Source organism: Rhinolophus sinicus, chromosome 8 (genome assembly GCF_057876585.1).
Source record: "Rhinolophus sinicus isolate RSI-liver-muscle chromosome 8, RSI-T2T, whole genome shotgun sequence".
Lineage (NCBI taxonomy): Eukaryota > Metazoa > Chordata > Mammalia > Chiroptera > Rhinolophidae > Rhinolophus > Rhinolophus sinicus.
The window spans coordinates 51,822,265-51,890,790 of NC_142508.1; the positions used below are offsets into that span (position 1 = coordinate 51,822,265).

At 48.0% G+C, this 68,526-nt stretch overlaps 2 protein-coding genes and 1 pseudogene across 2 annotated transcripts; 2 read left to right on the top strand and 1 right to left on the bottom strand.

Annotated features, from left to right (window-relative positions):
* Positions 1–19,128: 19,128 nt before the first annotated feature.
* COX4I1 (cytochrome c oxidase subunit 4I1) lies at positions 19,129–27,428 on the bottom strand. The gene is made up of 5 exons (XM_019747116.3): positions 27,289–27,428; positions 26,042–26,115; positions 21,091–21,258; positions 20,294–20,425; positions 19,129–19,384 (listed from the first exon to the last, which is right to left on the bottom strand). Exons 2-5 carry the CDS (start codon positions 26,112–26,114, stop codon positions 19,248–19,250), a joined length of 510 nt encoding a protein of 169 aa, XP_019602675.1. The 5' UTR covers position 26,115; positions 27,289–27,428; the 3' UTR covers positions 19,129–19,247.
* A 64-nt stretch (positions 27,429–27,492) lies between these two features.
* Positions 27,493–44,282, top strand: EMC8 (ER membrane protein complex subunit 8). Its single transcript, XM_019747115.3, has 5 exons — positions 27,493–27,977; positions 35,467–35,543; positions 41,615–41,684; positions 42,363–42,457; positions 42,954–44,282. Exons 1-5 carry the CDS (start codon positions 27,747–27,749, stop codon positions 43,111–43,113), a joined length of 633 nt encoding a protein of 210 aa, XP_019602674.1. The 5' UTR covers positions 27,493–27,746; the 3' UTR covers positions 43,114–44,282.
* Positions 44,283–45,174: 892 nt separating this feature from the next.
* LOC141567475 (large ribosomal subunit protein eL15 pseudogene) lies at positions 45,175–46,041 on the top strand (annotated as a pseudogene).
* Positions 46,042–68,526: the final 22,485 nt, after the last annotated feature.

A 68,526-nucleotide genomic window follows, 5' to 3' on the forward strand; every position in this document is an offset into this window, starting at 1 on the left:
CTAGAGGACGGCCTAGGATCACGGCCTTTCTGCCGGCCTCTCTGGCACTTGCTCCAGTGGACTGAGCATAGAGTGACTCCCTCACTCACCAACTCACACTCACTAACTCACTGTGGAGGAGCAGCGAGGGGGCTGGGGTGGAGGGATTAGCCTGCCATGCATACAGAGCTGTGTGCATCCATGATTTAAAGAGAGCAAGTGGTTGGGGGGAGGGACTGGAGAGAGGAAAAATGAGCTGAGATCCCTTGTCTAGAACCCCTGATTAGCCAGCCATTACCCCCAATTCCATCTCGGATCTTGGAAAATTCACTAAAACTCTGTGCCAGAATCTTCCATCTGCTCCCCTCCCCTCCACATCCACTTTCTATTCCTCTTCTTCCCACCCCGGGAGGCTGACCTGTGTGGCCCATCAGCAGGGCTCCCCTGGCTCACAGGTTTAGCCAATGGGGAGACCCCTGAGAGACTGGAGGGAGGGAGGCGAGGGCTTTGGGGCATCTATCCCCTGGCCCCTCCCTGTCTGTGACTGGCTGTGTCCTTTCATGGAAGATCATTGCTCCCCTTAGAGCAACCTGCTCTAATCAGTCTCTCCTTCCAGTTCCAGAAATGTCTTCCTTCCCTCACCCCTTCCGGCCTGGGGTTGGGACAGCTCCTCTGATATCATTCGAGGGTCGTGAACTCTTCCCTTTAAGTTCTGCTCACCCACCACATCCTTTGAAACGGTCTCTTCAAAGGACCCTTGAACTGTCCTAATTGGAGACTGCCATCGTTGCATGGGGGCCTACGGGGTAACCTCACAGAATTCAGTGTAAATATGGATGGTCATGCCTATTTCCAGGGTTGTGGTGAGAATTAAGTTGATGATGGATATGAAAAAGCTTCAACTGTTACATAGACTGCAGGCATAGATTTACCAAAGCAGGTGGGAGAAAAGACATTTTGCTGACTGTAAATTCAGCTGGGCCGGGATGCAGCTAGCAGTATCTGGCAGTAGGATCTGGGGTCCCGAAGAAGGGAGAGAGGCCTGTGTTCACTTCAGGCATCGCACCTGCAGACCAGGCTGAGATCAGAGCAAGGGAGCTGGCAAGGAGCCCAGAGGCAGGGAGAGGAGCTGCTGGCACCACAGCTTGCACCTGGAATGGGGTCGCTGTGTCGGGACCTGAGAGCCGTCTTCACCAGTTCTGACCTGCTGGGTGGGCGAGCACTTGGCTTTAGAGCTCCTCCGTGGCACCTTTCAGCAGAACCGGGACCCCTGGGTAGGTGGGCAGAGGCTGCAAGGAGGTGGACTGGGGTTCCAAAGGAGGAAGAAATTTCTAGCAACTTGAGCTTTCTAAAATAGAATGCCTCCCACAAGGGAAGAGGGTCCCTGCCCAAAGATATTCATTGCAATGTTTTGGGGGTGGGGGGAATTGGAGAAAGATTAAGGGACCATCAATAGAACTGTCATATCACAGAACAATAAGGCTGTATTTAGAAACAGAGAGGTGTCCGTGAGTCCTGCTGTGGGACAAGCTCTGTCATTGATGGTTGAGTGGCAAAAGCAAATTGCAGAAATGCATGTGTAGTTGAGGACGAAAATAAATAATGACAGTAGCAGAGTTTGGCTTTGAATAAAATAGGAATCCATGAATGCACCTTGATATCAGTGAATAAATACACTAGGAGAAAAGAAAGTTCTTGTAGCAGAACTACTGTATGGAACAATGGAATTTTAAAAATCACCATTTGGCAATCCTACTAGCAATCATTAATTAAAACAAATATTCATGGTTACTAAAATTAGTGAAAGAGGAGTGAAAACAGGATTTTACATACTCTCAAAGTATTACAAAGTATTTTGTATTAAATCCAAAAGGGGAAAGTAAATCTACAACAGAAACCTAGAAGACACCACCTTAAGCGAGCAATCAGAGTTAATGCCCACAGGTTGGACAAATCTCCATCAGGCACCCCCTTGTCCCCCAACCCCAGTAGGATGCACTAAGGAGAATTCAGCATCATGTCTGTGATTTTCTAGCCAAAATGGACAGCTTGCATCCTATTGTGAGGAAACAGACAAATCCAAATTGAGAGGCATTTAACCAAAGATTAGTCTGCAATATTCTCACATGTCAAGGCTGCAAATACCAAGGAAAGACCCCAGAACTAACCCAGACCGAAGACTACTCAATGTGTAATCCTGGATTGGGTCATGTCCTAGAGAGCATGTGACTGGGACGACAGATCCCATCAACTGGGAAACTTGGCGAAGGGTACACAGGAATTCTTTGAAATATTTATGTTTCTGTACATTTGAAATGGTTTAAAATGAACAGTCACAAGAAATGTAAAGGATTCAACACAAAAGCAAGCAAAAGGAAAAGCTATGGAACTGACTTCACTGCCTCCTGATACGAGGTGATAGGAAGTGCCTGGCACCCCCTGAAGCGTTCCTGCCCCAAAACTGACCCCTAGTCGGGTCCAGCCCCAGGGGACAGAGGACATGTTAGAAAGCACACAGAAACCCATCATCCAAGGCAGCATGTGGGAACTCTATGGGACCATGACTCAATTTCTTCAACAAAAAAATGGCAAGAGGGAAAGAAAAGTTGGAGACATTAAGAGACAGAGCGACCTTTGTTGGATCCTGAATCAAGCAAACCAACTTGAGGAAGATTTCATGAGAAAATCAGAGAAATCTGAACGCTGTCCGGACATTAGATGATATAAAGGAATTATGGGCCAGTTGTCTGGATGGAATCGTGGTACCGCTATGATATATATTTGTAAGTCCTCATCTCTAAGATCATTTAGACACATTCATGGACGAAACAAGATGCTCTCTGGACTTTGCTTAAAAATAACCAGAGTTACAACAACCCAAATGCCCATCAACAAATTAATGGATAAACAAAATGTAGTCTATACACATAATGGAGTATTATTCAGCCATAAAAAAGAAATTCTAACGCATGCTACAACACGGATGAATCTTGAAAACATCATCAGTGAAAGAAGCCAGACACAAAAGGTCAAATATTCTTATTTTACTTATAGGAGGCGTCGAGATAGTCAAATTCACAGAGACGGAAAGTACAACAGAGGTTACGGGGGGGAGGGGAGGGAGGAGAGCAGTTATTGTTCAATGGGTACAGACCTTCATTTTGGAATAATGAAAAATTTCTGGAGGTGATGGTGATGATTGCAGAACAACGTGAATGTACTTAACGTCAGTGAACTGACCACTTAAAAATGGTAAGCTGTATGTTATGTCTATTCTACAGTTTTTAAAAATGCCCAGGGTGGGTGAGCCTCGGACTGATAGCTGCTGAAACTGGATGGTGAGAACTTGGAGATTCCTTTTACTAGTCACTCTACTTTGATGTAGTATGATTGCAATTCTTCCACATCAAAGCACTTTCTTAAAACCTTACAACTAAAACAATTGTCCAAACACCATCAGAGGCTAAGTATGAAGACCACAGCAGCATGGAAAAATACTCACGAGATTATGCTGGGTAAAGAGCTGGCTCTCCAATGATGTCTACGCTGTATTTAAATCATATGCAAAAATGTGCAGTAGGGAAAAAAGTCGGGAAGGAAATCTACCAAAATTACAATAGCTATAGATATTCGGATGGTGGGATAATGGGTAAGTTTTGTTTTCGTTTTCTAAACTTTCTCTAAGGAGTTACTTATATAGTTTTTTAAAAAATAAATGACATGTACTCCGAGGTAGTCGTAAGAGAGTGAACGTTAAGAAGCAAGATATGAGAAGAGTGCTGAATAATAAGGTAACAAATATCCTTCTGGAGAGTTCTGGGGGCTTCCTGGGAGAAAGAAGATTTACGGGAGAACCACAAGCCCAGAGCCAGAGTTCAGCATGCTCTGCCTGCCTATCTGACCCTTGGGATTGAAGGCGGGCCTCCCACCCTGCAGGCTCTGGGGTGGTACGCAATGGGCCACAGTCCCTGGCCTCGTGCAGGATGACAGCAGCCAATGCCAGACCCCAAGGAGCCCACCATGCACAAAGGGGCCCCCCCACCCCCACGCGTCCCTGCTGGGGGGCTCTTCCTGCACCAACGCCAGGCGGCTGTGGCGTCCCAGCCTTGTGGTTGCCCAGCCCCAATCTGGGCTCTGAGTTGCTCAACCCCGCCATGCCTTTCCTGTTCCCCTTTCTGGAGCACGCAGCCTCTGCAGCATGGCTGGGGCCCTGCGGGCTCACCGCAGGGAAGCGCCGGCTCCTGCACAGCCGACACCCCAGAGCTGTTTCCATGTCTCTGATTGTATTTCCCTCCCTGGGTTGCTAAACAGCTTGTGAAGAAACCCCTTTCTTTTACTTTTTTATTTTGGGGAAGGAGTCCAGTGCTGTCTGTTTGCAAAGAGGCTATGACAGCCAAGGCAGGGGGACAAGCCCCAGTGCACCCTAAAGAACAAGGAAACAGCTCCGTCTCCTCCATCTCCAGGAGAAATGGTGCCCAAATATGTCTGGAGGTTGCACGATAATATTAACTGCTAATGTGCACTGAGGCTTCCTGTGCGCGGGAGAGGGAAGCAAGCCCACGCCATCCTCCCAAAAGCCCTCCCAAGGGATGTCTCCCTGCTGTGATCCAGGGTTTAGATGAGAAAACTGCAGCAGCTCAGGGACGTGACACAGTTGACCAGGGTCAGGCAGGTGGGGACCAACCAGAATCAGGACTGGACTGCTCATTGTTGAGTGCCTCCTAGGCCACTCAAAGGGCTGCAGATATAAGAAGCATGGGGTCCTTTGGAAAAGGGAATAGTCCCTCTCAAGGTCACCCCTTTTGGAAGAAAATTGTGAGGGGGAGGCAAAACACCTGTGTGGAGGAGAGTGTCACTTCTTTTGGGGATTGAGAATTGAGAGGGTGATTGAGAAGGGGTCCCAGTTAATGTTTTGTTTCTTACGCCAGACGATGGGTCCATGGGGTTCATTGTATTATCCTGGAGACAATTTTGTATGTCTGAAATGTTTCATAATGATCTTAAGTTAAAACAACAAATCCCAACTGCACAGACCTCTAACACTGAGTAAACACGCTGAAGAACCTTGGCCAATATTCTGGTGGTCTTTGCCCTGGGCCCCTCTCTGTAGAACCTCAAAACACAACTTCAGGGTTCAAGGGTCCAGCAGACAATACGAAAGCAAAGCCAGGCCGTCCCTGACCGCAGAATCACAGCTCTGGCAGGGACACTCCACAACCCCCTGCAGCTCTGAGGGCCACCTGGCCCAGCCCCCTGCAGACAGACCTGCCCAAACCATCCAGAAGTACACACAGCACTCGCCCCCTTTATGAGAACCCCATGGGAGACTATCAATCTTGCTAATACACCAACCTGGATTCAGAGGAATCGGCTGTGTTTTTCAAGCCCAAGTAAAGAAAAATTCAGGCTGCTCAGACATCTGAAACAAACACTGGCTTTTCTGATTCTGAGACCTGCAAGGATCTTTATTATGTAAACATCTGAAAGATCTGTTCTCTGCAAATGGACAAAAATACATAATTCACTCGCAACGTAAATAGCTCAGCGTTCAACTGCTCCAGACCCGGGTTATATATTATTATTTAAAAAACCTCGCGGAGGGTTTCATGGCCAGTGACCAACGCTCAGTTTCCATGAGCAGAAGTCTGGCAATGACAGGCTCTGTGTGGACTAAGCGCGGGGAGAACAGGGAATCGGGGCAAGGACACCCACCCACTGGCTCCTTTTTGTTGGGGAGGGGGCTGGATTCTGAGGTTTTATTTTCTGGGATTGCTTCAAGGTGAAAACACTTTTACAGGGTAGCAAGCTATTGCTGACACCTGTACAGCTCACCTCTCTGAACCCGAGCTTTTCACCAATTCTCGGGGGCAGGTGGACTGCAACCACGGTTAAAAGGTGCCCAGGAGTCCAAGGTTCCTAAGTTGACCCCATGACGTGTTTTGAAGCCAGGGGTCTTCAACCACTAGTAACAGAAGCCCATTCGTCCTGACTAAACAAAGGGAAAAGGAATTTATGGACCTACATAACCTGGCAGTCCCTGGGGTAGGTCTAGGATGAAGGGTCTAGAGGCTTTAAAGAAAACTGTCAGGATTCAGTGCATGTGTGTGCATGTGGTCACATGTGTACAGTTCCATATGCATGTGCACTGTTGTCTGGACACGCCTGCATGGGTGTACATTGTATGCGTGTGTGTGTGTGCGCGTGTGTGTGTGCGTGTGTGCCTCTGAACTCAGTCTCACAGGGAATTCATGGTGACACCCAGAGCAGACCCTGGACCCTGGAGCTTTTCCATGTCTGCTTCCGAGTCTGGTCAAGAACTAACCCACCACGGAGAGGGGCCCTTTGTTGTCCAGATGCCCCCCACCCTCCCCAGGGGCAGCCCCTTTCCTAAAGTGGCACTGTCCCACACGCCCATACTTCTATCCTTTCCACAGACGCAGGTGTCCTTGAGGACTGGACACCACCGCCTGGGCTGCCATTTGTCCATCGTGGTTTCATACAGCTCGTGTCTTCAGCACCTTACACCTATCACCCCACAAAGATCGTCCCCGTGGACGCACGCAGGTCTGTTATGTCCAGATTAATTGCTGGATGCGATTCCATGGTGTGGCCAGGCCACAATCCATTTCTCCATTGTTCTCTTCATAAACACTCGGGTTGTTTCCAGTTGTTTTCTTGTTTAAACAGTGCCACAGTGCGTATCCTCAGAAGCTATAGAGAACCACGCGCCCAGCTGTGCCTGGTACCACCGACGGTTCCCAAGTGTGTGGTCCCACCAATCTTCTCCCCTCCCAGCAGTGTTTGGGGACATTTTCTCCTGCCCCAACCAGGCCTGTAACGACTAATAGCAGAGGAGAGGAAGGAGCCATGATCAGAGCAGGAGACACAGGCATGACTATTCCTGCTGCTACCTGCTCTGATGAGTCTGGGAAGAATACAGATGCCTGTACATACAAGCCGCCTCGTCTGGTCTCAGAACCGGAGAAGTCTCCTGTGTGGGCTCCCAAGAACTTTTTCGTGTTCTTTTTTTTTTTTTTTTTTTTTCTTTTTTTAAATTAATGTCAGCCTGAGATTCTTGGTACCTAGAAGGTCCACAAAGAGCTCCACTGGGGCTACGAGCCAGATGGCATGCCAAAGTCTGTGTGCTGGTACATTGTTCTGGGGAGAGGACGCTTAGCTTTTGTTGGATTCTCAAAGAGGGTGGTGACTCCAAGCTTTTGAACCTGTGTGTTTCAGTTGGGCTCTTTCTGTTATGAATGCCAAAAAAAAAAAAAATCCAACTTAAACTGGCTTGAGCAAATACAGGGGACAGAAAGGGAATTTATTGGCTCACCCAAGCAAAAGGTGCAGGAGTAGCTGGGCTCAGGTAAGGCTGAATCCAGAGGCTCACATCACACCAGAGAGCCCGAGTCTCTCTCCATCTTGGTCTCGAGACACTTTTCTCTGTTGGCTTTGTCGTCAGGTAGACTCACTCTACCCTGGTCCCCCAGTGGGTTCAGACTCACACCCTCACTGCTCCACATGCAGCAGAAAGGAGAACGTCCCCCAGTCCCAGAATCCAGTGGCCCAAGGCGGGTCATGTGTCCATCCTCTGGCAGACAACTGGCATGCTCTGGAGGCCCAGGGTCATTCGGGGGGAGGGTGGCAAAGGCAATATACACCCCCTGCCCACTGAAGAAGGCTAGCATCTTAGGCAAGTGCAAGCTCTGGCGCTCTGGTCGTTTATTGTGACCAGTTCTGGGCAAGCCTGGCAAGCCTGGTGCCATATGTAGGGATGGCCTGTGGCCTGAGGGCAGCAGCACCATCTATTTGGGTTGAACTGTGTCCCCCTAAAAATATGTTAAAGTTGTAGAAGTCTTAACCCCCCAATACCTGTGAATGTGACCTTATTTGGAAATAGGGTCTTTGCAGAGGTAATTAGCTAAGATGAGGTCATGCTGGATTAGGGAGGACCCTAACTCCACTGCCAGGTATCCTTAAGAGAAAGGAGAGGGAGATTAGACCGGCACAGGGAAAGCCATGTGAAGACACAGACAGAGAGCAGAGTGATGCGGCCTCAAGAATGCCTGGGGCCGCTGGAAACAGCAAGGAAGAAGGCTCCCCTAGAATCTTCGAAGGGAGCACGGCCCTGCCCACACCCTGACTTCGGACTCCTGGCCCCCAGAACTCAAACAACAATCCCGTTGTTTGAAGCCCCCCAGTTTGGGGTAATTTGGTGAGATAGCCAGAGGACACTCGTACACCACCCAACCCTGACATTGGCTATGACCGACCCGTGAATCCAGGCACCCGACATGGTCCTAGGGCTCCCCTGCAACCCCGAACACTGGCTCTCCCAGACTCAAGAGGCTCCCAACCTGGTGTTTTCCAAAGTGGCCTCAGGGAGGTTTGAGGAAGTGGTGACCCCAATGGCTGGGAAAGTCCTCCAGGGCAGCCTTGTGACTCTGCTTTGTAGGTGACCCCAGCAGGCTTCTGATCTAAGGGGAAACCCCATTAGTTCCCCTTGCACCCAGCACAGCCACTGTATGTTTGGAAACGCCTGGACAGCACCAGGAGCCAACGTGGCCACCGACCAAGCCCCGGACATGAAATTCCTGCCTAGATCCCCTGCTGGTCACACCTTCTAGACACATGTGGTCAACTCCAGCTGGTCTCCTCTGGCATCTAGACACTGGATTACCTCAGTATCCAACAGGAAAGCTAAATCAAAGCCATCCCTGACGGAACCCTCCTCAAGGGCTCATGCTCCCTGAGCTCCAGTCCTACCTGACGGCTGTGCCAGGAGCCTCGGGCCACCATGGTTCAAGGTGGAATGCCCAGACTCTGCAGTTGGCTAGACCCGGAGTTAGATCCTGACTCTACCATCTACTTGGCATACAGACTCTGGAAGCTGTGGAACGTCTCCCAGTGCCCCCATCTGGAACAGATAACTATTCTTCCTACCTCCTAGCATTCTAGGAAGCAGTAATTGGGGGACTGCCCCACAAAGATGTGATTATAGGATGACGAGGCACTCAGTCAGTAGATATTTATTGAGTAGCTAATATGTGCCAAGTGACATCCTAGAAGCTAAGGATACGGTGGGAAAGAAAACAGACACAGGTGTTTGGAGCTTATGAAGATGAAGGCGGTGATGATGTTGATGGCGGTGCCCATGGTGACAGTGGTGATGATGATGACGATGAAAACAAGATGCTGGTGAGGAAGATGGAGTTAAGACTCCTCTCTAGACCACGAGATCCTCACGAGCAGGAGCTGTAGTTCCCATTTCCTGCCCCCTTTGCATCTAGCACAGTGCCTTGCACATAGTAGGTACTCAAGAAATGTGTATTGTGGATGGACGTATTCTTCAAGTTGCTTTAAGCAAAGGAGAAGCATCCCTCCAAGGGTAGCGCAAACTGGGCCCCATGCAAATCTTTTTAAAGCGATGTGCTTTCTCTTTAAAATTGACTTGAGCTTTTCATTCCATTCTGTGTTATATCCATGTTCGCTTTACTTCTAAACAACAAGAATTTTTTCCAAAACTTTTGAGTGAAAGTGATGCCCCAAGGAAACATGCCCTGTATATCCCTGTGGCTTCTGAGACACTAACGACTCACACACACACACACACACACACACACACACACACACACACACACACACACCAGGTCCCCACCCCAGGCCATCCCCCTAGACGTCTGGAGGTCCACAGAGCCCAGGGCCAGAGGCACAAACGCAGGCTGTTAAACACTCTGGAGAAAACCACTCTCTCACCTGGTGCTGCTAGGCTTGGGGGAGCAGAAAGGGCTAACGAAGGCCTTTGAACGCAGCTCGAGCACTGCTCTGGGTTCTGGAGGGCAAGGAGGCCGAGCCTGCGGTTTTATGTGGCTTTATGCTGAGAGCTAGAGTCAAAATAAGGAGGCCCTAAAGAGTTGTCTGGAAACTTCATTCTCCTCTTAAAACATGGTGTCACCGTGAGGGCTGCATCCTCGACCTGGACAGACCCTGGATTACGAAGCAGCAGTATCAGTGCTGGGCGTCCATGAGCGTGCTTATATTAGGGAGCTACAACTATGTCTGAACGGCGATGCGGGATTTACTCAGGAATCTTGCCCGCTCCCCAGTGACAGACAGTGAAAATACGCAGAAATAGGGCACGACGCTCAGCCAGGCTACTGCTGATTTGATTCAGACCCTGGTTATCTCCCCGTCTCACACTGCCCTGCCCTCCCCTCCGAGCAGCCCCACTCCCTGAGTTTCTATTTCCCCATTTCTAAAGTGAGTCTTTGACAGCTCTTTCAGATGGTTCTCAGCTCTGTTACATAACCTTCGTTCTCAGAAGCATGGAAGTAGAAAGCAGTTCATGGATAATTTGATAACAACACGTATTCAGAAATAAACTGGAATTTACTGAACAGATGAAAATGCTTCCCACCTGATCCCTGAGGAGGGGGGTCCCGTTTCCCACAGCAGAAGTTTAGCATCGATGAGGAAACAAGAGAAGGGGTACAGTCAGTCTCATTTCCTCCCCTACATATGCCAGGAGGTAGATCTGTAGCCCAATCATGTCTGCTCTGACTTCTCAAGGCAGAGAAGGTGCATTTACCTCTGAGCCTGCAAAAGCATCTTCCTGGAGGGCCAACTGTACTTGTAATGTGTTGAAATCATCATTTCTATATTAAAAATAAATACAGCAGTGGCATGGAGCAAAATACAAAATTCCCATGGATTTTCACAATCAAATACAAGACTTTCAAAGGAATGTCACGCACATGGCAGGACAATTCAGGTCATCACCCCATAATTCCAGATTGTGCAGTCTTCTTTCAACTTTCTGGTAGGCAAGTTTGACAAGAGAGAAAAAAAACATTTTTTTAATGCAGAGCCAGCCTCTGGAGGCCCTAGGACAAGCATGGAGCCTGGATGCCACCTCGTGTTCACATGGGGTATGACCAGTTCCACGACACTTGTGAGGGTGTCAGATTCAAATGCAAACAGGTGGTGTCCTTCCTGGGGAGTTGGTTCCTACATGAATGGGACCTCCCCACCCCTTCCCCACCAGCCTGTTTCAGCAGCTGGGACCACCCACCTTGTTAATGAGCTCTTTTGGGTGAGGTGGAGCCTCCCCCCAGGCTGGCCTCAAGAGGGGGGATGGGGGGGGGTCGGGAGGGGTGGGCGTGGGGGTTTTAACCCCAGATTTGCTCCCTGGAGATTCTGATTCAGGAGCCCTGGGTCAGTGCAGAGAGGTGTGTTTTCTACCAGTTTCCCAGACATCCTGGGAATGAACACAGTGGTTTGAACCTGCACTTGAATCGCCTGGGGCAGATTTTAAACCTTACAGATGCACCAAGGGTAAAGTTCACACCTCAACGCCTTTACATACCATGTTTCCCCAAAAATAAGACCTAGCTGGACAATCAGCTCTAATGCGTCTTTTGGAGCAAAAACTAATATAAGAGCCGGTCTTATTTTACTATAACAGACCGGGTCTTATGTTAATTATATTATATAAGACCCGGTCTTATGTTGATTTTTGCTCCAAAAGATGCGTTAGAGCTGATTGTCTGGCTAGGTCTTATTTTCGGGGAAACAGTAGTTACCCAGGTGACCCTAATGTGCAGCCCGGACTGAGAAACACTGGAATGAAGCCTATGTCATTGTGAATTTCCTTGTAAAATGTCCGCCTGCCTCTTAACATGGCTCCTTAGTCAGGTGACCGCCCCTTCCGGGCATCCTGGGATGGAGGTGTTCCGGGATGTGTAGATTGCTGTATGGACAGGTCCTTTGTTTGGTGATTTTGCCCTGATCCTGTTGGGGCTTTGTCAGGACACCCTACATGTCCTGTTTTGAGTTTCTTTCAATAAGATACAAAAATACCACAGTTAGAGTTATTTTCTGCCACAGTAATAGGCAGAATTAATCAGCTACACGAAAACACTAAGGGTGCAGCGCTTTAGTGCTAAACTTGAGAATGTCCCAGGAAAACCAAGGCAAATCAGTCACCCTCATCCTCTGACCTGCCTCAGACTGGCAAATAATTGGAGCTGGGCCAGAGAAGGTACATTTTTGAGAGTGGCAGCCGGAGCATCCATCAGATTTTTAAAGGCGTCTGTAGTCCCCCCCAGGGTGACAGTCCTGCTTTCCATGCTTCTCCACAATGCAGGCCCTTGGGGTGCACTGGACTGAATCTGGCATTTGCACAATACCACTACGTTTTATGGAGGGAATAGGATACCTAATACCCATCACAAGACGAGATGTTGCCTGCAGGGCAGGGCAGGAAGGGATGGCTCAGGAAGGAACTGGTCAGACGGAGAGCAGTGGACATCTGAGTTTAGCTGGTTTTGTTGTTGACTGTTGGTGTTTGGTTTTGGGGGGAGGTGGCTGTTATAGTGCAAAAGATGAGGAAGTCATTTCAAAAGCATCTTAAGAGATTGATTCATTCCTAGAGTTTGGACTTGTTTCTTTATTTGATAAACATTTATTGAGCACAGGATTTGTACAAGGTGTTCAAGCAAAAATAGCAGCACAGTAGGCGTTGACTGGGCTCTGGCGCAGGCCAACTGGGATTCAAATCCCAGCTCTGCCTTTATTGGCTGTGTGGACTTTGGACAAGTCACTTAACCTTTCTGTGCTCCTGTCCTTTAACCTGTAAAATGGGGAGAATAACCTCACAGCTATAATGAGGCAATAACGTATGTAGGGCAGTAAGCCAGGGTTGGGACCTAGGCAGCCTGAGTTGGTGACAGTCCACTTAACCCTTCACCAGCCTATTTCAAAAATAAAGTCCTTGTGCACTTTGATTTAGGGTGCAGTGGTGCCAGAAGCTACTCTGTTTCCCGTAAATAAGACCTAGCTGGACAATCAGCTCTAATGCATCTTTTGGAGCAATAATTAATATAAGATCCGGTCTTATATTATATAAGACCCGGTATTATATTATATATTAGATTGTATTATATCATATCATATTTTATTATATGAGACCCGGTCTTATAGTAAAATAAGACAGGGCCTTGTATTAATTTTTGCTCCAAAAGACGCATTAGAGCTGATTGTCTGGCTTGGTCTTATTTTTGGGGAAACACAGTACTTGCAACTGGCTCTCAACAGGGTACATTTTTCTATACCTGTACACTAACTACGTTATGTTTTCAGGGTCTGTGTCAAGTCAGAGCCCATGGAAAGCATCCCTGGCAGTGACATGAAGTTTCCAGAATGTAGAGCTGGTGCCTGCAGCAGGACGTCCCCGTGAGCCAGAGGTTTCTGCAGGGCAGAGAAAAGGCAGCTGGAGAAGAGAAAATCATGGCAAATACCTGATGACTGATGGGTTTGGCCATCCACTCGCAGTCACCCTGTGAGTCCCCTGCCTGTGGGAGAAACGCTGCTACAAGTAGAGACACGTGAAGAGGAGGACGTATGAACAAATGTGCCATCCATGCCTCACCCTCTGGGATGCAGGAAGTTCCAGGACAAAGCCCCTGCTCGCTCTGCCCTGGTAGCGTTTTCTGGATGCCCGGCTCTACAAGCAGGATGGGTTAGGTCTCAGCGCACCCTCTGCTGTCCAGAACTGAGAATGCAGCCCACTGAAATAAGGAACTCTCCAAGACGCAGGTCCAACTGTACGATTTGAGATGCCTGCAAGCTGAAGAGAACCCTTTAAAAGCCTTCCGAGTCCCTGCTCTGGGGAGGGAACTCTGGTTGAGGGGGGATAAGTACACCATACCTCAAATGGGCAAAGGACCTAAAAAGACATTTTTCCAAAGATGATATACAGAAAGCCAACATGTACCTGAAAAGATGCTCAACATCACTAGTCATTAGGGAAACGCAAGTTAAAAATCACAGTAAGATATCGCCTCACACCTGCTAGAATGGCTCTTATCAAAACGATAAGAGATAACAAATGCAGGTGGGGACGTGAAGAAAAAGGAATTCTTGCGCACTGTTGGTGTGAAAGCAAATTAGTACAGCCACAATGGCAAACAGGATAGAGGAGCCTCAAAAAATTAAGAGCAGAGCTCCCATGTAACCCACATGCCTCGCTGGATAGAGTCAGTGAGTCAGTGTTGAACACACCTAAACGTCGCAGTAACAGTCCTGGTAACTTCTCACACCTAGGGAAAAACTGAAGTTCTGACGTGAAGTTGGGCGCAGTAAGGTAATGTTGGCATCAAGCTCTGAAGCCTTTCAAAGCTTTTTCCCCTTCAATACTAATAGCAAAGATAAATTAAAAATAAGTGTTCAACTTATTCCATTGTTCTTTTCAGAAAAAATGAACCATGCCTCCCATGGCGACACTCCCTTTCAGAGAGCACCCTGTGACACCTTGTGGGACCTGGGATACCTCAGGCTTCTCAAAGCCCCACCTGACAGCCTCTGAGCTGCACGGAAGGTCATGCAGACACTGCTCAACATCCCAGACTTTGCTGCAGGCTGCTCTCCACCTGTGCCTGGGCTCCTCGAAGAAATACGCTCAGGCGGATCCTGCATGCGTGAAAACAACTGAAAACCAACTCTGCGGCTGCTACAAAAGGAAGCGCCACTGCTGAGGTGAAGAAGCCTGCTGGGTGACACTCACAGGAAGTAAACAGCACACCGATAGGAAGCAGACAGGAAACGGAAACAGACAGGACACCTGACGCAGACAGGAAGAGCTCCTTTCTCCTCCAGCCGTCCAAGCTCCCTGAGGGCCCCTCGAGACAAAGGCCAAGCCAGCTGGCCAAGCTAAAATACAGTTTGCAGCATCCGAGGGCCAGCATCCATCAGCCAGGATGGAAGGGCAGGTTTGAAGCTGAGAGACAGTACCTTACCTGGCACAGTCCATCTCAGGCTACTCAGCAACCATACACAGCACTCTACACGTTTGAATGTCCACACAACATCAAAACAAGTCTACATCCCCTCCAAGTAAGATGCAAATATCCTGCATACAAACAAAGATGTTCTCACCCTCACCCCAAAACGAGGACTCACGAAGTACCAGTCATGGGAGACATCCCTGGGCTGTGCAAATCGCTGCTCAAATTCAGTCACGGTCCCATCTGAATATCTTGTTACCTAAAGGCTAAATTGTAAAATTAACTTCCAACAAATTTGTATAATATAGTAAGGGGAAAGGGAAGCCAGAAAGAAAAAATAGTCGATACGTACACAGGTACGCACACACAAAAACAAGGAAGAAAAGATGCACAGATGCTACAGCCCTCATTTGTGAGACTGGTCACGAAGCCCTAGTTCGTCAGGGGCTCGGGGTAGAGTGGACCGGGAAGTTATTGTTTAATAGGTGCAGAGTTTCAGGTTGGGATGATGAAAGTTCTGGAGATGGACAGTGATGATGGTTGCAAAACAATGTGAATGTTCTTAATCCCAGAGTTGCACACTTAAAAATGGTTGAAATTGTAAATTTTGTCGTGTATATTCTACCACCACACAAAAACAACATATACAAAAAGCATACACTGCATCCTATAAGACAGTATCCCATCTCTTGAGAGCATTATTATCCAACTGCCCACCACTGAGTGTTCAGAAGGCCCCTTCATGTAGGCCAGCTGCTTCTATGTGGTAAAACCAATGAGGTCGAGGGGTGTGAGCCCTGCCACATGCGCAAGTCCTGTGGTACCCTGTTGGGGCTCAGCATGGATTTTGACTGTTGGCAGATTAGGCACGTGACATCAGTAGCCACCTGGTCAGCTTGTGGGACAGAAGTCCCGTGTGGGGTCTATGCATAGCCTCCATCCCTGCCTTAATGGTGGCTGAGTCCACGGGCTCCACACCAAGGGACCACAGGGAGAGCCCAGCCAACCACAACTTCTGTTGACTGCTCTCGTTCCTGAGCATTGCTCACACTTGCCTGTTTCTTTGTCCTTCAATCTCATAACCTGAGATTTAAATAAGCTGGATGGGCGTTAACTCTATGACAGTATCTTCCTTGAAGCTCAAGTTCACTTTCCTGAACTTCTAGAAGGAGGTGTGGTTCTACAGTGTGGATCTGTCAGCCCAAGAGGGTCAGTGTCAAGACTGGGAGTGCCCCAGCCCCTTCGAACCTTCGGGAGGGCCCCAGCATTCACCTGCTGTTGGATTGGGAAACCCCTGCCAGCCTCATCAGGTGATCCAGCTGGGCCTCCTTCCCAGTGAAAACCGTGGCTACCATGGGGTCTCCGTTCTCTGGTCCATCAGCTGACCCTGCTTTCCCTCTTTGTCCTCTGCCACTGAAGCCGCTACCGTGCATCGCTGGTGGCCATGATGATTTGTACTTTGGGAATGGGTGGGTGGGGGGAGCTTTGTAGGAATAGCTCTTCACCAATTTTTCTGATAGATACTGTCAACAGGGTTTTTGGCTTTGCTATCTACTCAGTTTTTACGTGGGAATTCACAGAAATTGAAAAAGTTTGCCCCCACAGCCTTCATATTCCCAGACCCTACCGACGGGTCATCATCATTTCTACCGTTGTATTCAACCTGTGTTTGTGTGGATTTGCCTCCATGGTTTCCAGCTCCCTGGCTCTCTCTTCCTTCTTACGTCTCTCCCCGTTCCTCCTGAGCTCAATTTTCTTCTTCCAGGACAATGTCCTTCAGCACTTCTCTCCGCAAAGACCTGTAATAAATGCTCTTAATCTTCGCCTGTAAATGTCTTCCTTTTTTTCCCCTGCTCTCAGTTAGTAGTTTCATTGATTACATCATTCTAGACGAAACTATCCTTCCACTGCCTTCTGGCTTCTAGGGTTACATTTCCTAAGTCTGCTGTTGTCTGTTCCTTTGTAGATAATGATTTTAGTGAGCACTATGTGAAAGGCAAAAGTAAGAATAGTAAAAAGGGACAATGCGCATTTTAAGCGGCAAGCTCAGCAAGCATTAGGCAGGCAGCAGCCAGGCAGGGGCTCCGGAATGGCCCCAGATACAGACATAATACCTGGGCCAGTCAGGGGCCAGGGGGTCAAGGTCGGCTCCTGGAGGCACAAGGACGCTTCTGGCCACCAGGGAGTGAAGCTGGGGGCTACTGCAACAGGCCTTCTTGGTGTTTCTCAAAGTCCTGCCCCAACTTCATGTCACAAAAAGAGCCACAATATTCTCCCTGAACCCCCTGGGAGGGGGAGCCTAGGGGCTAAATGAGCAGCAAAACCCTCCCTCAAATAGAGCTCAGCCCGCCCTCACTCCGGAGCTAGCCCCCACGCTCGGGCATCTGCCCTCTCCACCCTCACCCCCACATCCTTCTGCCCCCTCAGTGGTCTGGATCAGACCCAAGCACCACTGATGTCTCTTAATTCCTTGAACAAGCTCTGTCCTGCCTCAGGGCTTGTTTGCTGTCCAGTATGGAACTGTTTCCACCTGCCTCCCCCTCCTTCACTCAGGTTTTGGCACGAGTGGTTCCTTCTCATTCTCCAAGTCTCAGCTCACATGTGTGTCACCTCCTCAGGGAGGCCTCTCCCCAACGACCTCAAAATGTTCCCACGCCCACCCAAGCTCCCTCTCCACCAGCTACGAGGAGCCCTGTTAAATCTTCTCATTATTTTGTCCATTGTTTTACTTGTCCTCCCCAAGCATGAGGGCCCTGAGGGTCATGTTCACCATTATATCCCCCAAGACATGTAGACAGTCAATAAATGGCCAATTAGACCCCCAGCTTAAGGAGGGGGGTTGAATCTAGCATTAACTCTGCTTCCTCCCAAACTCCCACTAAAATGGCAGTAAACATCTTTTTTGACGCCTGAACTCCCAAGGACATAGAGGACGGAAGAGAACATGACAGGCACATTTTGGAACCTGAAACTGATGTCCAAGTGGCAACCCTCTTACAAGTCCGAGAGCAGGCTCCCGCGTGGTAAGGGGAAGGCCCTGGAGAGTCTGATGACTCCATGGGAAGTCCTAGGCTCAGGGCCATCGCGTTTGAAGCTATTCCAGGGGAGACGCAGTTTGGGGATCAGAGGCACCTTCAACACAATCTCCACCACTCACTCTGGCCCTCAGGTAGAGCCCTCAGTCTCCAGCCCATTCGGTTCTAACACTTAACCCACAGTAAGAACCCCTTCTTCTCGGGGTTGTTCTGAAATAGTGGGTGGTGGGAGTGCCTGGCCCATGGTCATTTTAGAGCCAGGTGGTGGGCCAGGGTGACCTTGGGCCAGGTCAGGCACCTCAGCTCCACCACAGGAGCCCACACTGAGGAGCTGAAAAGGGCATCACCCAGCAGGAGGCCCAAGCTTTGCAGCTGAAGCCCCCCAAAGCCACTGGCCCTCACAGCCAGACTCCCATGCCCCGCAGGTCCCAGCATTTCCTCTTCCCCACCAGGCAGGGAAGTCAGCTGGCCCTTTGAGAACAAGGGATCAGGGACATTTCTAAAGCAGCGGGAGGGACACTACAATCAGGGGCTATATTTAACCTCATCTTAACTTTAAACGGGTAAATACATAAGGCCCCCCTCTTACGATTTTCCCCTTGTCAGGCTCTAGGGGCCAACTTCCCTTCCTACTGACAGCTGGGCTTCTCCAGGGCCACCACCCACCCTCGCCTCCTTCCTACACCAGTGCTGCTGGGAGACCCCTTTGCACCAGCATCTGACTCTCACTATGCAGGCTTTGTGTTCTAGGATTTGTTCTGCTTCTTCCTGCAGGGTCTCCAGGGATCAAGGAAGGGAACTGATGCTAGAAGGGATTAGAACAGCGGGACCGTGAGATGATGGCCCTACAGAGAGCTTGCCAAAGGACAGGAGAAAGCATCTTAAATAACTGCCTGACCTGGCACTGGCTTGCTGTAGCTTTTTAGATCAAAGGCTGAGTAGCCAGGGCACTGAGCAGGCCATAAGCAGGCCCAGGGAAATGAGCCCATCGCTGAAACCTCCTGCCCTCCCCAGGCTCAGTCTACCCACTCCAACCAACATGGACAGTTTCAAGGCGGGAGGGCTAGTCCCCGAATAAGAGTGACCATGGTGACTTCAGATGGTCTGGCTACTATGAAGGGACTTTACTCACAAGAATATCCCCATAACCTAAAATAGCTCACATCAGGACTCTATATTTTTGGTTTTTTATCATGTCCTTGTATACAATTCATTTTATTTTTGTCATTTCATTTATACTCAAAGTATATTTACTTCAGACACCTGGGAGACAGCCACTGTTACAAATAAGACACGTTCATTTAGTTATCACCAAGGAAACGATCACAGGATTTCACGTAAACTGCTCCTTTATTAGCATTGGAACTGCAAAATAACGGTTTCCAGTAAATATGCTGAACTGCCGGAAACAACAGCACAAGGTGAGGTTCCGAGCTGCGAACGGCGGCTCTCATTTCTTCCATTCGTTCCTGTCGTAGTCCCACTTGGCCGAGAAGCCCTGGATGGGGCTCACCTTCATGTCCAGCATCCTCTTGGTCTGCATGGCTACCCACTCCTCCTCGAAGGTGTGCGGGATGGGGCCGTACACTACAGTCCAAAACAAGCGCGTGAGGCCACGCTGCCTGGACTAGCCGTTTCTCAGCCAACACACTGTCTGGGTTAGGTCTTCCCCAACACACGGGCCCCCGGGTCAGTGAGGTCACCTGCCACTCAACACCAAGGGACACGCACTGGGTTTGAATTCTGGGCACCAACAACTCTTCACGGTTCCAACCACACGATTCCTTTGTTTGTAAGTTGGCGATGAAATACTTCAGCTAAAATCAGAACGCCTTCTCTATATGACACAGATAATAGGGTCTACAGGCAAGCATAGAGCAGTCAAAGGTGACTTTGGAGACGAGCAGAGACGGGTCTGCTATTAAGCCACGTCCACACTCCAACCACAACAGGGACCTACTCAGAATGGGAAAATACCTATTCTGCCTGGACAGAAAGAACCCGGCAGAGGCAGCACCCACACTGAGCAGAAACCGTTAGGTCCGAAGATCCAGAATAGAATGCTGGTTATTGAGACGTTGTCCCCGAACAATTGAAATAGCCCTTCAATGAGTAAGAGTTCCCATCTCTCTGATCGAACCTTCACTACACCTTCTGAGAACTGACTAGGTGAGCAGACTGATGTCTACTGAAAATGTGAAATGTACAAAGTAGGTAAGTAGTTCTCTACCAAGCAGGTAGGGCCCACCCACCAGGAATAAAGGAGACTGTGGCTTAGACAACTTCCGTTCACGTGAGCCAGTTTCACACACCTGTCAACAATCCTGGGATGGACCCAGAATGGAGGTCCCTGTCTTGTGTGAAGGGCACCCCACAACCCACTCCTGGGCACTGAAAGATGGAGCTGTGCTGGCTAAATCCACGTCTCGTGTGACTGAGGGCTTTTCACCCGAGAGCCAATCCAGGCAAATGATCCCTTCTGGCCTCTCTACTCACCGAAGCGTTTCTCCCACATCAGAACAAGAGCAGTGAAGCCGATGAAGAACATGGCAGTGCCCACAATCGTCTTCCATTCGTTCGTGCTCCTGTTCATTTCAGCAAAGCTCTCATTGAACTTAATGCGATACACTGGGAGCAGAAAGAACAGCCGTTTGCAGGCAGAATGACTATGGGGACCAGCCACTCTGTCGGCTGCATCATTTCTCCACACACCACCACAGGAAAACATGAACAAGGAGTTGAGGAATACGACAGAGGCCTGAGACCATAACATGCTCAGGCACGTCTGCGCACACATGCGCATATAAGGGGTGAAGGAGGGAAAAAAATGCATGGAGTTTGCCTGGGGTAAAAAAAAAAAAAACAAAAAAATAAAAACTGCAATTTTTTCTTCTCTAGATTAGTGCAAGGGTCGATTTAATCGCATTATTTTCATGCCCGCCCTACCTCACCATGTTTTGCTGATCTTCCGTCGATAATTTACAGTAAACCCCGCCCCACCCAGCAGAGGCACTGAGATGCGGCACCCACATACTACACACTCGACTGACCCCCCCACTCGACCGCTCTGCATCCGTGTTCAAGCTCCTCCTCAGGGCCTGGCACCCCATAAGCACAAAGGAGCCTGGGCAGAGGTCCACCAGCAGGCAGAGCACAGAAAGTGGGCCGTGGAGCGGCCCGATGGAAAAACAACACATGGACCTTCCGTGCACGCTGGTCTCTGGGCAGCAGCCCAGCACTGAGCAGTAAAAACTCTCTCCCACAACGTGCCTGTACTTCCCTTCAATACTCACATTCCACTTTTTCATCGATGGAGAGGCTGCTCCAGGGGCTCTTCTCCTTCTCCTTCAAGGCCTGCTGGCTGGCGGAAAGGGTCTTGACATGAGCCACATCAGGCAAGGGGTAGTCACGCCGGTCAACGTAACTCGGGAGAGCATAGTCTTCACTCTTCACAACGCTCCCTAAAAACACACGGGGTAAATACTGGAACACTCACACAGGTTCAGAGCTATGCAAACAAGGTGGGACTTCTAAAAACGGAAATAAGCGGGTGCACGCACTCCCGGAAAACCTCAGTCGTTGCAGGAGGCCGCAGCCCGTTTCCCACAGCTGAAGGCCTATCACGGTGAGCAGGGAGCAGGCTTGTTCTGCGTGGCCCAGACAGCAGAACGAGGATAGCAGGGAGGTAGTTTACAGCAGCGCTTGGCATCATGGCAAAACAGCAGCCTGCCAGGAGCACTACTCACGGAGGCAGCACCTTCCGCAACTAACAGTATTCAAGCCGAGGTCAGACAAGGGCTCCAGGGAGCCCCTGCCCTGGACGGAGACTGAACTAAACAAAGGCCCTTCGGCACGTGACTCAAACTCATGAGGAAGAACAAAAACAATAAAAACTCCTAAAAGAAAAAAGGGTTCAAAGTTCAGCAACAAAGACATGTAAAGATGGTTACTGCAGCACTGTTTAATATAGCAAAAAAAAATAACACCCCATAATAGCCTGTGTCTACTAGAGAGGATGGAGTCAGCTAGCTCCTTAGAAACGTGGATCGTGGAGCCATTCGCTCATCTGTTCAGCAAACATTTACCTGGCACCTGCTATATGCTAAGTGTGGGATTATCAGTGAGCAGAGCGGAGTCCTACCTACTGGTGACTACATGCTAGTAAGTGGGAGACAACACAATAGACGCATGAATTACAAGCATGTTAAGACATGAGCACTCTGGAAAAAAAGAAAAAGAGCAGAAAAGAGAATTGGGGGTGGGGTGGGGGGAGAAACAAGTTATAACAGAAACGAGGACGAGGAGGCAGATCCACGTGCTCAAAATGGAAAGACAATCGTACACTCACCAAGTCACAGAACAGTATCAGGGTTTTGTTTTTCTTTTTTAAAATGTAAATCAGGTCTATATACTCACATGGATATGTAACTAAAGACACAAAACTGGCAAAGTAAACTCAAGTTGTTATCAGGGAAAGAGAAGAGGACAAATGGGGATTTTTGCTCAAATAGAAATTTTCAGTTCCTTAAGATGAACGTGTACTTATGTATTACTCAAGTAAAGAGAAAAAAGTTCAAACAGAAAAGAAAGGAATACTTTAATTTTTACTTAGGGTTTTCCCTTTGCTAAAAGCTGTTATTTCAATTCTATCCAACATCTGCAAGAAAACTTTGTGTTCCAAATTGGTCTAGAAGCATGAAGTCCTGCAAAAATGCTTCACCTCCATTAGCTTAGTCCCAACGGTTGAAATCTCACAAATCATGTTAACAATAGTGAAATAAAACACTAGCCTTAAGCAAAGTAGTATAATTTCTCTAAACACTTATCTTTGCCATGCAAATGACGAACGCACTTAGATATTTATACTCGACCTTAACACAAAAAGATTTGCGGTGAAAATGAATAGAATTACTTTCCAATTTTACAATTCTAAGTTTATTAAAATAATTAGTGAACTGAAAATACTGGTTGTACATTAGCACTCAGCTTACACATGAATTATTAAAAAGGAAATTGGGGTGATGAGAAAGATCTAAAATCGTGGTGATAATGGTACAGCTCAGTGAAAAAAAACCACTGAAGTGTACACTTTAAAAGGATGAATGTCATGTGACTTTCATCTCGATAAACTATTATAAAGATGTACTCATGAGTCATAACATTTTGGTCAACGCTGGACTACATATTCAACAGTGGTCCCACAAGATTATGGAACTGAAAACTTCCTAATGGCTAGTGATGTCAGAGCCGTCTAACTTTGCACACAACGCATTACACAATGCACTATTCAAATGTTTGTGGTGGCACAGTCGTATAAAGTATAGCACAAACAATTATGTGCAGTACATAATGCTTGATAGTAATAAATGACTATCTTACTGGTTTATATATTCACTATACTTTTTATTGTTATTTTGGAGTGTACTCTTTCTACTTACAGAAAAAAAGTTTGCTGTAAAATAGTATTGCTGTGCCAGCAGCAGCCTCATATGTCCCGTGTTTACTCCGGTCTCCTGATGGAATTTTCTGTTGTGTTTGATTTAATCTCTTGCTGTTTTGTGCAGTAACATGCAGTACAGGCTTGTAGCCTAGAAGCAGCAAGCTATACCACAGAGCCTAGATGTGACCTAGGCTATACCATCCAGGTGTGTGTTAAGTGCACTCTATGTTTGCCAGAATGTATCCCAGTCATTAAGTGGTGCATGACTGCAAATGCTAACAACCTTGGAGCACTCTAAGCATAAAATTGCATTTTCTAGAACAAGAACGGCCAATTCATGATCTCGGGGCTGCCAGATTCTTCAGCACTTTGGGCCTTCTCTCCCAGCAAATGGGAGAGGGAATGCAAAGGTTAACATCCCAAACATTCCCTTTAAAAAGAGAGTAAGCAAAGATTTTGCATTCTAGTGAAAGTTTTGTCATTTCTATCCTTACCTGGATGGATTTTTGGCTGAGCCTCTGCTGAGGAAATCTGGTGAATTTGAGCTCCCCTGGCCATCAGATGTCTTACTACACAAATACCCAAATTGACACTGGCAGATACCAACGGCACTCCATATTGCGTTACTATTTTATGTGGAGAACCGGTTCATGTATTCATGTATGACTTTTATAATTAAAGGATAAAAATTAAAGGACAAAACTTGTCTAATAGACTGTAGTTTTCTCCATCTGCCCACTGTGTGCTGGAGATGCAGCCATGAATGAGACACGCAAGGCCCCTGGCCTCAGAACGCTTGCACTCTAGAGGAAGAGACACATAATACTCAAATATACACGCAAAACCACAGTATGGCAGTGCTGTAAGAAAACACAAAGCAGGGTGATGTAGGACGGAGTATCTTTAGCACAAGTGGCCAGAAAAGGCTATTCTAACCGGCCTGATATATATATGAGGAACAAAATACTGTACTACTGGGGGCTGGGACCGTAAACAAACGGGGAGGGCCGGTTGGGCTGTTTGCCTTTTTTGAGTATGATGTGATGAGATCAGAAAGGCCAACTGTAGCTCTTACTCTAGGCATGAGACGCCACTGGTGGGTTGCAAGAAAGGACTTGATCTTACTTCCTCCATCAAAAACAATACCTCAGAGTAAGTCAGGGCCTGAATCTCTACAAGGAGATAGAAGTTGGCTTCTTATAAAAGAGCAGAATGAACAAAGGAACAGAAAGGAACTTTGGGGGTGATGGAGATGTGGTATGTTCTGACGGGAGTGGTCGTTACACACTGTGTGAGTTCATCAAAATCCATAGAACATTACACATAGAAAAATAAGTTTTACTTTCTGTAAATTATACCTCAAGCAAACTAAACTAAAACAGAAAGCTAAGCATATATATCAGCAAAGCCAAAATGGAAACAAATGTAATCTTTGCCTTAAGTGATTACCTAGGCTTTTAATGAAGGAGGGTTTCTTTTCATATGTATTAAACAAAGAATTTTTCTTTATTATTTACTCATTTAAATAACAGATATTTCAATAACGCTCCTTCAAAAATGATCTGTTTTAGAGTGTGTGTCCATAGTGTTATCCTGGGCAATAAAGAATATAGAGAAATTTAAGACAGCAGTATCACCAAATAAAGGACACAATTTCAAGGAAAAATTCACACATAAAGCAGTTCAGAAAATAGCAGTTACTTGTTATTGAGCCCCTGGATACATAAACCTTGCTTCCAACTTGCACTTGACCCCTCAAAAACACACCTTGCCATGCTGCTTCGCATTTTGTCCTTTTGGTTACTTCCCCTCTGCCTAGAATGTCATTCCCCTCTTGAATGTGAGGTTAAACCTAGTCCTTCAGCAAAGCAAAGCCTCTCCTCCAGAAGCCTCCCCTGAACCCCACGCCAGGCTACATGCTTCTCCTCAGGGACCATCTGCTACTAAAACACTATCTTCATGTATCTATCCCTCTCCAGTTTGCAAATATCCTTATGGAAAGATTCCATATCTCAGTTTTTATTCTCAGTGCCTGACAGTGTCTGATACAAAGACGTTTGACAAATGCAAAACTAAACTTGCTATGCGCCAGGCACTGAACTAAGCTCTTTACACATACCGTATTTCCCTGAAAGTAAGACCTACCCCAAAAATAAGCACCAGTTAAGATCGTCAGCCAGATGGATTATATGACGATGTTCCAGAAGATGGCATGACTGTATTTGAACAAATGTAGATTGTTGTACATGAAAAAATAAGACATCCCCTGAAAACATGCCCTAAATGCGTCTTTTGGAGCAAAAATTAATGTTAAGACCCGGTCTTATTTTCGGGGAAATATGGTATTTCAGATAAGAAAACTGATTCCTGAACTTAAATAGCTAGTCCAAGACAGAAATGAGATTAAACCCAATTCAAGCCAGGAAGTCCACACTCTTTTCCTTCCATTGCCCCAATAATGTAAATGGTATTGAAGGTTATGTGGTTAGGAATTTTGGGGGTGGGGGAGAATCACTAAAGTCAGGTAGAGCAGATCTCTTGAAAGGGATTAAACTTGAACTTGAAAAAAATGGGAAAGGGAGAAAATATCAATATAAGCAAAGATGTAGACTGGTATTCAATATGATTCATAAACAATCTAGAACTACGCCCTATTAAAATATTTATCCCTCTCCTAAGGTCCCTCAATGGCAAGATCAGAATCTTAGACATCTGCATTTGAAACTCCAGCCCAGGGCCTACACATAGCGGGAGCAAAATGAAATTAGCTCAGCCTATTTAAAAGTAAGAAAATTTACACTTACCGTGCGCTCGCACACACACTGAGGTGGAAATTGCTCGCTTGCCAATTAGGCTAAATACTCTGGTAGCCAACATTCTGAAAGATAAAAATGTACTTCTCTATGAATAAGGGCAAACGTGTATTAGGAACGATTCTTCTTTTGTCCCAGTGCATTTTGGAAATCAATACAATTCTTTCGTTTTCTTCTCCCCAATATAAATGATCCATTCATTACTGACTGAAATCACAAAAATAACCTAGTATGACTTTTTTCTTAGTAGTTAGCACGGAACTTCATTATAAACCAAGTGCCAAAATATGTACACATTTCAGGCAATTAGCAGAAAATTAGCTTTCTTAAAAAAAGGAAAAAGCAGAGAAAAATTTAATAAGGAGGCTGAAAAAGTTAAAAACGGTAAAGCACTGTGCTGCCATGATGGGCTCATTGTTTGGAGGCAAAAGGTAACAACTCACAGGAACTGTGGCGTGCACTGCATTCTACTATTCGCTTAAAAACCTAATGTTTAATCAATGCCTATCACAGGAATGGGAAATCAGGGAGAAACGCTGCAAATACGGCCCTGGTCCAATTCCAATCACAGCGGACAACAGATGACCTGGATGACCCACGTCTCTCTTGGGTCCTTCCTGATTCAGACTTATCTCCCCTACCGATCCCTCCTTTAAAACTGAACCTTCCAGGGGACAGTTGATGAGGATGATTCCTAACGATTTAGAAAATACCCCAAACAGGGCAGAATAAACAGAAGGATGACGTCAGAGCTGAACTCGGAGCGGTCTCGCGTTTCTCCCCCGGCCTGGCCCGCGGGCGCGGAAGCAGAGCGCCTCTCCTCGAGCCCCGTTAGACCCGGGAAGGTCGCACTGGCACCGATTAAAGGGATCAGGGCCGAGGCTGCAAAGAAGGCCCCGAGGCCGCCTCCCCGAAGCCCAGCAAAGCGCCCTGTCCCTTGGGCCCGCGCCCTTCGCCAGCGGGCGCTCCAAGGTCAGAACCCGAAGCCAGCCCGCGGGCAGGACAGGAGGTGCCGGGTGGGATGCATCCGGGCGGGATGCTTCTGGGTGACACATAGGCCACAACCCAGCGGCCCCCGAGTCGGAAGCCCCCGCACACCGGCCTCAATGTCACCGGGCTCGGAGACCCAACCGCCGCTTCCTGCTGGCTCCAGGCCGCGGGCACTCAGGCCCGATGGCTCCCGGCCCACGACCCACCCCGGCCTCCCGAGTGCGTGGGCCAGTCGCCACCTGCTTCACCTGCCGTCGCCGCCGCTACCGCCCAGCAGCCGCCCGTTATGCTCCCACCGCGACCGCCCTCTACGCCCGGCAGCTCGCGACCGGAAGAGAGAGAGGCTCTGCCGCGGGGCACGACGGGATCAAGGAAGACTCCACCCTGCGCCGGGCCGCGCCGGAGGTCACTGGAGCGGAAGGAGGGGAGTGCCGCAAACGTCGTAAAACGCCGGGCCGTGCTGCTTTCCGGCGGCGCCGGGCGAGAAGCGCGAGTGGAGTCTGAGGCGGGCGCGTCGGCTTACGGGATCCCGAGTGGAGGGTCGCAGCCCGAGCGGGCCTGAGCCTGTGGGGGCCTCTGCCAACCGCAGGACCGCGCCAGGCATCCGCCGCCTCGTCCCGCTTCTCCGCTGAAGCGCCGCGTGGCTGGGCAGCGGCTCCAGGCCTCAGCCGGCCCCCAGGGCCTCCGGGGCCCTCCCGGGCTCAGCATGCCCGGAGTGAAGCTGACCACCCAGGCCTACTGCAAAATGGTGCTGCACGGCGCCAAGTACCCTCACTGCGCCGTTAACGGACTGCTGGTGGCCGAGAAGCAGAAGCCTCGCAAGGAGCACCTGCCCCTGGGCGGGCCGGGCGCCCACCACACCCTCTTCGTGGACTGTATTCCCCTCTTCCACGGCACCCTGGCCCTCGCCCCCATGCTGGAGGTGGCCCTCACCCTGGTAAGCGCGGGAAGGGCGTTCGGCCGCTCCTGGGAGATGGGCTTGCGGTCAGCTTCCACGCGGTCCCTGCTGGGAGCTGACAGCTGCCCCGCGGGAGTCTAGCACCCACGGCCGGAGGTCGCGGTGACGACGAACGGGATGACTCGCGAGAGCGCTGGGTCTCTGCCCGGCACTTCGGAAACGCTCCGCAGATGGCAGGGTCGTAAGTTGTAGCAGCGGCCCGAGGGTATTTTTACCTGTCTAAAATACCTGTCGAGGGTACTTTTAGAGGCATTTTAGGCGATGAATAATGCATGAATGTCCCCAAGCAAGTAGCCTTTATAGAAATAAGCCGTGGTTAACTGGGATTCGACAGGCGTTTACATTTGGGATTTTGAGTCGAGGAAAGTTTTTATGTATTGGGACCGAAAGGCTAGCGTTTGGTTCTCGCGCACCTTCACAGAGCCGGTTCCTAATCTGACGTGGATGTCAACGCCGTGGTTCTTTTGATGTTGGTGCCCCGGAATCCCAGAGTTGAGACACGTTTAGAGAGGTGGCGTTGACGGCACAGGCTCTGCTCCCTTTGTGTGGGGCGGGCAGCCCTGGGTAAGGAGAATTTGTTCCCATGGATGACTTATCTAGAAGGCTCCCATGGTTTTAAAAGCTAAAAGCCTGAAATTAAAAAGCTGGAGCAGTCGTATCTTCTCTCCACCACGCTTTGATGTGTTCACTAGCAATGACTGCTTTACTGAAGCCCAGTGGGGAAAAGAGTTGGAATACGGATGCATTGTCGGGTAATGTAATTCTCGGCAGTAGTATTTGAGGTATGGTGATCAATGAAGGAAAAAAGACCACCTGTAAATTCCAGTGGGTTGTTAAAACCTTAGGGAGAAATAAACTCGCCTCAGTGCCCGAGCTGCGGTACTGTTTTATCTTTAAGTGTAAACGACGGTACTAAAAACATTTGTTAATTCACGCAAAAAGTAGTTAAGTTTGAGAAGGTGTGGGCAGAAATCCTGTCTCTATACCTCCCACCAAGTAAAATGAGTCCATAATTCCCCTGGTGATGACACCCATGTAAATTCTTAGGAAGCAGGAAGTACCTTTGGGCAAATGGCCCTGACCCAAGGTTACTGGGAACATTTTTGATTGCCTGTGAAACTGTCATTGTGTGAATTTCTCCATATCATCTCTGGGCAGGGGATAGATAAGAAGTAGATGATATTTATACATAAAATCAATCATTTTAGCTCCTGAAGAAATGTGCTGTGGGTACCAAAATATCCCGGGTGTGCATGTTTCTGTTTTTATGCAAGTCTTTTCAACCATCTTAATCATTCTGTTACCAAGGGAATTACAGGCTAATTGGCTATGTGTTGTGTGTTCACTTGCAGGAAACTAGATTTACCAGTAGCATTAAGGCAGGATTATTTATCTCCAATAGTGACCTGCCCGTGATGGGAGAGGGGCATGGCTGTGGATCCAACACAGTACCTGCGTAGCAGTTGAACTTTCACGAAACAGACAAATACAATACCGAAGAATGAGTACCTTACGTGAGGTTAAGCAGAAAGTGGTGAGGGGTCCAAGAGAAAAGTCAGCCAACCCAGGATTGCAGAGTTAGGGAAGGCAGGCTGCCCAGAGAAAGGGACATGCAAGTGGTGGCCCAGGCGGCCAGCCATAGTAACCCAGGGGGTGGGGAGAGAATAGTCAAGGCAGAGAGGCCGGCATGTGCAAAGACCAGGAGAAAACTGGGGGGAGGGGAGCTGGAGTGTAAAGGTAGAGAGAGGTGAGCAGTGAATAGATTTCAATGTAGAAGACCTTGCAGGTCACACAAAGGAGTTTGGGCACCGTCATGAGGACAGAGGGAAGCCACTGGAGGAGAGTTACATGAACAGACTTGTGTCTTGTAGTGATTGGTCCAGCTTGCAGCAAACAGGATGTTGGTGACGGGAGTTGCATACGAGACTGAAGGCAGCAAGGTGGCCTAAACTAAACTGAGTGCAGTGTAAATGCAGAGAGGGATACAGATTAGAGAGTCAGGAGGAAGGATCAACAGGACTCAGTGACTAATGGTATGTGGACATAGGGAAAGGGGAGCAACGTTGACACCTCAATTTCTGACTTACGCATCGGGAAGACAGTGCTGCCTTTCACTGAGGGAAAATGAAAATGACCTAGAAGTCAAAGTAGAACATGCGTCTGGAGCTCAGAAGATGGATGGACTAGAGACACAGATAGGGAACCAGTAGCTTCTCAGTGACGTTTAAAGCCGTGAGAGCGAGTCAGATTGGCCAGGACAGTGTGGAAGGAGGAGAAAGCCATGGACAGAAGCGTGAGGAGCTGTGGCTTTTAGGGGGAGTCACAGGGTAACTGAGTAGCCGGAGGGGTAGGAGGAAAAGGACTGTTGCTTTAATCCGTGTAAAATCCTATCAGAAATACCTAAGAGCCTCGTAAAAACAAACTTGAACTGCACTTGAAATTGTCAAAATATTATTAATTCTTCTCATTCTTAAGGAATCTCTCCAGAGTTGAAAGAGTTATGTTCCTATTACCAGATACGAGTGCAATACTTGAGAGAATTAAATATACTAACTATAAACAACTGCCTTTGAGTCACCTTTACATGAATTTTCCCCAGGGAGCAGGTCTGTTTCCCAAACCACTTACTTGGGGAGGGAAGATGCCCACAGGGGACCTTGACTCTTAAGCGGGGCCCATTGCCACCGGCTTGTTAAGAGGGAAAGGGCACTGCTGAGGCCCTGGTCTGCGCTTGCTCCCCCTGGGTCATTACACGCTGCACTTCGGTTTCTCAACTTCCAGCACTTCCTCCAAACTTGCCCTTCGTTGTTTGAGACTCCCATCCAGCGAAATGAAGTCCTTTCTGCAATAACTTATTTTCAACAGTCAAAACAAATAGCCGAAGTGCTAGCCTTGCCAAGCCGTGGTGGTTTATGTTGGCTTTTCTTACATTGACCAACACTTGGAATCATAGCCTCAGTATTTGACAAGTATGAAAAAGACGCCAATCAAGTACAAGTTAAATAACTTTTAAAGGAAAATTTGCAATTGGAGTTTCATCCAAAAATGTTGTGTGTTACAATTAAGGCATTTAAATTTATATCATTCAGCTTTTGACTTAGCAACTTGATAACCTGAAGGCAATGAAAACAATCTCAGTGCGTGGAGACATAGTTGATCAGGTATCAGCTCTGGAAGATGTAATTTTAATAAAGCTTCCAAATTCATGAAACTGTATAGAAAAGGCCTTATTCTCGTGGCTTTCTTCTATTGAGGGAGTTTTCATACTGTGATGCTTTTTGGTAAGTGGGAAAGGCTGGCTTGATACGCAGCCCATCAAAGGGCCGCATCAGATTCCTTTGAAAGGCTTTTCATTATCATTTTCCATTTTAAAAAAATCCTTGAATCTCTGGGTGCTTTTTTATTTTTTTAAGTACTTATGCCTGTTATCTTATTTATCCTTATAGCCCTTTGACGTAGGTAGTGACGGAATTATTTCTAATAGCAAAAACCCATAAAATGTTAGTAGGGAAATTAGCGTAAACCTGCTGTTTCCCTAAGCCCTGCTTGTCCTTCCACCTCCCTCTGATTTCCTAGCACTGTGGAGCCGTTTTTGACTACATGCTGCTCAGATGACTTTCTTATTTGCCAGTTGGCCTAACCACCATGATTTTGGTCCAGACTTCTTTATGCTGCCTCCACGGGGCCTCCTCTGTGCTCATTTGCATGGGCTGCTGTCCTCTGGCCCTTTCCTAAGCGCCCTCCTCCCTTCTTCCCCTCTTTTATCTCCAGAACATTCCCTTGCTAGCGTGGGAGAGGGAGATGGCTGCTCTGGGTCTTCCTTTCAATTCTTCCCCCTGACTTTTCCCTCTGTCCCCATCCATTTGCCTCCAGGGCTCTTCTTTCATGGATCCAGCTACTCTCCGTTCCATAAAAAAGTCAGCACCCCACTTGAGAAAGAGCTTTTGTTCTCACTGACACTAACAACTCCTCTACTTTTAACGTCCAAGGCCAGCTTCTTGCTACAGACGGAGGCTCACAGACAACCTCGAGTTGTAAGTGGCAAGTCCTCAGAGTGGCTGTCACCAGCTCCCTGCCTTGCTTCCTTTATGGCTGTTGTATAGTCCCTGTGAGGTGGGTGATAGTGCTTTGTAAATTGTAAGGTGCCTCACACCTGCAAATGTTAGCAAGTTTGCTGAGAGAAGCTACTTTCTTTGTGCTGAGTCGAATTGGGAATGAATGGGTTAAACCCAGCGCCTTTAGTAGTTCTAGTGACTGGAGTGGAATGAGCCAAAAACTGCATTGAGCAGAGGATGTGGGCTTATGCTAAGGTAAAAGTCCTTTCTCTCTGAAAAGTCAAAGAAACTGCATGAATAAATGGAGAATTTGGACCCCGTATTGAGAGTCAGTTTTACTGAGTTGACATCAGGTTTCATTCAGGGTGTTATCCTGAACTTGGATTTTCATTTTGATTGTTCGTAGGCTGCCTGATGGCAATAGGGAATCATAGCAGCAAGGCAAGGAAAATGGAAATGGATTCACTGAGAACAGAGGTCAAACAGCTTCTTAGTTCTTTTGCCTGGCCTGCCCCCAGGCCTCCTCCCCCCCACACCTTGGGAGGAGCCAGTCGCCTTTACTGAGCAAGCTCCCATTTAAACCCACTAGGATTTTCATTAGCAAGCCGTTGGGCTTACTGCAGGAATATGAAGGCTCTCGGGACCTGCCTGCCCCATCCCCACCCCAAGCCCTGTCCACACCGCTCATCTCCTTCCACACACTGGATTTTACTCCACACCAAGGCACTCTCACCCGATGACACCTGGTACCATTTTTAAGACAATCAAAGAAAACTCTTCCCCTCTTATTCAAACTCGTTTACCTTCCTCCAAGGGCTCTGATGGCTGGTGGGGAGGCCTTAGTTCTCCATTCCTCAGTTGGAGGCCAGTTGTGTCTGTGGCTGGACAGCTGCCCATCGCAGGCAGCCACACATACAGTTACCTTGGTTATTCTTGTTTGAGTCATTCAAAAGTTTCTAAAACTGAGCCAGAGCTTTTGTGGCCCGGTTCACTTTTAGGGCAGCCTTGTCAGCGAGTTCTACTAGAACTTCAAGGTCATGGCGTTATTTTTCTGCTGGAATTTGGTTAGGCCCTTGAAGTTTCTCCTATAGGACTTTGCCCTCCTCAAGGAAAGTGTCAAATCAAGGTGTGCAGTGCATTTGCTGAGGAGTCCTGCACCCTTGCCTCCAGCCTAGGAAGGGAATCGAGGAGCAGCTTAGCCTGCTCACTAAAAACTGCTGCTGGAGGGGTCAGCACATCGCCAGTAGCAAGTAACCTTATCCTTATGTTAAACATGGCTCTGATCAGCCAAAAACTAGCCCCCGGAAATGTCCACGTCCTAAGCCCTGGAACCTGTGAATATGTTACCTTACATGGCGAAACGGATTTGGCAGAGGAGATTAAGTTAAGGGTTTTGAGATGGGGAGATTATCCTGGATTATCTGATGGATCCAGCGTAAGGGTTCTTGTCAGAGAGAAGCAGTTTACTCAGAGTCAAAGATGTGCTGACAGAAGCCGAGAAGTCAGAGTGATGTAGCCACTAGCTAAGGAATGTGGGTGACCCCTAGATGCTGGAAAAGGCAAGGACCATGTTCTCCCCGAGCTCCAGAAGCAATCAGCCCTGCTGACCCAGTGTAGATTTCTGACCTCTAAGATAATCGGTGTTGTATTAAGCCACTGAGTTTGTGTAACTTGTTACAAGGACAATAGGAAACTAAGACAGTAGCCGAACTTGGGACACATCTCTAGTTATGACTCGGGATATAAGGACAACCTGCCCCAAAGAGCAGGGAGAGGGACGCCAAAGTGGGCAGAAATGAGGGTCACCTCGAGTGAGGACACATTCCACAGGTGGGTCTTTGATGAGAAACAAAGGCTGGGAGAGCTGCACTAAAGGGGAGGACGTTCTAGTGAGTTCAAGGAATGGGGCCAAATGCCTCATTTTAAAGCTATGCTGTGCCCTTTGGTGCTACATAGAGATAAGTTTAGAAAAAACTGAAAGAAATTCCTGCTGTAGGCAGCAACAGAAAGTTTCTAGAATCCATCCCTTTAAGAGGTGATAAAAACAAAATACAAGTAATTTTGGAGTCATTTGCAGCAAAGTTACAGTGAACGAGCCATTATAAATATTTTGGAGACATAGCCCTAATCTTTTGGGTGGTTGACCAAAACATCTAATTGGTTCAATGAGCCTTGGTTTTGACCCAATATGGTAATTCATGAGCTCTTAGGAGGCCAGAATTATTATTCTAATCCTCATGTGAGCCAGGGAACCTTGGACTGTAACCATCTTGTAATGTCTGCTTTTAGTCATAAAGGAGACTGTCTGAGGTCCAAACCAGAATTCAAGAAAAAGAGCAATAGGACTATGTTTTAAAACGAGGGAGAGAGAGAGAGAGAGAGATAAAAACATTTTTAACCAGTTAATTCACTATATTAAAAAAACAAGGATCAATTTTTTCCTCTTCTGCAGACTAAGAATAGAATTTATTGCGGTGCATTATTAAAATTCCATTATAGCAAAACAGTTCGGATGACATTTGTTGTTTTTAATAATGGCATTAGACCTGCAGGAAGCTAAATCTGATGAGAAAAGAGTGGCATTATAAAATGCACAAAAAATCTTTCAAAGTCGGCCACCATGCTCCTATCTAAAATCACGCCACAGGGAAGTGAGTGTGTGTGCGCACGCTCTCGCCCTCAGGCACGTGTGTGCACACATGTGCAGGTACAGCCCCTCCTGTGTCTGCCCATCTGTATGCCTTGCCTGTTTACCCCACATCCCAGTATGAAGAGTTTTTCAGGGTATGTTGCTAGGAATACTGAAATACAGTCCAAAAAGACTTGATTTCAAAAGAGACTTAGGTTCCCAATTGGGCTCTGCTACCTGGCTGTGCAAACGTAAAAACTCTTGAGTTTTAGCTTGCTTATCTGTGAAGGATTGATTTAAGTGATCTTAAGGATTTCTCAAGCCCCATAATGTCTCAGTTCTCTATGTTGTAAGAGAAGGTGGGTAAAGATGGTGACCCCTCCCCACCTCTCCACGGCACTGCACCTGTTTAATAGGTGTCAAGACTGGGGCCTTCTGCAGGGACTGGGCAAGGAAGTCAGTCCTCGTGTCCTGTCCCACCCCTCCCGGCCATTGCAGGGCCCTCAGATCTGGGATGCGCCCCACCTCAGTGAGAGAGAGGGGCCCGTGCTTCTCCTGTGCTTGCTCTGGCCTCACGTGGACCATGGAAAGCAAGTTGGTGTGACCTTTTTTCTGTGAACACTCATTTCATTCTTGTAGCCTTTCTTCTGGGGAGAAGGATACAGGTTTATTTGGTGTCTTATCCCAGCATTTGGGGCGGGGAAGGTCCACTGTGTTTATTAAGACTTGATATTTCAGGGGAAAATCATTCATCTTTTTTCCCTAATTTTTGTTCCTCTTTCAGATTGATTCGTGGTGCAAAGATAATAGCTATGTGATTGCTGGTTATTATCAAGCTAATGAACGAGTAAAGGATGCCAGGTACGTCCGTGCAGAAACCCTCTGTGGTCTGAAACAATGATCATGTGGCAGACAGACGATTTCTATGTGCTTTCTGACCTTCTGGAGGCTCAAGATACAAAATCCGTGAGAACAAAACCCTTCCCCACCCCCTGTGCTTGTTTATAGTATTTGCAAGGAACTGTGGTGTGGCTAATTCCCAACAACAGAAAGTCTAAACATTTATATTAACTTTGGGATTCTGTTTTGTATCTTCTTTATTTTGCTTGAAGGGAATTCGTACAATGAAAGCAACAGTCATGGGCCTCCAGTTTCTGTCCCCACTCCGCCCTGCCGTGCTTCCCATTGCCCAAGTAGGAATAATGTGGGGCAGAGCATTAGGACAGAGCACTGCTCTCTTTGGGGCTAAATAAAGCAACTTTTAGGTTTGACGCTCTGATACTAGGATGAAAATGTGGAAAGTGGAGAACTCTGCTTTATTTCCGCCTCGGTCTCCGTCCCAGCTGAAAGACAGATGACACGCGGAAGTTAGGATAATTTGAGGCGGGCTTAATAAGCAGGTTATTTCCAAAGGTGTGGGCCATATGGAAGAGAACTCACGAGAGAGTAGTGCGGTAACCCAAAGCTGGTGACAAAAGCCGGTCCCATCTCTGGGCCTGACGGGACGGGGAGGAAAGGGTTGAGTAAGGAAGTCCGCCTCGGGAAGGGATTAAGGTACACAAATTGCCAGTTATAAATGGTCACGGGGGTGTAAAGTACAGCATAGGGAATGTAGTGAATGATATTGTAATACTACGCCTGGTGTCAGGTGGGTACTGGACCAGTCGGGGATGACTCGGTAAGTGAAATACATGTCTAACCACTATGCGGTACACCTGAATCTAATCTAATATTGCATGTCAACAGGAATAGAAACAAATGTGTTTTTAAGAAAGAAGAATTCCTCCTCTCTGCTTGAGGAACACAGCCAGCAGCCAGCCTGCTGTGACCTTACAAGGAGAGGCCCGAGGGGTGGGGGGGGTGTCAGTTCCCTGACCTCCCTCTGATTCCTCCCGCCAGGAGCCAGGGCGATGGAAAGTGGCCAGTCCGGTATCTAGCGGGACGCGCTGACACGCTTTCCTCACGTCGTCAGAGCTGACTGACTCATGGCCCGGCAGTTAGCGGATGCAGTGAAGGGCCCCGGACTTAAGCTCCTCCTGGAGTTCTGTTCACTGGCCCGGCGTAGGCGAGAGGTTGGATTCAATAGCATTCTTGTAAATAACACAATAAACGGGTGACTGAGTGTTGCTATCACTGATGAGGCACAAATGCACTTTAGGGACCAAAACGCTCTTACCCTTGGAGGACTGGGTCCAGTCAGGGCTTGAAGGGAGGCGGGGTAACAAGCGAAATGCTGGGCTCAAAATGATTCCTGTGGAAGCCTCTGCGGGATGGCACTACATAGGCGCTCGCTGAGCCCCGGCTCTTCAGCCTCTCCCACTACCTCTGTGACTTGTTTCTCAGAGCCCAGGAGCACCACTCGTTTCTCCTCCTCGGGTGCTTCTCTTACTAACCTCACTCCTTCTAGGACCTCCTCTCCGTTTGATTCCACCCGAGACCCCCCGTATATTGATGACCCATTGTCTGCATTCCAGCTGTGGTCTTGAGCCTATTCATGGGGCCTGTGTCCGGCTTGGTCTTTGACTGACTGGGCACAGAATGCCTACCCTGGGCAGCCACGCTCTGTGCTGGGCAAAGCTAAAGACTCTTGGCCCTTTCCTGCAGGTTGCTGGGTTGAATTGGAAAGCTATTGCCAACACGGGACTAAGACGAGACAACAGGCCGGGTGCCGTGACGGTGGTGTAGAGGGCTGTGAAAGCAGGAGCAGGGAGGAGTTGCATCCAGTAATATGGCCGGAGAAGCGCTCCGGGAGGCTGTCATTGGAACTGGGTACTTGAGAGAGGGCAGGGTCCTGGCAAGTGCAGATGTAGAGAGTAGGAGGAGCATTCCTAGAGAGGACACCATGAGGAAGACGCCAGGTGGAAGTGGGCAGGGGCAGAGGAAATGCTAGGAAGGGAGGCTGGAAAGGAAAGGTAGGGCAAGCCTAAGGTGTTTTGAACTTCATTTTGTAAGCAGCGGAGAGCCGTCCTTGGAAGGGGGGGGTTTCCTGAACTGAGCAGTCCTTTCCCATGGTTTAAAGAAAGGAGACGAGAGTAGGCAAGAGGTAAGGGCTGGCTTGTCAAGTGAGTGTAGCTGTTTCCCTTTATCCCCCACCCCACCCCCACATCTGTGACTTATTTACGTGATCAGCGCAGTGTACACCTGCACAGGTTCTCTCGTCCACATGCCTCACTTGGCTCATGGCCTCTCCATCTTCCTGCCTCTATTTGGACCTCATTCCAGCCCAGCCTAGAATTATCTTACTCAGACACCATTTTCATGCTATCATGCCTTCTAGAATTTCCCAGTTCCTTCACCTGCTCTGTGCTCAGGAGGTTTTGCATTCCTCCATTGATCCCTCTATTGATGTTAAATACCTGCTAACCAGCCATTTGTTGGATCCATAGAGAGGATTAAACATTAGGGGGCTTGGGGGTAGTGTGCCCAGTAACTCTTTAGTTCCTTCTGACGAGTCTCTGCTGTACTCAGGATTTCATCCACCCCTCCCATGTGCTGGTGCTGTGTTAGGAGTAAACCTGGAGTCCCTTACACTGTACCTGACCTGAGGCTTCCCTGCCTTCATCCTATCTAATCCTCACAAGGATGCTCAAGTGAAGAAATTCCAGCCAGAGACGGTCCCTGCACAAAGGCCACACGGCTTGGAAGCTCAGGAGCTGGGGTCGGGCCAGTTTCCTTCTTTGATGCTATTTGCCTCTACCTGGAAAATCTTCCCTTCTTCCTTTGCCAGACCTAGCTAAAAATGCTCTCTTCTTTTAGAAATATCAGCTTAACAGCCGAAGTTTTGGAGCCAGGTAGACTTGGATTCAAATCGTAGGTGACTTGGGCCTCAGTGATCCTATCCGTAAAATGGAGCTAAGAGTTCATACCTCAGTGAGTGGTCGTGAGGATAGAGTGAAGCAACATACAACATGTTTAGCTTTGTGCTTGTTTCAAAGTAGAGGCTGGTACTATCACTAGTCCTGTGATTACTTTTTTCAAAAAAGGATCATTCAGTGTTTTAATGTTATAGAAAGAAATATAAGGTGTTTGTAACTCTTTTACTCATTTCCTAAACTTGAGGTTATTATATCGTTTTATTTGTGCTGGTTGGGAAGGGGGTTAGCAAAGTGGTCTCTGTCTCCAGGGTGCCTGCAGGTTTGTTTGGCAGCTGACTCGAGTTGATACAGCCTGGTAGGAAAAAAGTACTGACTTTAATATCATAATGCGACGGTCTTGCATTAGGAACGACATAGGTCAGTATATTTGAGACTAAATGCGTAACACAAAAAAAGTAAACAAAATTGGCAGTTCTTTCAAATACTTTAGCAATTCATTAACTGCTTTTTTTTACCTTTCAAAAGAATCAATTTTAAATTTGAGTAGTTGGGCATCTGAAATGGTAGTTCTTATTTTTTTTAACACATTTTTTTTCTTTTCTTTTTTAATTTTATTGGGGAATATTGGGGGACAGTGTGTCTTTCCAGGGTCCATCAGCTCTATGTCATTGTCCTTCAATCTAGTTGTGGAGGGCGCAGCTCAGCTCCAAATCTAGTTGCCATTTTCAATCTTTAGTTGCAGGGGGCGCAGCCCACCATCCCATGTGGAAATTGAACCAACAACCTTGTTGAGAGCCCAGGCTCTAACCAACTGAGCCATCCGGCCACCCTTAATGACTGTTTCTTGACCCTCTTCTCAATAAAAGTCACCAACTACTATGCTGACCATAAATGTTAGGGTAACAGTTTGGTAAGTTTCTTCATGGCACATGCTTACGTGGCACGTGTCCCTAGAAGATCATGTACTTAGCACATGCCAACTTCTCTTTGCACCTGAGGTGTAGGTGAGTCAGGACCGGAAACGATGCAGAGCAGTCAGGGTGGGTCTTTTCCACACTTGGTGGGGGAGTCGGCAGCCCTATTCCTGCTCCGCACCGTTTCCCGCCTGAGCTGTGGGAACTTGGCACTTGTCGACTTCCGGTAAATACAGTGAAGCACTGCCTTCGCTTTGAGAGCTTTCCGTGCTGATGTGAGGGACAGGAATCCCTGGGCCCTTTCTCTTTTAAACTATTTTGTTGTTGTTGAATTTTTCCTCACATAATACTGCAGACTTACAATCGTCATGTCACTGTAAATTTCCAACTTTGAAAGTGAAAATAGAATTAGATAAAATTTATTTTTATAAAGCATTATTAATCTGCTTTTTTCAGTCTCAATCACAAAGAAAGGGTTGTAATTGTATAGTGTGTTTCTTTAAATAAACTCAAAATAATGCTTTTTTTTTTTTTATGGCCATTAAAATATATAGCTCAGTCCTTGCTTCAAAAAGCTGAGACTCTTAATTGTGCAGGGAAAATAAGATGCACAAAAAGACAACTGCCTGCCAAGGATTAAGTGTCAAAGCATTATAGACGTAAACACTCAGTTTAGAGAAGGGACAAATGGACCTCATCTGGGGCAGCTTGGCAAGACCTCCCAGAGAGGGTAGCATTTTTCTGGACATTAAAGATGGGAAGGAATTCAGCAAGCAGAGATTGGCATGGAAGGGCATTCCAAACAGGGAACAATGAGTGAGGGAGGTGCTACATAGACAGTTTTACTGAATAAGTAAATAATTTACTGAAATTAAAGACACACAGAGCTTTGTCCCTGTGGGTGGGAATAGTAGCTCGGTCCACGGTGAGAAAGGCCGGGACTTGCCAGGCTGAGAACAGTGGGCTTTTATCTTCCAAGCAGCAGTGAACGGTAGGGGGGCGCGATGGAGTTTCATTTTAGGAAAAGCGATCTAAAGAGAGTTTTCAGGATATATTAGATAAGAGAAGCCTGGAAATTAAGACCAGTTAGGAAGCAATTTTAGAAACCATGGCCTGAACAAAATGGATGACAGGGAGAATAAAGGAGGCAGAGACAAGGAAAGAATCTGCAGTGCCTGGTGAGTGAATGAAGAAAAGTGGAAAAGGTAACCTCATTCAGAGAAACTAGAAATAAGCCAGCCTTCCTGGATGCCGTGAATTCCAGCTGGAAGGCCTTGGAAGGTGGGCAGGTGGATGGTAGGCTTCGAGGGTGCTGGCCCACAGAGGTGACAGGGTGGAAACCAGATTGCACAGGCAGGTGTATGAGAAAATGGATCAAGAGGGACAAGATCGTCAACTTCATTAGGCTTCTTAATAAGCTGAAGAAATGTGGTTGGAAGGGAGGAGAGAGGTTAGACAGTGGCTAGAGGGACCAGTTGAATACTTTTTTTTTCCCTAAAAAAGGAGAAGGCTTCTTCAGATTTGACAGCAGAGCTGGGGCCATTGGGGGAAGAGAGAATGTAAATAAGGCTCTGAGAGAAGGTCAGACTGGATGGGCCTACAGGTGGGAGGAGGCCTCTTCCTGAAATAGGATAGAAGAATAACTTTGTGTTTGGAGGGGTGACCAGGGATAATGTGGGAGCCACTCGATTATTCATTTCATTGACTTAAGGTTGAAAGTCGTCATTTATCAAGGTTGGGGTGGGGCAGAGCCAGTGATTGAAGGCTAACGAGCAGAGGAGATTTGGAATGGCTTAGGGATTTTAGAAATTTTTTTTCTTTAAGTAAAAGCAAGAGACTCAGTTACCAGCAGCTAAGAGTTGGATGGAGTCACTTGCATCTGGGAGTTTGCAGATGGAAAAGGCAGCAGCAGGTCATCTAAGTGCCTTGGCTGGTGCTGTCCGCTGGGTTCCAGGGAGCCTTTTTATTTAGACGATGCCTTCTCAGGATCCCCTCCTCAAGGGCTTCCCGCTGGAATGAGACAGGACCTCTGTGTTCTGTGCTCCCCGTTGCCCTTACAGCACTCCCTGTCCTCTGCACAAGACATTGCAGCCGGGCTGCTGTCCGTCGTTTTATCAGTGCTCATGAACTGTGTGGTCGGTAGACAATGTCGAGTGGCATTAACTAGAACGTGGTGGTAAACTCGCTGCTTCTTTTTCTGCAGTCCAAACCAGGTTGCAGAAAAGGTGGCTTCCAGAATTGCCGAGGGCTTCAGCGATACCGCTCTCATCATGGTAAGTCTCTCTCGATTGCCTGTTGTGTTTTCAATTTGCAGGGTGGCTACTGAGCGTTCTCTTGCTAACATGGAGCTTTGCTCTATAGCAGGCTTCCTTCCTGCAGGTACTTCACAGACCGTTGCCACCTTTGGTAGTCACAGGACGCGGATCTCCAAAAGTGGGGAGTCATTCAAATTCAGTGGTTGTCAGCGGGGTCCCCATGCCAGCAACATCAGCACCAACCAGTAACTTACTAGACATGCGGACTCTCAGAGCCCAGCAGTCTGTATTTTTATAAGCTTTCAGGTGATTCTGACACACTAAGTGTGAGAACCATTGAATAAGAGTAGCTGGCACAGCCTGTTCGGAAAGGGAGTTAGGTAGTTAGGTGGCTGACACAAGAGCCTTGTTAAACAATCTTAATTCTGACAGAATTCTGAAGGGAGGGAAGAAGTAATGTTTGGAAGCTCCACTTTTGTGAAAAAACAATGAAATACTTAGTATTTATCCTACATAACACATAGTGTATGTTAGGCTCACGCGTGCAATTCCTCACATCCCATTTGCAGTGTCTGCACGCTGCAAGGCGGGGTTTCTGCATGGGCCATGAGGAGGGGCCTAAGAACTTGCAGAAAGGTACTGGCTGTCGGCTTTCTGTGAGCTCTGTTCACCAGTGTGTCTTTGTCTTGTGCACAGGTAGACAACACGAAGTTTACGATGGACTGCGTGGTACCCACGATCCATGTGTACGAACACCACGAAAACAAGTGGCGGTGCAGAGACCCACACTAGTGAGTGCCGTGTTCTTACCCTATGGGAAAGCTGATCCCAGCCTCCTGTGTTTCTCAGCGTGTTTTCAGAAGACTGTACAGCCCTCACACAGAAATCACGCGTGTTCCTCAGCCCCTGGGGGACTAAGGCCAATAGGGCTTCCGAGCACTAGCGGAAACCTCAGTGTTACTCCAGGGTCTTCCCACCCCCAACCCCGGGGCACGCTCCTTAAGCCAGACGCTCTTTCCAAGCATTTGGTTTGGCTTATTTGCAATCACTCAGAAAGCGTCAGTCGTTTGCCTCCAGCTTTTTCAGCATTTCATTTGGAGGGTGTCTGTTTCATTTCCTAACCATGTTCTGTATTGATTGTGTACATCTTTGTGTTTGAGATGTACATGTTGCTAGCACTCATTATTATCTTCCTTTGTACCGTTGTGTGTGTGTGGCTGGTTTTCTGTTTATTGAAAAGCCACCTTGTTTCATGAAGAAGTTGATTTCTCCTGTTTCACCTCGTAGTGATTACTGTGAAGACTGGCCTGAGGCCCAGAGGATCTCAGCATCACTCCTGGACAGCCGGTCCTATGAGACGCTCGTGGATTTTGATAACCACCTGGATGACATTCGGAATGACTGGACAAATCCAGAGATCAATAAAGCTGTTCTGCACCTGTGTTAAGGAAGGATTTCAGTGACTGATCTCTGGGCATTTCCACTACACTGAAGAAGAAAAGCTATTTTTAAATGTAAATAAAATATTTCCTAGCCTGTGTGGAAGGCTGACAGTTTTCAGAAGTGGCATGTGCCTTGAAAGAGGGCAGAATGTCCCATCAGTCATCTTTTTAATGCAACGTCTCTAGAAGCCGTACAGACAGTCCAATCTGACCCTCCCTGTGGAGTCCTTCCCAGTTGTATGTTGCCATAATCCAATCAAAGCTATTTCTGCTTGTCCAAGATTGTTCCTATTAAACAATTTTAATTAACCTTTTATAATCTGGAGAGGATATTTTTTAAGGCTTATGAATTATCTTTTTTTAAAAAAAAAAAAAAAAAAAGCCCATACCTTATACCCAAAGGAGAGTGTAAGTCTTGGTTCTCTCCAGTTAACGTCCTCTAGTTCCGGGATCGGGCCGGCGCGCAGCACGCTGGTGCCCAGCGGATGCCTGAGAACCCGTGTCTCTGTGCTCAGCCGTCGGGAGGCTACAGCTATGAACAGTACTGCCCCACATGGTGTCAGGTTCACGTAGCTGCCACCGCGCTCAGCAGTGGGAGTCGTGCCAGTGTTGCCTGAGAAACCTTCATCATTAAGAGTAAAAACAAACATCATTGGTAATGGGAGTGCAGTGTAATGCTTGTCGGTCGGCCAGAAAGCTTGTAACCTGCAGAATCAAAACAGGAAAAGCGGACAAGTGCGCAGATTATTTGTAAAAGGCAAAAAAATCAGCCCTAACTCTAATTTGTATGGTTATCCAAATAATTGTAATTTATGTCTTCAAAATAATTATTTCTTTTGTGTTTGAAGCAACAGGAGCAAAACAAAACTTAGACTCCCCAAGATTTACAGAGCACACTGTCTGTAACATTTATATGTAGAACTTAACTACGGTCAAGCTTTTTAACCAAGTCGTGGGAAGTCAATGGAGAAATGTGATGATACTGTTACATTTTTTCTTTTTCATATGAATTATTTTGTGCAGAGTTCGGAGATTTATGTCTTTTCTGCAGTCTTTCTCTTTCACTACATACATGAAGGAAATTTTAACAGTCGGCATGATCTATTGAAAGGGTTTGTGACACAGCATTCATATTTTGACAAATAGAAAAACATTTTTCAGACGTTGCTTACAATAGATGTGCTTTATTTGATCCACCAAATTCTCTCTTCCCCTTTTCTTTTATGCCTCTTTAAATGCCTCTGACCCTTAACTTTTGAAGCCAACATTATTTCATGTGGGGAACACAAAGGAAAGGGTTGTAGATCGGTGTCCTTTATCTTTCTCACTGTCCTCCCCTGAGAAGCCAGGACCATCACAAATGGAGTGCGTGGGCAGCCTTGTCCAAACGGGTTTGTGTTTGCTTCAAAAACACAAAATCCTTTCCTGGGACGCAAAGGAGCAGGTGCTCCCTCTAGTTCTAGGACAGAGCTACTTGGAATCAGGGTAGCTAAGGCTAGTTTTGGAGACATTTTAAAGATGGTCTTAACACTTCCATAGTTGTTTTCCCTCATTTTTGCCTCTTTGTGGAATTCTTGCACTGGATTTTCCCACCAGCTTCCCAGGATTGTGTGCCATCCTCCAGTTTGGATTTCAGCCTAGAACCTGGATCCCTTTCTATGGCTGGACATTTTCAGAAGAAAGCATATCAAATATTTGAAACAATGTATTTGTGGGGGGGGGAAAGTATTTCCAAGATGCAGATATCTGCTTCTATATCCTTATAAAAATAGCAAAAGCCTCTCCTGAGCACCCAGCCCCTGTCCTGGGCTGGCTCTCTCTTACTTCTCCAAGTGGCCTCTAGGCCTCCAGCCTCCTTGGCCCTAAGAACAGACTTGTTTTTCCCCACCCAGGATAAAATTAGTGAGCCTGTCAAATAGCCACTTGAAATGTATTCATACTCTGCCTTTTTATAGAAAAGAATTCAGGGAACAACACCAAGTGTATTTGTATACTGAAAAAGTCTATCAAGGTATTCTTTAAAAATCTGAAGGGCTTGGAGGGAGGGAGAGGGTATGTGTGTGTGGAGAGATCCCCTTCAAGTCATCCATATGCTTACAATCATGCTGGTGAACATTTTTATTTCTTGCTTAACGTCCATCCAGTAAGGTGAGTAGGACAGGTCAGGCCGCAGCCATCAGCTAAGCCAAGATGGGTGCTTACAAGTATATCCAGGAGCTCTGGAGGAAGGCGCAGTCCGATACAATGCGCTTTCTTCTAGGTGTGCTGCTGGCAGTACAAGCCCCACTTCATCCAGCTTGATAACGGCCCAGGCTGGGAAACAAGGCCAGTCAAGGTTATGTCGTAAATTGGATTCCCATGCACTGTGGTAGCCACATACGCCCAGTTCCTAAAGGTGCAACGTATGACAAGACTGTCCATGGTGTTAACCAGCTAAATTTACTCGAAGCCTTTAGTCTGTTGCCAAGGAGAGAGTTGGACGCCACAGTGGGGCTCTGAGAGTCCCGAATTACTGGGTTGGTGAAGTTTCCTCATACAAATTCTTGGAGGTTGTCCTCGATCCATTCCATAAAGCGATGGGACGGAATCCTGACACCCAGTGGATCACCAGACCAGTCCACACGCACAGCGAGATGGAAGGGCTGACATCTGCAGGCCTCAAGAGCTGTGGCCTTGGAAAGGGCCACACGTTCACCATACTACCGGTGGTTCTCGTGCAGATTGGAGAAGGCGCAATACTCTCCATACCGTTACCACTAATGAAAGTATTGTTTGTCAAATTCTTACCTAATAACAAAAAAAGGTGAATAAGACAAATCAGTTACTTATATAAAAATGTCGTTTTCCATTTCTAATGGTTGCATTTAAAAATGGTACTAACCATGGAAAAGTCGGCAGTAACTTCGTAAATAACAAAAAGCAACGTGCTCACTAAGGACTAACTGATTTTGCTAGTTCTAATGAAATTAGGTATAGAATAGAAGCAACTTAGAAGTCTTCAGTGATTTAAGTTTTCAAGTTAATTTCCCAGAGATCGGGTATTTTTAAACCTCATCAAAGAAAAAAGTTCCTGTATAATTAGCTTTGATTTAATAGCTTATTTTTCTGATTGATGTACTTGGAAAAGCTATTCCTGCATATAGTAATTCTCGCCTTTTTTGTTTTGCCTTCAAAAGAAAAATATTTGCTTCTAAAACTGCCCTGTTTTCGGTGTTCTATCTGTCTTAACACAGTAGCTACTTTATGACATAATGGTAAGTGGAAAATAGCCATGGGCATTAATCTCCATGCCCTGTGGACGTTTTTAGCAATTATAGTGATGAGAGCGGAATTTAAAAATAGACTTCCGCTTACTAATTGACATTTCTTAAGGCTTTCCATCAACTCAGTGTCTCTTAAGCTTTGGATTTTTTTCTTCAATTCAGTAGAAAGCCTGGCACAAATGTTAGTTTGTGCCCCCCCTACTAACTCTTAGGTATGTGGTGTGTTAATCTGACTTAATTTCCATATACCCCAGAATGCAGGGATAACTTAAATACCTTGATCCTCTTACTGTTGACAATTACTCCTGAAAATGCTTAAGATATTCTTGAATGGGTACAAAATCTGATTAAGTTTGCCATTTCTTAGAAATGAATGGCCGTCCTTCGAAGGAGCCTTTTCTTCCTTAAGGATTAACTTGTTGGGGGGGACACTTTTTTTTGCAGTGATCTGAAGATTTTTCTTCAGAATTTGAGATCTAGTCCAGCTTTAGAATTGCCAAGCATTGTGTTCTCCTGGTCTTTTGCTTTCCGAGTAATGTGACAAGTGCCAGCAAAGCATCCCCTGGAATTTGACTGGAGGAAACCTTTGGCTTAAACTTGTGTCGCCTTGTAAAGCAGAATAGCCTCCTATATTTAGTGCTGTCTGCAACCCATCCCAGATACCATCAATAAATCTGTAAATAATTGCATTTTGGAATACTCGTGAAGTTGTGTGAGCAAGATCCCTGCCCTTGTACAGTCCACAGTAGTTGGGGAATCGTCCCCAAGGCCAGGACACCCACCCAGGTCACTGAGGGCCCTGGGTGCCCCTCAGGCACTGAGGAGTAAGTGAAGCCTAAGGTGGGTGGGGTTTAGTGCCCTCTGGGTCCCCTCCTCCCGCCACGTTTAACTCATTACTAAAGAAGAGTTGGTCATTCCTCAGGATTGGATGTTCTAAAAAAGGAGAATTCTTCTTGCCCCCAGCAGTGCCTCGTTCTTCCTTGGTAACTCCACATGCTGAAGCCATGTCTACTGTCAGCTAATGGGACTGGGGAGTGAGGTAGCGTTTAGTGAGAGTGCCAAGTGTGAATCCCAGCTTTGCCACTTTCTAGATCTGTGGCCATGGGTGAGTTACTTCTCATGTCTTGATTGAAAAAGGAGAGTGGTAACCCCTACTTGCAGCAACGTCATGTGGGCTAGTGGAATGTGGTAGGGCTACATTGAAAAAAGTTCTTCACTGCTAATGTTTTAACAATTCTAGAACATACTATTTATTGGCCAGACTCACCCCCGAGGTGAAGGACTATCTAGAAGTAGTCCTTACCTAAGAAGAAACAAAGTGCTTATTCACAGTGAACATTCTGTAAACGTCTATTGAATGAGTAAGTGAATAAAAACAGTCGTTCTCAAAAAATAACAGCAGCTAACATTTCTTTAATGCTTTCATTTACATTGTCTTCCCAGCCACCCTGGGATGTTGAGGAAAGAGGGAAGAAATAAAGTGGAATCACTCTAGTCAAGATGCTAAATTACGAAAATCAAGTAGGCTGGGCCTTAAGGAAATGATCAAATCTTGCTTTAACCAGCCTGGGAATTTAACGTTTGAACTCTCCGGTTACGCCTGGAGACAGATAGATATAGATGTCGGTATATAAACCCTATAGATAACCCTCTGATTATCCCCTGAGGGACTTAGGACAGAATGGTCACATATCCAGACCACCGGTCATCTAGAGGATCACCATCTCGGACCAATGCAGAAACTAAGAATGCCAGGCTGATTATTCTTAAGGTACTGTTTACTCTTAAGAACTCCCAGTTTTTCTTCAGAACACTAGGAATGGCCTACTTGTGTTTCCGGTTTGTAAACCCTAAGACCCTTGAGTAAATCTCTGCCGTTTATTTCTAGCCAAAGCCTCCTGACTCGTGCTTGGCTGGCAGGGCTGATCCCAGTATTGCTGCCGTTGCCCTTTCGTGCACATATGTACACAGTTCTTTTAGGATTATATGTAAAAGTGAACCTGTTGGGGGGTATATGTTAAACATTGTAGGATGTATTTCCAGTGGAGCCAGTTGAACATCCTACCCACCGAGTGTGAGAGCTCCAGCTTCAAATCGTCACCCAACACTTTGTGTTGCCAGTCTAATTTTAGACATATTGGTGGTGTGTCAGTGGTACCTTGTGGATTATTGGCCTAAATATGAAGAATAAAATGATATAGCTTCCAGAAAATAACAGGAGAATACTGGGGTTGCCAAAAAAATGTATACAGGTGAAAACTTTGGTCAACGTTGCTCAAGCAGTAGTTCGCTGTAATCAGATGTGTCTGGATTCTGATAGTAACCACTTTGAGCACCTCTTATTATTGCAGAAGTCAAACGTGACTTGTGTTCATCTTTTCTTATCGGTGTATATTGTGTGTTACAATTTTAATACAGTTTTCCTTTCTTAAAATGTGTACACATCTTTTTGGCACCCTCTGTATAGTCGTGACCTTGGGCTTGGCCAAGATTTTTAAGCAGGACACATCAAGAAATGATAAATTGTACTACATTACAATCACAAGCTTTTTGTTCATTAAACAATACAGGACAGTGAGAAAGGAAGTCACAGAGAGAAAAAAGATATTTAGAATACAATTACCCAACAAAAGAATTCTATCCAAATATATGAAAAATCACAGATAAATTAAAAAAACAGACAACTCAGTTGATCAGGCACTTCCCAAAAGAAGACATGCAAATGGCCAATAAGCATATGAAAATGTGCTCAACCAGTGTCCTCAAGGAGAAGCAACTTGAAAACATGAGAGTCCTTTTTTTAGTGGGAAAAAAATGTCAAGAAGCAGAGTCCTCTGTGATATATGTATACAATCCAAATGTTCTGGACAGTTTCTGACACTGAGTCAGTGTCAGAATGCATCCAAAGAAATAGCAGCCGGGTGGCTGGTTGCGCAGTGGTTAGAGCACAGTGCTCATAACACCCAGGTCGCCGGTTCAATTCCCACATGGGCCAGTGAGCTGTGCCCTCCACAAGTAGATTGAAAAGAACAGTGACTTGACTTGGAGCTGATAGGTTCTGGAAAAACATACTGTTCCTCAATATCCCCCAATAAAAAAATTATAGAGAGAGAGAGAGGAGAAAAAAGAGCAGCCTCCATCGCTCCTTCAGTACTGGGGTAGGGTATTCTAGGGTATTCTTGAGACTCAGCTTTAATATCTGGCCTATATAGGCAAATAGGGAGTAACCATTCTGGGCTGGAGGATCTCAGCTGTGGGTTTCTCCCAGCCTACTTAGGACGTTTCCCTGTGAGGGATTTTTTTGTTTGGTTGGTTTTTGTTGTTGTTGTTGTTGTTTTTACTAGTTTCAGGTGTACAAAAAAATAATGATTAGACATTTATATACATCACAAAGTGATAAACCCAATACATCTATTACCCATCTGACACTGTACATAGTTCTTACAATATCATTGACTATATCCCCTATATTGACTTTATATCCCCACGACTATTTTTTAATCATAGTTGATATTCAATATTATTTTATATTAGTTTCAGGTGTACAGTGTAGTGGTTAGACATTTATATAATTTATGAGGTGATCCCTCCGATGAGTCTGGTACCGACCTGGTACTACTATACATAGTTTTTACAATATTATTGACTATATTCCCCATACTGTTCACTTTACATCCCCGTGACTCTTTTGTAACTACCAATTTGTACTTCTTAATCCCTTCACCTTTCTCTTCCTGCCCCCCCGACCTCCCTCCCATCTACTGTGTTTCCCCGAAAATAAGACCTAACTGGACAATCAGCTCTAATGCGTCTTTTGGAGCAAAAATTAGTATAAGATCCGGTCTTAGTTTACTATAATATAAGACCGGGTCTTTAATACAATATAATATAATACAATATATAATATAATATAATATAATATAATATAATATAATACATAATGTAATATAACATAATATAATATGATATAATATAATACTGGGTCTTAGATTAATTTTTGCTCCAAAAGACACATTAGAGCTGATTGTCAGGCTAGGTCTTACTTTCGGAGAAACACGGTAGAAACCATCAGTTTGTTCTCTGTATCTACGAGTCTGTTTTGTTTGTTCCTTTATTTTGTTCTTTAGATTCCACATATAAGTGAAATCATACGGTTTTGTCTTTCTCAGTCTGACTTACTTCACTTAGCATAATACCTTCTAGATCCATCCATGCAGTCACCTCTGAGAGATTTTAAGGAAGACTACTATCGACGTGGCCTGCGGCCTCTACCATTCTGGCTTCCCACCTGGGCCTGCCCTGCCGCTCAGAGCTAGACCTTCAGGAGTGGAATTGTTCTGCTAATCACCTATAATTCCTGGAATTTACTCAACGCCGGCCTTCTGAGGAGCTCAAAGCCATTTGTAGTTCCTGCTGGTAAATGGCTACCCTGAGGTCAGGTAAGCTCTCTGCCAAATTACTTCTGGGTGAAGAGGCACTTCTCAAAACTCGATAGAGACCCAGGGTGCGCCTTTGTGAGCCGCCTGTTTGGCTGGAGCCCGGGAGGAAGGCACTGTTCACCCGCGCTTTACGGGATTATCCGGGAGGAGTGGTGTTCTCCCTGCTTGGGTGGTGTGGTTAGTGATGCAGGCTGACGTGCAGCCACACGCCAGGCTGCCCTCACATCTGGACAGAGGGAAACTGAGGCAGGACTGAGCCTGGGAGAGTGGGGCAGGCCAGCAACAAAGAGGTGCATTTTGGTTGCGGACCAGTGGAGCAAAAACAGATGGGGAGGAGCCGAGAACCCGAAGGAAGTTAAGATTCAGCTGAGTGTTGTTCCATTTTCAGCAAGGGGTCCCTTGGTTCCCTTCCCACATGTGTTCCCCAAGCAGCCCACCATTGAGAAAAGCCCCATGTGGGCACAACGTAGGCCGCTCTTCTCTGGACCCCACCCCTTCCCTGGGCCTGCAGGAAGATCAGGAGTGGGTGCTGGAAGCTGCCCCCCACCCCCAGCTCGGCAACCTCTAGCCCAGTTGACTGCCCTTTGGATGCTGAATTGGGGGCAGTAGGAGGCACAGAGAGGAGTGACCCACAGGCCCTGCCACAGGCTCTTAATGTGATGAAATGCCAGGACATGTGCACAGACAGGATGGAGCTTGAGTTCTTAGGCGAGGGCTAGCCCTCTGGTGAAAATGCCCATGGGAGGTTCCCTGGGGAAGGTGGGAGCCGGGGGCAGGCAGGAGCTTCCAGGTGGGACTCCCACCTGAACAGTCAGGGAGATGGGTAAAGCCAGGACGCAGGTGGCAGGGAGTGGCCAGCCCCCAGGAGTTTGGGTGGGGAAGGTGGTAGGGGGAGGGGGAGGAGAGGCAGGCTGAGGCAACTGAAGTGTTTCCTTTCTGGCCGCTGCTGCTTCTGTGCTTGGGCCAGTTCCTGTCCGCTCTGCTCCCTCTGTCCCTGTGGGGCTGAGGATTGGGTGGTGGACAGAGCCTCGCCACGGGTGTGGGAACCGGCGGCCCAGGGGGTTGGGCCTGGGGGCTAGAGTTACAACTGACTGCTCTTGTTTCTATTTGTACCTCTGATGATGTCTCATGTACTTTAACATCCAGACCAGGCAGAGTCCCCCATGCCCCGCGTGGAGGAAGTGTGGGTGCTGCCTACACAGGCTCCACAGGGTAGCAGGAGGGGGCATTTAGGAAGGGAAGAATTCCACGGAATCACAAAAGGAAGTGGCTCCTCTGTGCTAGTGACCGAGAGGCACCCTGTGAAAAGAGAATACGTGAGAGTTGAGAGCATACCCTCCCTGCCTCCCCAGACCCACTTCCCACCGCGCCTAGTGCCTCCTGTGAAACTGCCTTTGCCAGGTGATTTACTGAGCCACCTGGGGGACATCTGTCACAAACAGAACCTCAGCCCTACCCCGGCCCCCAGAAACAGAGGCGCCAGGGAAAGGACCTAGAAATACACATCTCTGAAAAGCCCCTCTAGCAGAGCCTGGCTGTCTGTCATTGTCCTTGTGTTGATTTGGGAAGGAGAGTGAGAGTCACTGGCAAGCCTGGAGCTGAATAAATCTTATCATTGATTGTCCCTGCTCCACAGGGAGCTGTCAGCTGGGGCAGGTCCTCCCCAGCACCCCCAGGCAGTTCAGCTGTGACTCTCCAGTTTGCTGAGTCACCGAGGAAGGAAGGAGAGCCACAGGCTGACACCCAGGTGGCTCCCACCACATCACAGCTTGCCTCCTACCCCTCAGAGGGACAGGGTTTGCCATCTACCTCCCTCCCAGCCCCCACCCCTCCCAGGGCCAGGAAAACGAAGATTTTTTTTGTAGCACATTTTGCTTTCCTTAGCCAGACACTTCCATTGCTCCAGGGCAGTCAACTAAAGACGAGAAGGTGAGGCCACAGAGCCTTTTCTGGGGACCTGCCCCACCCCACAGGACCAACCTGGCCACCTACTAACCCAGGCTCTGGCAGGATACAAAACCCCCAAACTGTGGGTTCTCCTTCCTTCAAATATGCCCGGGAGGGACACACAAGTACCAGTTAGCAAGCTGGGCCGGGGTTGGTCAGGCCTGCAATGATGCTTAGTGCTTAGCCCCAAGCTGCTGGGCCAGGGCTCCTGGGACAGGGACTTCTACTCCCAGCTGAGGATTGAAGAGGCTGAGGTGAGGGTTGTATGGTCCTTTCCGGCCTTACCCAGGCCTTACCTTAGCCTGCCTTCACCTGTACCCTGTTCACCCTAAGCAGAGGGGCTAGATAGAGGAGCAGCTGAGCTGACCTAGTGCTGGAATGTCCTGGGTGCTTGGAAGCGTGTGTCGACAACAATTCTAGAAGTCAGGGAAAGTCTGGAAAAACTTCCACCATGACCATTTCCCTCCAGGCTTCCAGCTGCACCTTGGGGCTCCCTTGCTTACGCAGGTGCCTTGGGCTCCACTCTGCCTCCATCTCCTGTCATTTAGCACAGCTCTGTTACAACAGAATAGGGTGGATATCTGCAGTGGCTGGGTAGCGGCCACTGGGCAGAGGCCAAGCTCGGCCACCAGCAGTGTTTAATTACATCCCTTTTCAGAATCACAGAACCCCTAAAGAAACTCTAGTCATCAAGGTTGTCGCTCAGGTATGACAAGAACACACCCTCAGGGCCTGCACTGGACTGAATAGGGGTCCCTGAATAGAGGCTGTCAGTGGGGAGCAGGGACTTGAGTTCACCCCCCCTCCAGCCTGATCTGATACATGCTGCAAAAGCCAAGTCCTCTGCTTCTCCCACTCAGGCACAGTCGTTTCGCAGCATGAGCCAGCCCACAACCCCCTGCACGGACTCCACTTCCTGTGCCTCCCGGGGTGCATGCCGGCTTTAATTCCAAGGACATTCTTTACCCCTAAGTGGGTAAGGGTTGAGCCTTTTAGCGATGAGTTCTTTCATTTGAACTCCAAAAGGCTTGGGAGCTAAGTGGCAGCTGAGGAACATGCTGGGAAAAGAAGCCCTGCTCCCTGCCTTGGCGAGCCTCGTCTCCTCTCCCAGAACCGGTGCGAATGAATGGTTTCGGGGTGGGTTTCACAGGTCTGAGCAGACTTCCTTGCCATGGCTGACTCTGTTCTTAGCAGCTTGCTGGAAATCCCCGTCTCTCTGCCTGGCTGCTCTTAACCACCCACACACAGTCTCGGCCACGTGCGAAGACCTTGCAGCTCTCTACCCAAACTGTATCCACGTGCTCCGTTGTGGCTGCTTGCCTGGCCTGTTTCAGTTTGAGGCCCCCAGGCCAGGATCAGGGTTGCTGTCTTGCCCTGGGGGCTGCTTGTCTGACATCTCATGTGGGCTTCAATGGAGCGTAACACCCTGTCCCACCAACACTGTGAGGGCACCCCGTGCTGCAGGACCCCCCCACACACACACCCCAGCTCAGAAAGCTGAGGAGACAGGCAGCCAGCTCACAAGAGGAGTGTGTGCAAACCCTCCCAGGCTCCCAGGGTCATCGGGCCATTCATCCCAGTAGATCCCCTTGTGGTGATCAACATGCCTGACACACTCAAACTCGGGGAACTCACATATCTTGAGGCAACTCACCCCAGTTCTGATTGCCGGAAATTTCCCCCTCTGCTATATATAAACAATTTCCTGAAACTCCCCCACGAGGGCCCCACACAAGTCCCAGGAGAGCCTTTCGGAAATGGTCACGTCCTCTGTCTCCTTCTTCCTCCCCTGTCGTGGTTTTGATTCCCCTCACCATGTGGGTTTCTGTCCTCTGTGTGGGTTCCAGCTGATCCATCCCTCTATGTCCTCGAGGCCAGACCTGGGCGTATGAGAGCCAGGGATTAATGGTACAGAGTAAGCTTCAAAAGCCACGGGGGCCATTGGAAGGCCTGAGCTTAACCATAATTTCTCTTCTCTGCAAAGGCCAGGCATTTAGTCCAAATGAGGAGTCAGGAGAGAGTCAGGCCAGCAGGGGACAGAGAACAACCTGCCCAGATGGCCACCCCAGATGAGTGAGCGACTGTCCCTGGCCTGAGATGCATGACAGCCACTGATCTCTTCTCCTAGAGGTAAGAGGGTAACCTTGCAGGGGCTTCCACTCGCGGCTTGGAGGGCAGGCAGCCTGGTCCCCGTGCAGCCTCTGGACCTCTCCAAAGCTTGGAGAGGAGCCCTGCATTTTTGTCCTCACTATATGACCTCTTGTCTATTTTTAACATCACCTTCTGTGTGCCCAGCAGCATGGCAAGCAAAGCACTTTCCTGTACCTCTTTTCCTGAATTTTTAACACTGTATCTTTATTTTCTTATAGCAGTTCATATGTACTCCTGGGTTTTTTTAATGTCAAGATTACAGAACTTTATACTAGAGAAAGAAGTGGCAGAGCTGCTTCCTCCCACCCCCCACCCTCACCAAACCACGGTTCAGTGTGAGTCATTCCAATTTAAATTAAATGAGATATTGAAATTAAATGGCATGTAGAAGGGAAAGTTCATTTTCTTCTCACTGTTGCCTGCCAGTGCCCGCGGGGAAGATGGTATTCATTTGTTGCACAATTCATTTGCTCAGAGAGTGGAGCCCCGCTGCCAAGGAGAGAATCTCTGAGTGTTCGAGTTCCGTCTTCACTCCCCAGCTGAGGCTGCCAGGCCCGGGGGTGAGCTGCTCTCTGGGCCCCAGGGCAACGTGAAGGCAGATCTAGGATTCAGAACTCCCTCTTCTGTGTGGCCACCTCACCTTGTGGAATGTTTTTGTTGCTAGGAGATGTAAAGATGGGTGGCCACATCCTCAGAAGCATTTAATGAGCTCATTGAACTTGGTGCGCATGGGGGCCCCCTAAAGTCGGTGGGTAGAAATTTGGTCTTTTAGAAGGGCTTGTCCATGCCAAGGAGTGGACCCAGATCTGAGCCATCTGCAACCAGAGTGGGCACCACCTGCCTCTCCTGAGATTAGCCCAGGCCCGGAGCCCTGGGCGTGATTTAGCACCTGCAGACTTGAAAAATAGTGTTCAATCTCCAGAAAAGGCAAGCGAATCCGACATACAGAAGGGGGTCAAAATGCCAAAAGTCAACTTGACTGGCTGAGCTGAAATCTCGGGTCCGCCACTGGTCATGCTGGCAACTTACTTAACCTCTCTGCCTCAGCATCCTCATCTGTAAGACAGGGGTAAGGATACCTTCCTTTTGTAGTTGTCACTAAGCCAGTTCATTTGTTGTGTCCAGCACATAGTAAGTATTCAGTAAACATTCACGACGGTTTTTGATTAAGGGCTTCTGTTACCAGACTCTGATCATGAAAAAATGGCCACATTTTTGCCCCACGTCAACTCAGTGACATAGACACTATTCACCCATCTTTCAGACATGGAAACTGAGGCACAGAGAGGATGGGTGACTTTCTGAAGGCCATTCATTAATTCATGTTTTTAACTCAGAGGGGTTTTAATTTTTTATTATGGAATACTTCAAGTATTAAAAAGTACAGAGAATACCTTAACTTGTACTCATGTATTTAACGTAGATTAGCCTTTTGCCATGTTCACTGAAGTTTTTAAGAGAGAAAATGTTGATATAAGACCCTGACCCCCTTTGTCCTCCTGTCCCATCCCACCTTTTTCTCCTTCCTTCCCAGAATCAACTGCTCATCTAAAGCCAGTGGGCAGCCCTCTTACAGAATGCTAAAGTGTTTTATGTACATTTATAAACTGGTTTGTCTTTTTCAAAATGTTCCGATCGATGTCATACCATGCAGTTTTGCTTTTCTCTTGCTCAATAAGCTTTTGAAGATTTCACATGTGGATGCACGTAGACCTAGTTCTTTCATATTGGCTGCTGTGTGGTCTTCCATTGAATGAGTAGGTCATGATAATATGCCACTGATTGTCTATTCATTCTTCTAACAAACAGAGCATTTCCAAGTTCGAACTGTTACCCACCATGCTGCAGTGAACACCCCCATGCCGTCTCCGCGTGGTCACATGGGTTTCTGGAGGACACACATCCTTCAGTGGAGTGACTGGGTGGCAGGGGATGAGCTTCCCCAGATGTTGCCAAGTTGCCCTCCAAGAATTGCCCACTTCCCACTCCATGAGCAGGGCAGAGAGTTCTCAGCTCTCCGGCCAGGACCAGCACTTTTAACTTTTCAGTCTGATGGGCGTCTCCTCGTGGTTATTCATTAAATGCCTGCCTGTGTCTATAGCTCACCAGGCACTGGGCAGGGGTACCAAGTGACAAAGCAGGGCCCAAAAGCCCAGTCTCCAGAGCCTAAGTAGGACACTTTGGACATATCCTCTCTGCTCTGGCACCCTGTAGCACTTACCAAGCCCTGCTTTACATAATTGGCTGTTCCCATGTCTGTCCCCCCTACCCCCTCATCACTAGCACACCAGGCAGTGATCCCCTCCAGTAAAAGGTCTGGGTGCTACTATTTTTTGTATCTCTAGATCTGTGCTATCTGATTCGGCAGCCAACAGCCACGTGTGCCTCCTGAGGACTTGAAATGCGGCTGGTCCGAATCAAGATATGCTCTAAGTGTAAAGTACACACCGGCTCTGGAAGACTGAGTGTGAAAAGAAAGAGTATAAACGATCTTATTAATACTTTGTATATTGATTACATGTTGAAATGATAACTTTTAGATGAATTGGGTTACCTGAAATATTATTTAAATGAATCTCACCTGTTTTTTTTCCTTTTTTTTTTTTTTTTTAACAAAGCTACTAAGAAATCATAAATGGCACCGGTGGCTCAGGTTCGATTTCAGTTGGACAACGCAGCCCTAGACTTAGCCAGGCTGGCGCTTTGTGACAGGTGCCTAGGGAAAGTTGAATGAATGAATGAATGAATGAATGAATGAATGAATGAATGAATGAATGAACGACTGACCAGGTGCTTGAGAACAGGAGAATCACAGTGTATTTGAGTCCCCTCTGGCTCCATTCCTGGCATTCTCAGACTGTGCAGAGAGGCTGGTCCCTTGCATGAAGGCGACACCCTCCCCTTCCTCCCTTCTTCTGCCCCAGAGGGGGTGAGGGAGTTAGCCTCAGAAACCAGTCCCCGTGGTGGGAGGCCTGGGCGTCTGCCGGGCCAGATTCCCCCTGAGCAGGACCTCACAGAAAGCCCCACTTGGACTAGAGAAATGACGTCCTTCGGAACAGCTCAAGCCCCTTTGGGGTCTTGAGAGCACTTTCTGTCCCCTCCCAGCCCAGGTGTGTGACCCTCCCACCCTGCTGGCACTGTCCCTGTATGTTCATCCAAAGCCCACGGGAGGCCAGGGCCACACCGTAGAGGCCTGTGAGCCAACCACTAGGCCTGCCCAAGGCCTCCCTGAAGAATGCAAAGGGTGCTCGGCGCCGGGCACAGTGCCCAGGCCCTGCACACCGCGGCACCCGATGGCTCCGCTTTGATGCCTTGCAAAAGGTTAACTTTGAAGCTGCCAGGCAGGCAGCTGGGCCAGGCAGGGCTTGAAAAAAGAGCTCTGAGGCCTCCAGCCCACAGCATCCTACGGAGTGACTGACCCCTGAGCAGATGGTCTGAATTGTCTAGGAATCCCCCTCTCTTTCCAAAGACGTGCGGAAACTTGACCCGTTTGGAATCTTTGGAAAGAAATGTATTTCACTTGAGGTTTCAGGTAACTGAATCTTATCCCTTTAGGCACAATGCTTAAACATATGTTAAAGGTTTTATGTGGGAAATGTTCACCAATGGCATTTATCCTGTTCTCTATGACAAATGATGACCATTAAGTATGAAGCTGGACTGTTGAACAGTGATGCCCTCAGGTGCTATTGAGCATGGAGGACTGTCCCTCCGCCGCTGTCCCCAGTGGTCACACTTTCTGGGCTTTTCATCTGCTTTTCACAGGTCGTCCTTCCCTTGCTCTGATAGTACCAGGCTCTTCATCAGTTAGTTCTCTGGCCACATCAGAGCAGCTGCCCCCGCCCCCCATCCTTCCTGACCTCATGTTCTCCAGGCCTGTCCTGGTCCCCTTTGAAATGACTCTACTAAGCTGAGCTGGAAAAGCCAAGCTTATTCAAGTAGATGTCCAACAAGGACAAAGGTCTGGACCAGGTCTTACCTCTGACCCCTGAGTAGTCTTTGACACCAGGCTTTGGGGTGTGGACAGGGGAGGTCCCCAAACATGCCCATGAATACATGGCCTTATTGCCCTTATAAGAACACATTGGCATATGAACAAGAACGCCTACCAATAGCAACAGATTCCCTACAGATCACAAAGGACCAATCTTTTTATCTTCCAGATGGTGCCAACCTCTGCTACTTCTCTGAATTTGACAAGATCAAATTACTTCAAAAAGCAAACCCACCCGTGGGCTGCAGGAGGCACAAGACTGGGGGCCATCCTTGGTCGCTCCTGCCCCACTGCTCCCACTGCTTCCTCTCCCACCTCAGCCCCAGGCCAGGTCAGTGCCTCCAGAGCCCAGCAGATGTGAAAACTCCCACCCACACCCACAGTTAAATACCACTGGTTTTGAAACACTTCAAAAAAATTATTCTTATAATTTTGCATGTGCAATTATTTGGCTAGTAAGTAACTTATTAAGTTTAACATTGACGTTGAGGGCTCAGCAATCAATCATGCTGTGCTCAGGAATGCTTGGGAAGCCAACCCTCAATGTGTTTTCAGAGGTACTGAAACTTTTGTGGAGATGACATTTAAAGACAAATAACATTTTGATGACTTAAGTAAACTTTTATTAGCTTCTATTTTGCAGTTTTCTCTATATTTTAGAACCCATGGATTTTATTATTTTTTTTTTTCAACTGTTGGGACTGGGTAATCCATTCTTCTGCTTCACGTTTCAAAAGGGACACAGGAGATGGAGTAAAATCCCCCAAGGGCCTCTGCCCCAGCCCCCACCCCCTCCCCCACAGGCAGCCAGCAGCACTGGTGTCTGGTGGAACCCTCCAGAGATACTTTATGCACATACATCAGCAAACGCACAGCCATTTTCTTCTCCCTTTTGAAAGAAAGGATTGACCATTTGTACAGTCTCCATACCTTGCTTTTCTTCACTTGGAGAGCTGTCCATATCAGGACATAAAGAGCTTGTCATTCTTTCTTATGGCGTCAGAGCAATCGCTTTTGTTTTTGTTTATTGTTGTTCTCCCCCTCCCCCCAGCTTTGGGACAATTTTATAGGCTCATGGTGAGCCCACAGGGCCAGGCGCCATCCACCTCCTGGTGCAGGCCTCCCGCCCCCAGCCCTCCAGCCCACCCTCCTTAAAGCAGAGTAGAGCGGGCTTTCCAGCTTTCCTCTGTGAGCTGGCCACTCCCCTGCTGAAAACGCCTCAATGACCCTCTGCAGCCTTGGTCAGAGTCCAAACTCCTGAAATGACCCCAGGGTCCCACTGTCTGGCCGCCTCTGACCTCTGGCCTGGCTCCTGCTGCCCTCACCCTCTCAGCTCCTCCTAGGCCTGTGGGCCTTCAGGGCGGAGCTGCTCTGCTGTCAAGTGTCAGCTGCCATCTTCTCTAAAGCCCCCCTTCTTGCCCTGTCCTTGAACCCTACCATCCGTCCTCCACCCCTGAACTTTGCTTCCACAACCCCCATCATGCTTGCCATCAGTGTCAGGGCTCTCTGCACCCCCTGGCCTGCAGACTCCATGAGGCAGGGTCTCGCTTGTCTGTGCCAAAAACTGCCAGCACCTGACAGAGTGCAGCTGCTCAGTAAGAAAGGAAGAAATAAATGAATGAATAAATGGCTGCTCCAGCTCTTCACGGCCACAAGTGTGGGCTGGGAAACATGACTTGACCCCTCCTCCCGCACCTGTGTGCCCCTGACACACAGGGCCCTGGGCTGCCCACTCGGCCTGTTAGTTTGTTTGACTTTCTTCATCTGCATCACCAGGGGTGCTCTCCAAGGCACCCAGGCGACGCTTCTTTTTCCTCTTCGTCACCCTCCTCTGACTCTGTTTCTCCACTTCCATCTTCTTCCATTCTCAGGCAGCTTCTGGTTCTTGTCTTCCTCTCTCTGCCCCCTTCCTGCCCGTTCAGTTTTAGGATGCACCTTCTGCTCTCCCACCTCATCTCTGCAAGAGGTCTGCTCTCGCCTCCCCTTCCCCCAGGGTACCAGGCTTCCATGTCTGCTGCGGATCCAGCTCTCAGGCTCCGGTGGGGCTCATCCCTCGCTCTTTGCAAATGCCCCAGAGCCCGAGAAGCCTCTGCCCTGCAGCGGATGCTAGTCTAGCATCTTCAGGTCACCTGGTCCTTCCAGGGCCCAGCACTGTCTTCTTCCTTCCTCTTGTGGCCACTCCTCACTCCTTGGAGGCGTTTCTGGGGTAGCTGTTGTTGCGATTGTTGTTTTACAGCTTTTTGTGTGTTTGTTTTGTTTTACAGCTTTAATGCAGTGTAACTTATATACCATAAAATTCACCTGTTTTAAGTGCACCATTCAGTGATTTTTTTAAGTCAATTTACAGATCCCTCTGTCCATTTACAGCCTCTCTTCATGCCTAGTCCCAACTCTGGGCAATCACCAATGTGCTTTCTATCTCTACGGATTTGCCTGTTCTGGACATTTCCTTTTAACGGGATTATACAATATGTGCCTTTCGGTGTCTGGCTTCTTGCACTGAGCAGTTTTGAGGCACCTCCACGTTGTGGCATTTACCAGTGCTTGCCTTTGGCTGAGCAATAGTCCCTGGGACAGCTAGACCATAGTTTGTTTCTCCATTCATCAGTTGATGGACATTACGGTGATTTCCACCATTTGGCCACTGTGAATAAAGCTGCTATGAACATTCATGTACAAGTCTTTGTATGAACATATGTTTTAAATTTCTCTTGCGTAGGTACCTAGACTTGGAATTGCTAGAAGGCATAGTAAATAAATGTTAGACGTTTTAAGGCTCTGCCAAGCTGTTTTCCAATGCGGCTGCATCGTTTTACATTCGCAGCAGTCATGTAAGACTCTCTTCACATCTTCAGCGACATTTATGATTTTTCTCTTGATTCTAGCCATCCTTGCGCCTATGAAGGGGTAGCTCATTGTGGTTTTGATTTGCGTTTTCCTGAAGACTAATGATGTTGAGCTTCTTTCCATGTCCTCCTTCACCATTTCTATACCTTCTTTGGTAAAATGTCTTTTCTAATCTTTTTTAATTTAATTTTTTTAATTTAAATTTGTTTTTAATTGGGTTATTTGCCTTCTCATTAGTGAGTTGTAAGAGCCCTTTATGCATTCAGTCCCTTATCAGATACATGATTTGCAAATGCATTCTCCCAGTCTGTGACCTGGCTTTTCATTTTCTTTTCTTTCTTTTCTTTCTTTTTTTTTTTTTTTATTGGGGAAGGGGAACAGGACTTTATTGGGGAACAGTGTGTACTTCGAGGACTTTTTCCAAGTCAAGTTGTTGTCCTTTCAATCTTAGTTGTGGAGGGCACCAGTCAGCTCCAGGTCCAGTTGCCGTTGTTAGTTGCAGGGGGCGCAGCCCACCATCCCCTGCCAGAGTCGAACCGGCAACCTTGTGGTTGAGAGCCCACTGGCCCATGTGGGAATCGAACCGGCAGCCTTCGGCATTAGGAGCACGGAGCTCCAACCGCCTGAGCCATTGGTCATTTTCTTGATGCTGTCTTTTGAAGTTTTTAATTTTGATGAAATGGCCATCGAGTCTTGTGACTTTCTGTCTGTTGACAGATGCTGCTTTTTCTCCTGGGTGTGACAGTCTGGGCTTTCTCAGGGATGTTTTTTGCTGTCTCGTTCACACATGGGCAGCCCCTGGTGTTCACTATGTAGTAGAGATTACCATGTTGTCATGCTCTCATCTACACTGTACGTTGAGGAGTGACAGCATATGGGAACCCAGGTTCTGTTACCCACTAGCCCAAGACCGGGGCAAGTGACGGCACCTCTCTCGGCCTCAGTCACCTCATCTGTAATAGTGGGTAATAACAGTACCTACCTTAGGAGGCCGTGCAAAGTTAGCACTGAAAATAACGCCTGGTACCTGGTTATCTCAAAACAAACGTTAGCTATGGTTTGTCCGGTTCTTTCAAAGTTACAGTGAATTTACGTCTCTCTCACTTTTGATCCTTACTGCAGCCCGTGAGCTGGTGCTCCTCACTCCATTTTAGGGGTGAAAGACGGAGAGTCAAAAAGGCTGAGTGCCTTGTTAAAGGTCTCACAGCACAGGAGGGGGCTTGCTGAGTTGTCAGCTCAGGTTGGGGGGACTCCAGCCCCAAGCGCTGCTCCTGGAAGTCAAAGTGAGCTATTCTACGCCCCGGCACACTAAACTCCCAGGGCTTCGTGTCGACCCTGCTCATTAAACCTGGCACTGGGCCAGGGGACATAGAGATGAGAGAATTATCATGGCTGCCCCAAGCCAAGCCCTCAGCTCCCAGGGAAACGGAGCTGCTACAACACAGTGTGGTTGTTGCAAAGTTAGAGAGCCCAGGTGTTTAGGGAGCAGCGAGCAGGGGACCAGGACCAGACCCAGCCTGGGGTGTGAGGAGGCGGCTTCGAAGCCGCCCCACCACACTTCTGAGAGCCATTGGAGCTGCAAGGCGAATGTAAGGCCTCCAGTGACCTCTCAGGCAGACAGGCCTACAATGATTGTGGCGTCCTTGCCTGTATGGCCAGCTTACCCCCATGCTCCTGGTGCCTGTCTCCCCAGGGCCTATGTTTCCTTTATTTTTTCTTCACTTTTATTTAGGGTATTTTCAAACATATATGTGAGAAAGAAGAGCACAACCAATGCCCCCGTACCCATCACTCAGCTCCAACAATGGCCCTTGCAGGCCCATTCTGATGTAGTCTCCCATCCACTGAATACATTCCAGGAGTCATAGCATTTCATTCCTGTGGCCCCCACTTCCAAAACCCCACGGTACAAGTGTGGGGACACACATGCAGACAAAAGTTACCCCGGAGAGAAAGAACCACCGGCCACCCACTCCGTATTGGTGGGTCCTGGTGAGAGAAGCTAGCCCTGCCCTTTTCCAGCCACATATCCTTGGTCCAAACCATTTCATCTCTCTGAGCCCAGTTTCCTTACCAGTAAAATGGGGCACCAATGCCTACTGCCGGCACACTGATGATGGAGTGTACCAAGACGAGAGACTGTGCATACACAGGTATACAGCAAAACAATAAAACACAGGAGGAAGGTCAACCCCAATGTCAGGATGGGGAGGGAGAGAAGAGAATGGGACTGAGGAGGGGAACACACAAACCTTTGGATATCTGTAAACAACAAATCTCTTAGGGAAAAAACAATCTCAAGCAAATATAGCAAGTTTGTCTGCTATAGTTGGGTGGTGAATATGTAGATGTAACTTTTCTCATGCTCTGTGCTTTTTTTGGATATTTGGATTAGTTCATAAACCTAATTGCAGCAAATTAAGATGAAGCTTAAAGAAAGCAATAACTCAGAACGTGTCTGTGCTTGGCACGTAGTAGGCATGTATCTCAGTTACATCTTGCTATTTAACAAAACATCCCAAAGCTTAAAACAACCATTTTTTAAATATTTTCTCCCAATTATGTGGGTTGCCTGGGCTCAGCCAGGTGGTTCTTATAACTCATGACACTGACTGGGGCTGCTGTCACCTGATGGGGACTGGCCTGAGCTGGATGTCCAACCTGCCACACATGTCAGGTGGGTGGTGTTGGGCGTTGGCCGGGAGCCCTGCTGGGGCTCTGCTGGGCAGTCTACACCTGGGCTCTCCCCATGGTTTGGGGGTCTCTCAGCATGGTGATTGGGCTCCAAGAGGGAGCCTTCTGAGAACAAGTGTCCCAGGATGGAGGAAGCAGAAGCCACCAGGGCTCCTGAAGGCTCAGTCACCTCTGTTGTATTCCGTTAGTTACACAGGCGCAGGACCACCCATTCAAGGAGGGGGAAATAAGCCTAGTCTTTCAATGGGAAGAAGGAGGAAGAATTTACTGCTGCCTTTCACTGTGCTCAATGAATGATTGTCGAATACGGAACAGAATTTCAGAGACATGCCTCAAATAGAGAATTAACTGCTGGGGGGGCTTGGGAGTTGTGAATCGAAAGATCTTGCCCCTTCTAGCCCCCCACCCCACCCTCCATGACACCTTGTGGAGTCCCTCTGGGCGCAAATACCTCCAGAGCCACACATGACTCCGTGGTGCTCCCAGGGCGTGGAAAGGTCATGCCATGGTGAGCAGGAAGGTGCAAGGCTTCTCAGACCCACAGAGTCTGCTAGGAGGCCAGGCTGTAGGGACCTCCCTCTTCCACCCGGCTTCATGGCTGGGGGCTCCTAAGTGCTCCTATCCAAGGCTGTCCTGAACTGGATAATCTTCAGTTGCCCTTTGGCCCCCACTAAGCCTCAGGCCCGCCTGCCTCATGTGCTTCAGGGCTTATAAAGTTTTCGGGGGCAACCACACCTGTTGGCCAGTGGTGTCTCAGCTCTGCCCCTCCCTTTGCTTCCACTGGGTCCCTCTCCTGGTGTGACCCCAGAATGGCCACCGCCCCCCGCCCCCCCCCCCCGCCCATCATCCATTCTGCCACGTTTTGGCAACTGAGAAGGGACGCAAGCAAGAGGGGCCATGCAGACAGAACCAGCTGCTCCTCTGTTTCTGGGCACAGCAGCCTCACAGAGACATTCTCTCCCCTGCAGCTCCCCTGGGCAACTCCACTTGTTGGGCATTTTGGTGGATGGCTTCCTTTGAGAGTGGGCAGTGGCACCGCGTCTTTTCTTAGAATGAGGCTGGTTCCCTGTCCCCAGAAACCTCCTGAGGACTTACAGTTCTTCATTTGCTCATTCAAACCCCCCTTTGTTCTGCAAGGATGTGTGGAGCACCCGCATTGTGCTGGGCTCTGTGTCCCATGCTCAGGGGGGACGGCAGCAGCAGGGACCTGCTCCCTACCCTTCTGGGGCTCACCTGCTAGTGGAGAGACAGCCCTTCAGTAATCGCACCGATGGACCCATGACAGGCTGCAGTACCCCCAGTGGGGTTCCAGACTGGCAAAGAGACACTTGCTCAGAGCTATGAAACAGTCACTGGGCAAGGGTGGGGGGAAGGAAGGACATTTCAGGAGGAGGGAACTGTTTTACAAGCCTGGCCCCTTTCTGCCTTCCTTGGGCCACACCCTGAACCCAGAGACCCCACAGCACAAGGTTCCTCCTGATAGCCACCGGCTTCTCTGCTCATTCAGGGCTTCCTCACAGGCCGCCTTCTCAGAGTCTCTCTGTCCACCTTGTCTAAAAGGCTAGCCCCCCACCCCGCCCTTTACAGCCTCCTACTCTGTTCTATTTTTCCTCCTTAGCGCTCAGACTCGAACATCCATGAAGGACAAGGGGTTTTGACATCTCGTTCACTCGCCATATTCTCAGCACCGAGAACCGTGCCTGGCACACGGCAGGTGCTCGGCCAATACTGGAACTCTTGTTGCACTGGAAATTGCTCTCCAAACTGTTAATCTCCAAGGGAAGAAAAGGGGTGGAATTGCTCTAATTACTCCTCTCCTCCTGCCTCTGCAGACCAGGAGTCTCTCAGCATGGTGATTGGGCTGAGAAGGGAGGGCATTAGGGGACACATGTCAGCGGCCTGATTTCACGTCCTTACACCCACACACCCGGGCCCACACTTAAGGAAGCCCCACCTCCAGCACCTGTCTCTTCCCAAAGCTCCAGGTGATTCTGATCACAGGCAGGTGGGGGGCTGCTGCCCTGGCTTAGTCTCCTGGTCTGTGGGTTTACAGCTGATCATCCCTCCTCTTCAACTGCTGCAGCTGCTTCCAGATGGGTGGTGCAAGGTGAGCCCAGTGAGCTGGACTGTCCTCCCAGGGTGTCCCCACCACCAGCTTCCCATTGCTCCCACCCCAAAACCAAGGCCACGTTTTCAGGGGATGGGGCACCTCACCTGGCTGCCAAGGGGTAGGGTCCAAGGGGCTCTCTTTCTCGCTTTTCTTTTTTTAAACAAATCTTTATATTTTGGAAAATTTGAAACACATATAAAAGTAGAAAGGATAGTATAGTGAACCTCCATGTACCCGTATCTTAACTTCAACAATTGTCAACATTTTTTTCATTCTTGTTTCATCTCTCCCCTGCCCCCACTCTTCATTCTGTCACCTTTTTATTTTCCTGGACTCATTGAAAGCAAACCTAATGTTCATACTAACTCAGTCATAGTACTTTTCCATAAGTATCACGAAGGGCCTTAAAGATAGTTATGCCACTATCACATCTATTAAAATGAGTAACACTTTTAAAATATTATCTAATACCCAGAGTGTGTTCAATTTTCTGCTGTTATCTCAGAAGTATCTCCTTGTAGTTGGTTTGTCCAAATTGAGATCCATACAGGTTTCACATACTGCATTTGATTGATTTGTCTCTTCAGTTTCTAGTCCTGCAAGTGTGCTCTGACTAGCTTCGAGGTTCTTCGTGGTAGCTGCCTATCACCGGGGAGCTTTCATAAAACACCCATGCCTGGGCCCTACCGGGACCAATTAGGTCAGAATCCTTGGGGTGAGCTGGGCCTGGATGTTCGCTTTATTCATTTTTATTTATGTGTTTAGCTCCCCCCCAGTGATCCTGGCATGCTGCCAGGGCTGGGAACCACTGGAACATACGTAGGGATTCTCAACTGGCAGGAGCGATTGTGCCCCCAAAGGGACATGTGGCAACGTCTCGAGATGTTTTTGGTTGTCACAACTTGGGGAGGTGGTTGATGCTACCAGCATCTGGTGGTTTGAGGCCAGGGATGCTGCTCAACATCCTATAGTGCCCAGGACAGAGAATGATCCAGCCCCAAACGCCAAAGTGACGGCGTTGAGACATTCTGATACTGAAGCACAAATCCCACTGGTCTGAAGGGGTGGGGGGGAGGTGGAGAGGGAGGGTGGGTGAAGGGAAAGCAAATTAAACTGCATTCTTTCCATTCCCTATCTCAACCCCATGTAGTTGACAAAAAGAATCCTGCTGGGTCTCCTCTCATTAGTGCCTGGTCTCCCTTCCCCACCAGGTTAGGATTGGGCCCACCTCCCCTGAGATGGGCGGCTCCTCTCTTGGCTTGAGGCAGGAGAGCCCAGGAGTAGAGAGGATGGTACATATCAAAATGTACCACTAATGGCTTGGCTGACCTGTGGACTTCCCTGTGCCACAAGTCCCACTCCTGGAAAATGGAGAGAATAACTGTCTCTCCCTCAAAGGGCTGTTCTGAGCAGGTGGTGACATCAGGGCACATGCATAGGTGTCCTGCTCACTGTGGTACCCCGGTTGTCCCTATTTCTCCGTGTGGAAACCGGGGCGCAGAGATGGGCTGATCTCACAACCAGCGCCCAGCATTCATCCTGCTCAAGGCGTCTCAGCCTTCAGAAATGGTCCTTCTCCACTCTTCTGGAACAAGCATGGGGACGGCTGTGCCTACCGTCCCCAGAGGCTTCCCCCACACCTCCGTTGCCACTTTTAGAGGAGACAAAAGGACACAGGACCCTCAGTAACCCACTTTCCCTCCAAGGGTGGGAGTGGGGACAGGTGGAAGGAACATCCTGCCTCTATCCCTACCCCCTTCTGTCTTTCTCTTCAGGGAGGACATGATACATTTTCTGCCTGTCACTCTGGACTTGATATGGGCAGGGGAACAAAGAGATTGCAACATCTTTAGGGATGACTCAAGGGGAGAGCACAGCTAGGATGCTGACTCTACTTCCTGCAACTCAGTTCTTGACTGTGTTCACCAAAGGAATGTCACTGTCCTGCTGTGTGACTCAGTTTCCCCTTCTAA

Excerpts from the sequence above, each read along its gene's own strand:
- COX4I1 (XM_019747116.3), bottom strand. The coding sequence starts at position 26,114 with ATGTTGGCTACCAGAGTATTTAGCCTAATTGGCAAGCGAGCAATTTCC. Across the intron at positions 21,259-26,041 it reads AGTGTGTGTGCGAGCGCACG|GGAGCGTTGTGAAGAGTGAA; the intron begins GTAAGTGTAAAT and ends GTGTGTTTTTAG. Across the intron at positions 20,426-21,090 it reads CATCGATGAAAAAGTGGAAT|TGTATCGCATTAAGTTCAAT; the intron begins GTGAGTATTGAA and ends TTCTGCTCCCAG.
- EMC8 (XM_019747115.3), top strand. The coding sequence starts at position 27,747 with ATGCCCGGAGTGAAGCTGACCACCCAGGCCTACTGCAAAATGGTGCTG. Across the intron at positions 35,544-41,614 it reads GAACGAGTAAAGGATGCCAG|TCCAAACCAGGTTGCAGAAA; the intron begins GTACGTCCGTGC and ends CTTTTTCTGCAG. Across the intron at positions 42,458-42,953 it reads CGGTGCAGAGACCCACACTA|TGATTACTGTGAAGACTGGC; the intron begins GTGAGTGCCGTG and ends TTCACCTCGTAG.